Genomic DNA, 71,732 nt, shown 5'->3' on the forward strand with positions numbered 1-71,732 from the left:
AGGGATTTTTATTTGCAAACCTCAGGTGTCAGTAGGCCTATGGGGACTATTTGTGCGCCTAATTATGCCAACCTTTTCATGGGTTATTTTGAGAAGAACTTTGTCTTTAACCCTGATAAGTACGTGTACCTCCCACGAATTCTAAAATATTATAGATTTATTGATGACATTTTGTATTTTCCAGGGTAATCTAGATGAGTTAAACAACTTTGTTGAACTACTTAATAGTTTTAAGAGTCACCCGACGTTCACCTGTGAGTCCAGCCAGGAAAAAGTACATTCTTTGGATATATGGGTTGACAATGGTGGCTTAACTGACAGGAACACATTATTGCTGGCTAAGAGCGCACACCCCACACCCCTTAAACAAGGTTTGCCAAAAAGCCAATTTTATAGACTCCGAATATGCCAGACAACAGAAGATTACATAAATAAATCATCATCCGTCAGAATGGGTAGATGAGGGTTTCGAGGCAGCCCTCCAGAAACCCAGCTCTGATTTATTAAAAAATAATATTAAACAGGATAAGAACTTCTCAGTCACTTGTATCACTACTCATTCCCCATTTTCTCATCACATCACATCCGATCAGGTTTTAAAAAACACTGGCATCTGCTACAATCTGATCCGGAACTTTCACGCACCTTCCAATTCCCTCCGTTATTTGTGAACAAACGTGGGAGAAATATAAGAGATTCTCTCGTTCAAGCTAACTTTAACAGCAGTAAACCAGCGCAACCAACTGCCATATTCCAAATGGCAATTACCTCTGTGGGAACTGCGCTCAATGTAATAATACCAACAAAGCTAAGGTTTTTCACAAACAGGCAAATCCTTCCCTATCAAAAGTGTCATCACACTATAGATATAGATAGATGTGCATCTACCCATGTGATCTATATGCTACGCTGTCCCTGTGGTCTTGCATATATTGGCAAGACCATTGTGAGCTTGTAGATCGGCTATTTTCAATAGATTTTGTACACATTTTGAATTTGTGAAATGTGATATTCTGCAATATGAATACTTTAACTTTTAGTACATTTTGATAGATATTTTTGTACTTTAACTCAAGTACATTTTCAATTCCGTACTTTTACTTCTAATGAAGTATAGTTATAAATTGCAGTATTGGTACTTTTACTTAAGTAAAACAATTGAGTACTTTTTCCACCACTCTTCTCCTCACGGAGGACCCTCAACACCTCCACGGGGGTCCGTCTGGTCTGCCCCGAGTGAACCTCAGCCTGAACGCCTTCCTCCCTAATACAGCAGAGACAAGTTCAAAGTGAACCTCAGCCTGAACGCCTTCCTCCCTAATACAGCAGAGACAAGTTCAAAGTGAACCTCAGCCTGAACGCCTTCCTCCCTAATACAGCAGAGACAAGTTCAAAGTGAACCTCAGCCTGAACGCCTTCCTCCCTAATACAGCAGAGACAAGTTCAAAGTGAACCTCAGCCTGAACGCCTTCCTCCCTAATACAGCAGAGACAAGTTCAAAGTGAACCTCAGCCTGAACGCCTTCCTCCCTAATACAGCAGAGACAAGTTCAAAGTGAACCTCAGCCTGAACGCCTTCCTCCCTAATACAGCAGAGACAAGTTCAAAGTGAACCTCAGCCTGAACGCCTTCCTCCCTAATACAGCAGAGACAAGTTCAAAGTGAACCTCAGCCTGAACGCCTTCCTCCCTAATACAGCAGAGACAAGTTCAAAGTGAACCTCAGCCTGAACGCCTTCCTCCCTAATACAGCAGAGACAAGTTCAAAGTGAACCTCAGCCTGAACGCCTTCCTCCCTAATACAGCAGAGACAAGTTCAAAGTGAACCTCAGCCTGAACGCCTTCCTCCCTAATACAGCAGAGACAAGTTCAAATTGAACCTCAGCCTGAACGCCTTCCTCCCTAATACAGCAGAGACAAGTTCAAATTGAACCTCAGCCTGAACGCCTTCCTCCCTAATACAGCAGAGACAAGTTCAAAGTGAACCTCAGCCTGAACGCCTTCCTCCCTAATACAGCAGAGACAAGTTCAAAGTGGTGTGAGAGGCATTTCTTTGTTCACCCATTTAGGTCGAAATAAAAAAACGTCTTCTAAATCATGACAGTTCTCTGAAAAACCTCATGTTTCTATATCAGTGGTTCTCAATATTTCATGTCAAGGACGCCCAGAATTATCTATATTTGGCTGCAGACCCCCCCCCCCCCCCCCATCTGAAAATATGTTGTTCCAGGGACCCCACAGAAGCAAAGATTTGAGTTAAAAACTGAAACTCTGAAAGAATATATTCAAACATTTGCGCCAAATTTTTACGATTTTTCAAAGATAGCAGACCTACGAGCTCAAATGAGCTCGCTATGAGCTTGTAGATCTGCTATTTTACAACAGCTAAAGTATAACATCATGCTTTAAAACACCAAAAGGGGTTCCCACCCAAAATGGGTTAATTTCACCCAATCAGGAGAGAGACAGGAATCCTGTATGTAACAGGATAAACGCGTGCATTTGGAAGTGATGAAACAAAGTGCAGATAGACACAACTGGAACTGCAACACAAGCTCATCAACCGTCTTAGTGGTGTTCTCTCTTCTGATCGAATGACATTGTAATCAACAGAAATGTATTTTCAGTTTATTAAAGAGCTGGAGAGACAGCTGGGAGACCCCCGTTCAAAAATAATATAATTAAAAAAAACTAATTTTTGGCATTTGCCACTTGAATTAAGGTGACTTGATTGATATAAAAAAGGACCCGTCAGCTCAAACCCACAAAGCAATACATTGTCTTCAAGAGTGTTGCAGACAAACATTACAAAGTTAGATTATATAAAAAGTGCGTTTGTCTTAAATATATTAACGCCTCCGGTAGCCTACTGTTTAAAACTATTTAAAAAAATGGGATAATATTCTTTTTGGGGGGGTGGGTAGAGTCAAAGAAAGTGTGGGCACCCCCGCTCTATGGCAATGATTACTAGTATCAGCATATCAAAATGGTTTAACCCAAAGTGTGACTTACTTACAACATGAAGAATAAAGGTTTGCCCATTTTCAAATCAACACAGGATCTTTACTGGTGTGTTTGGTATATTTAAAACACACTTAACCAAGTTAACCATAACTGGTATAGACATTATCCATGCAGTCTATGATCCATACTTACAAGACGTAGAAAAGGGTTATATTCAAACTCCTCCACTAGATGGCACTGTGGGCTTGTCATCATCATCTCTGGCCTGCAGTCACAGGGGGAGACATACAGTACACGTTTTGATTGATTGATTGAAATATTTATTAACAGTTTGTAGAATTTACAGTACATTTTAAGCACAAACTCAATACAAAGACTGTCAACTGTGAGTGGACGACCCAATTAAGCATTACACTTGTTTACAACAGGGTCCACATTGTTCAATTCATCAAAACATTTAAAGACATACAAACATTTAGAGACATACAAATAGACATTTCTATGTAGTCATAGTATAATGGAACATAGACACGTTAATACATGCAACATATCGTCTCCAGTCAAAACAGTGATTTTACAATATGAATTATTGGGGTCCCAGAGATATAAATATGGTCCATGTAGCCTAATGCATGTCAAACTGGGTGTCCTTGAAATTAAAATGGTTGCTGCTACAGCCGTAAAAACATCTTCTCTTATGGGGGTCCTGGGCACATCTTTATAAAAGGGGGAGGGGTCCATGGACTATTAAATAAATGTAGATTTCCTGGAGACTAAAAAGTTTGAGAACAGACTGGTGTAAAGCCCTGGCCCGACTCAGCACCGGCTCCACCAGCAGGGCGAACGTCAGGTTCTTCATTGATTGATTGATTGATTGATTGAAATATGTATTAACACTTTGCAGAATTACAGTACATTTCAAGCACAAACTCAATACAAAGACTGTTAACTGTGAGTGGACGACCCAATTAAGCATTGCACATGTTTACAAGAGGGTCCACCTTGTTCAATTCATCAAAACATTTAGAGACATACAAATACACTTCTATAGTCAAAGAACATGGTGTACTCATGTCCACTGTCCTCAGAATACCCACGCTTTAAATACCCATCAGTGTTGATTTTGTCGACTAAAATTCTAAAACTAAGACGAAAAATGTTCGTCGACTATCTTTTTCCACTGACAAAACTAAATGGAAACTAAGCTATGATGACTAAAACTAAATATACTGACGATTTTGTCAATTAAAAACAAGACTAAAATGTTAGGAAGGGGACTAGTGGACAAGAGATCCAGTATAAGTCATTTTACACTTTTTTGCATGCTGAAAATAGCCGATCTACAAGCTCACAACACGTCGCAGCACTTTTCAGAAAGTGTAAAAACAGTCATTACGACGGCATCGAGGCCCGCCAGAATACATTTTAGTCGACATCATCAACTGTAGATTTAGTCGACTAAAATCTTGACATTTAGTCGACTAAAACTAGACTAACACTGAAACATTCCGGGTGACTTAAAATGCGACTAAAACTTGTCGCCAAAAACAACACTGCTTTCAACACCCATGTCCACAGAACACCTTCTGCAAGAAGAGACAGATGCTTTCATAATTGTTGTTGTTGCACAATCTCAAGGCACACCTGGACACTGGTTTAACCTCTGGCATTAAAATCACTTGGAGCAAGTGGTCCTCAAAGTGGGGACCAGGGACCCCCAGGGGTCCTTGAGGGGGGTTCCCAGAAATATTGATTATATCATCAAAATCAGTTTAACCAATTTGTTTTTTTTACTAAAAAAAATATGAGAACAATTTGGAATAATTTTGAAAAGTCCTCTCCTGGGGGTCTGTGGCAAAATACATGTACATTAGGGGGTCCTCTACATTGTGCGTCAACTTGTGTAATTAGAGGGGCTTCTCCAAAGAGACGATGAAACCCCCTCATTCAGTGCGTCTTGTGTTTGCTCAACAGCACGCTGACCGACTCTGTCCTCATGTCAACTCTGATATCTGAGGTCATGGAGGCAGCCAGGCTGCTGTTAACCCTTCATGGTGTCCGCGCGCACCGTGTGTGCATGCACATCGCATCCAGGCAGGCACATGCAGGACCCACATGCACTCTGACTCTGTGGTGTGTGCGTACTGTCTGTCTGGGAGAACTTGGAGAAGACACACACGATAGCCTATTAATTAAATCCCTTTATTATAATGAGACTACATGTGTTTGTATTATTAACTAAATGTGCACTAATGTCAGCAATATGCAATCACAAAGAATTAACATCAACGTTGCACACAATGCAATACAAGGAAGAATAAACATTGTATTGTGCCAGCAGTGGCTGTCTAAGATTTTCTGTAGCCTAATTAAACTTTTTGGTACAAGTGGTGGATAATAAAATAAACTTTACCTTAGTTAAAACAACCCAGAGACAACAGAGCTCGTTTTCCTTGCAGATCATCTCACACCGTCACTGAAATGTTTTCACAAATAAGATGATCGCTACATCATCGAGCAGAAAACCCACGGCATTTTAGCCGAGCCAGAAACGTCCAACATATTGGTCATGGATTGATAATCAGTGTTGCAGAAGGTATTCACACGTTTTAACGTATCAATACTGCAATGTAGAAATACTGGTAATTAGTAAAAGTCCGGAATTCCAAATTGATTTTAGACCAGTACTTTTATTGGTATCAAAACAGGCCTTTTGTACAGGAAACTGTACAAAAGTAAAAGTACTCATGCAGCAGAATGTCCCATTTCACAACTTTTCAAATGTCTAAAATTTATAAAAATGAGGTTGTCTGAGCAGAAGTGATTCCGATATGTGCTGTGACTTGAACCCAATAAATTGCAATTAAAAAAAAAGAATATTAAAGAGGGACATTTTTAAATAGCCGATAACAAGCACACAATGTGACAGCTACGAAGACAAAGTACTCTCATAAAAATATATATATACACACACTGAACTTTGTGTGAACAACCATAGGCACAACAAATGTATCTTAGGAAGGTGCAATTTGACCACACTAGTGCGAGAAGAGGGCAAAGGTATGTGTGTGTGTGTGTGTGTGTGTGTGTGTGTGTGTGTGTCTCACTAGTTTTTTTATCAGTTCGTTCATGTATCTTGATTGTTCAGAGAAAGAAGCTTTTCGCATGTTTTCCCTGTAGTAGCAAAGTTTTTTGTCTATTTCCAGTGGCTTTGAGACTGCGAAACGGTTTTCCATGCTGCAGCAACAGTCGTTTGGGACGGCTTGAATCCTGCATGATTCCTCGAGCTTTGATTGACACAGCGTTCATCATACAGGGCTTGGATGGGGGAGAGCACATCTGCTGAGTCCTGACGCGTCCGGCTACTTTAATATACTTCATCATACTAAAATAGCTGATCTACAAGCTCACAACGCACGCTCGAGGTCACACAACTCAGCAGTGTCTCCCTTTCTATGAAGATAAAAACCAACATGGAGGTTTTGGGTGAATGTGGTGTGGACTGTGTGAAGGAGCGTCATGGTGTCGTCAGACACATTGTAGAAGGACAGAGTACCTGCACTGTGGTCCAGGTACACTCCTACTCTGGAGGACACAGGGCCTGAGATGGGAGTTTTAAAGAAGTTGTGCATGATTCCGACATCTAGCAAAACATTATGATCTTGTTCTCCTTCATCGGCACACAATAAAGCCCACGACCGATCAATGGATCCAAATCCACTTACAATAGGCATCTCGTCTCTGCTGATATCTTTATATGAAACTGCTATTGTAACAACGAATCCACTCCACTTTACCTCAGAGTACCAGCATCCACTCAGACCCTCTCTACTCAGAACCTGACAACATCCAGTGAATCTCTCTGGGTGATCAGGGTGTGATTGTGGTTCGCTCATATGCGTTACTTTTCTGTTCCCTTTCGACAGAGACAGGAATTCATTTGCGGTGTTTGGATCCAGTGTGATTGGACGTGCATATTGTAAGAACTCAGCTCTTGTCTTGGGTTCTGGTGGTGTTGACAGTGAAACATCCATTCTGCTCACCGTCTCTGAGACATTTGTCCCTTCCTCTGTGAGACTGTCCTCTAGTTTGTCTCTCATATTGGACTCGGCCACAGTCTCATCTTCAACGTATCTCTGGTCGCTGAGATACACCCAGTCATCGTTGCTGACTGGTGTAGGTTCAAGAGAGCAGCAACGCTCTCGGACTTGGAATTGGAATTCCTCTGTGAATGAGAACTGCTCCAGGTCACACAACTCGGCAGTGTCTCCAGGTGACGAATAAAGCCAAAGTCCAGCATGGAGGTTTTGGGTGAACGTGGCGTGGACTGTGTGAAGGAGCGTCATGGTGTCGTCAGACACGCTGTAGAAGGACAGAGTACCTGCACTGTGGTCCAGGTACACTCCTACTCTGGAGGACACATGGCACACTGGGATGTCAGTTCCAATACCTCCGTGTATGAAACTATAACCTCGTTTGGTACATCCTAAAGACCACGATTTGTCATTGGATCCAAATCCACATTCACCATCACCTGTTCTGCTGATGTCTTCATGTGAGACGGCTATACGGCCACAGTATCCACTCAGCTCTACCTCCCAGTAACAGCGTCCAGTCAGAGCCTCTCTACTCAGAACCTGCCACACTCCAGTAAATCTCTCCGAGTGATCAGTATGTAATTGTGGTTTGTCCATCACTGTTACTTTTCTGTTCCCTTTAGACAAAGACAAGCATTGATTTGCGGTGTTTGGATCCAGTGTGATCGGACGTGAATATTGTAAGAACTCAGCTCTGGTCTTGGGTTCTGGTGCTGTTGACGGTAAAACATCCACTATGTTCACTGTCTCTGAGACATTTGTCCCTTCCTCTGTATAAATGTCCTCTAGTTCGTCAGCTATGATCTTCGGTTCTTGTCCTGTTGACAGTAAAACATCCACTCTGTTCACTGTCTCTGAGACATTTGCACCTTCCTCTGTAAGAATGTCCTCTAGTTTCTCCTTCATCTTAGACATGGCCACAGTCACATCTTCAAAGTATCTCAGAGGACGGACATTGCTGCTGACTGGGTGTGTAGATCCACTGATCGTTGAGAGGGAGGAGGTGTAACGCTGTAGAAAATGGATGTGATCTTCTGTGAGTGAGAGCTGCTCCAGCTCAGCATGTCTCCTCCTCAGTTCAGTGACCTCCTGCTCCACACGCCTCCTCAGTTCCTCAGCACGACTCACTTCACTTTTCTGCTGATCTCTGATCAGCTCCCTCACCTCAGATCGTCTTCTCTCCATGGAAGAGATGAGCTCAGTAAAGATGGCGTCACTGTCACCCACTGCTCTGTCAGCACAGTGGTTGATGGACTCCAACTCATGGTGAAGCACCTTCACGTCTTTCTCTCTCTCCTGGATTCTCTGCTGGATGTTCTGCTGACTCGTATGGAGCTCTTTCTGTCTCTCAGTCCGTTCTGCTGCAGCTGAGGTCGTATCGTGACCTTTGTGTTCTTCCACGGAGCACAGAGAACAGATACACTGCTGATCGGTCCGACAGAAGAGCTCACTCACCCTGTTGTGACTAGAGCATATGTTCTCCTGAAGCTCACCAGAGGCTTTGACCAGCTTGTGTTTCTTAAAGGCAGGAGACTGATAGTGAGGCTGGAGATGAGTGTCACAGTAAGAGACCAGACACTGAAGACAAGTCTTCACAGCTTTCAGTCTCCTCCCAGTGCAGACATCACAGGCCACATCTCCAGGTCCAGCGTAGAAGTGCTCAGGAGGTGCAGCTTGGAGTCCTGTTGAAAGATTGATTGACATGTATTTATGAATTTGATAAAAATGTATTTCATTTGTATGTGCCTGTACCCTCATATTTGGTAACCTAATTGAGCCAGCATGACTTGGTTGCCTAGTAACTATTGTTTTTGTTACTGCCTTACCACCATTCTGTGTTATATACCGTCACCTGCAGGAAAACGCTTTGGCATGGTGCTGGGCACGGGGGAGGACCTTCTTTGCCGAAATGTTTGATGAATTAATTAGATGAATTAATTAAGATTAATTTATATTATTGCTCTTGTATTGCTATTGGAGACACTAGGGGGGCACTAGGCAGACACTGGGGGAGGCACTGGGCAGACAATGGGGAGGCACTGGGGAGGCATTGCATGGGGAGGCACTGGGGGGGGTCACAATATTATTTTTCACAATATTTTAAACACAATTTTATTTTCCAGACAAATGACCGATTTAAGATTCTCATGATGCATCTCCCCCCAAGCTTTTCACATGTTTTATTTAATTAGGCTACATTACAAAAGTAGCATTACTTTTCATGTAAAATGACCTCATTTCTGTGGAACAACTACAGGTATAAACATGCTTTCTTGTTTGGAACCTAGCTCGAGTTAACAAACTTAAAAAAATCTTTCTTTGATGGAATCTTAGGATAGATGTAGACCTATTTGACAGTGCAGAAACAGAATTGCCTTCCTTGATGTATTAATAATGAGTATCAACGACCATCAACTGGGTACAGAGTAGACACATACAGCTCCCCTCTGCTAGCCGCAATTTGCAACTCTAGATTTTTTTTTTATTTTTTTTATAATGGGATGAATCTAGTTGCATTGACTCCCAACTCATCCAATTTGCGTTTGCGATCTGCTTGCCTTAAACAACGTTAAACTCACCAACATTGCAGCTGTAGTCCAAGCTTGAATTATCCTCTTTCAATATGCAGAGCTTGTTTTTCATAAAAATCCACCGTAGACATGAGCTACTTTCTGTCAAGAGTGCTGGAGTTTGGAAGCGCTCGTCGTAATTCACTGAATGGCCCTGCATGCCATCTGTTTCACATCTGCACATAATGCAGTAGGCAGCAGCGCAACCCCTTAATGAAAAACGAGCGCTTCCAAACTCCAACATTTCTACTTCTTGACAGAAAGTAGCTCATAACCTGTCTGATCCTTATGTTACACAAAATATATCCAAAGGTCAGAGATCTTTTTGTGCACAGCTGCATTCTGGGACCTTACCATTAGCTTTAGAAACGGGTAGATTCATTGGTACTCCTGAGGAGGACAGAGTGTGTCTAGTGTGTGATTTGAAAGAAATTGAAAATGAAATTATTTTTTTGTTTTACTGCCCTTTATATGAAGAGTTAAGACATGTATTGTTTTGTAAGATGACAACCATCTGTGCTGGCTTTTTCTGGTTGGAGGACTATGAGAAGCTGGAGTTTTGTTTTGGGAGGGGTATTTTTGCTTTGGCAGACTTTTTATGCAAATCGTGGGAAATGAGGCAGAATGTTTTGTTTGTGTAAAAATGTTTCTTTTACACAATGCAATATTGAAGCAATGTTATGGTGTGTCCTGTAAGTCCATGTGGGCTGGGCGCCTTTGGTGCATGACACAGAGATAAAGAAATCTATCTATCTATCTATCTATCTATCGGGGATTTTTAAGAAAAACAAGCTCGGCAGATTGAAAGAGGATAATTCAAGTTTGGACTACAGCTGCAATGTTGGTGAGTTTATAACGTTGTTTAAGACAAGCATATCGCAAACATAAATTGGATGAGTTGGGAGAGTTGCAAATTGCGGCTAACCCTCTGCAGGCCTCTACTACTGCTCTGGTCCATAGCCTTCTACTGCTTCGATTCTGCCCTGCAGTAAGGCTATGTGACTATCAGTATTAAATCTCAAATCGAAATCAGACAAGCCTTTCCTCTTTTGTGGAAATCTCACGAACGTTTGACCTACTCACCAATAAAAAGACGGGTTGTGTCAATAGAAAGCCTACTTTCCTTAGTGGACGCACTCTGAGCCCCCCACCACACGTATAAACGGTACTTTTTGGCCAAAAGGGGATTTAGTTTCCACCGGAAAAAAAATACCTTTAGTTACTCCGCTGCGCCCTCTACCGATATTGCCCATAGAACTGCCTCATAGAGAATATTTTTCCTCTGGTGAAAACAAATCCCTTTCTGGCCAAAAAGTACCGTTTATAGTGTGGTGGGGGGCTCAGAGTGCGTCCACTAAGGAAAGTAGGCTTTCTATTGACACAACCCGTCTTTTTATTGGTGAGTAGGTCAGAGAGGCTGGTCTGATTTGGATTTGAGATTTAATACTGATTAGAGCGGGCCGATCCGTCGGTCGCACCGATGTATCGGTCATTTTGGGCGCCGATGCCTGCCATTTTGTGACATCGGACATCGGTGTTTATTTAATCCGATGTCCCGATGTTTATAGTCAGTGACATGTTCTCTGTTTGACATGCACATGAACGTTGAAATGCATTTACACAAACTATCCAGCCGAGGGAGATAGGCTATAACGAGTCCACAGTCAACGAAGAAGCGCATGTTGCGGCCGCAACATGCGTTTCTTCGTTGACTCAATTCCTCTTCCTTGAGTCTGCACCGGTAAAGCCAAAAGGTGTGTATATTTATAATCCACAAATGTTTTTCTCATCAACCTCTCGATTATACTGACTGATGTTAAAGTTATCTATGACTAATGCCTTCCCAAGTTCCCAAAGAGAGTTCTATACTATATAATAAGCCGAGAAAAACGAGGCGGCATTTGTCGCATGGGACGGGGGAAAAGGCCCCGACCTCCTGGGCTCCGAGGGACTTCCAGGGGCAGAAAACAGAAAACATAATAAGCCCAATGAATCAATGATGCGCTGCGACGCGAGGCTTTCTTTGTGTGCACACTACAATTGTAATCGTCTAGGCAGGATACTTGTACAACGCCAAATAAATAGATATTAACAATTCAGTTTTGTATGAGACGTTAATTCCCCACGCTGTGTGTGCTGCGCAGTGCCACACCAACTTCTACAAACTTCAGCAGTTCGTTTAGCCAACTAAAACCCCGACATTTTGTTCAACGACAAATACAAAACGCAGCATAACCCTCAAATTACGAGAGATACCTGAAAGCAAATTCAAAGTTTGGCATGAAAGCAGCAGTCATTAGGCCTACTAGTGGCCTCTGTTCCTCCGACGGACGAGAAGAAAATGTAATCATCCCATTATTTGTGTAGCAAAACAATCATTTTCTGTTCGTTTGACGACGGTAGCTTAATCCAATCCAAATGGTATTTTTTCCCCCCAGTCAACAGCCATAAGAATACACTCATGACAGTTTGACGTGCCAAACTTGTGCACATAATGATCCGTGTTCACTCTGTTCAGCTGTTGTCTGCGCAGTGCGCACATAATTATATAAATTAATATCCCTCATTGAACGTCATGCTAACTGACTTCATGTTATTTTATGACACAAAGTCACAAACACGTTTTGCTATTCACTTATTGCACAGCCCATCCATGGCCTCATTCATACCAAGCAACAACTTAACATGAATAAAAAAATCACACCTGAGGGAAGTGAGTGCCCCTCACTTGCGGCTTGCGGCACACCAGCTTGCGGAGAATAAAATACAATTATTAATTTATTTGGGCAGGCACTGGGGAGGGACTGGGAAGACACTGGGGAGACACTGGGGAGGCACTGGGGAGACACTGGGGAGGCAGTGGGGAGGAAATCAGGGGCACACTGGGGAGGCACTGGGAAGACACTGCGGGGGAGGCTCTGGGCAGGCACTGGGGAGGCACTGGGGGGGCACTCAGGGGCACACTGGGGAGGCACTGGGCAGACACTGGGGAGGTACTGGACATTTCATATCACACACACACTAGGGCTGACCCAAAAAAATTGATTAATCGATGTTCAATCGATACGCACGGGAATCGATTTTTAAATTTTGAATCGAATAGTCATTAAAAAAAAGCGGACGCTTTTGGTCCGCGAGACGGCCCCGTTTGGTCCGCGAGCCATGCTCGCGCCTCGCAGCACCGCAACGCCTCCTCCCCTCTCGGCTCACTCGTGGTGGTAACAACAAGGAAGTCAACACACACACACACAGCAGCCTGCACTCATGCCGCCACAAAATAAAATTAAAGTGTGGTTGCATTTTAGAATATGCAAGGAGAACAAAGAACACATATGGGATGGCCCAAGTGGGGCGAAAAATCCGCGGCGAAAAATCCGCGGCGAATCACGCATGGGACAGGGGAAAAGGCCCCTGACCTCCTGGGCTCCAGGCGCGCTAATTTGAGCCGCGGTCATCCACACTTTTCTACCCCAAGAAAGATCCTCGTCGGAAGGGTCTCCAGGACTGGTGCTTTTTTTGGTGTTTTCACATCTGAGTTTCAATCGGAAGAGAAGCTTTGATTATAGGCTATATATATATTATTTTTTTGAGAGGTAATGCCTGTGTCAGGCAGTTGACTTGTTTTATTAAGCCTAATTATTTGTGCGTCACTGCTTTCATGAAGGCTGCAACAGTTGTTGCTTCAATGCTTATCGTTTTAAATAAATGAGACCAATCCAAGCATGCCTTTCTCTCCGCTATTGTTTAAGGTGCGCGCCTCGCATCGCGCACCTCGCACCCCCCCCCCCCGTTGGGTTTCGAAGCGTTGAAGATCGAAACTAATTTATATCGAAGCGTCGATCATCAAAAACGTAATCGAAGGTCAGCCCTAACACACACCATGATTCACTAGCCCCCTCAAAAAAAGCCTTATGTGCCAATGTCAATGTATTCTATTGTTAACCTAATAGAAAAAAACATATTTTTAAGTTTAGAAGTTTTTAAAATTTATTTATTTTTATTTTTATTAATGACTAAACATCGGTCCAAAACATCGGCATCGTATCGGCATTGGTGGTGTAGGTCTCTCCAAAATCGGCATCGGCATCGGACCCAAAAATATGGCATCGGTCGGGCTCTAATACTGATAGTCACATAGCCTTACTGCAGGGCAGAATTGAAGCAGTAGAAGGCTATGGACCAGAGCTATGATGGAATATGATTAAAGCTCACATTTCATATCGCGCATGCACACGCACACACACACACACACACACACACACACACACACACGCACACACACACGTGCAACATATTGTTTCCCCTCAAGATAGCCTGCTACACTGCCTTGTTAGCCTTTTATATTCTTGTAATGAAGCGTTCCATCTCTTTATTGGTTTATAAATTATATCTGACAGACAGTGAACTGTATATTTACACAAGAAACTTGTCTCACCGGTCTTCGTCTTCTTCAGGCTCTCCACCACCTCAGCCAACATGGTGTTTTTCTTCAGAACAGGTCTTGGGATGAAGCCGTGTCTGCATTGTGGACACGTGAACCTTCCTCTCTGGTCGTCCTGGTTCCAGAATCTCTCGATACACCTCCTGCAGTAGCTGTGTCCACAGGGAACAGTCACTGGATCCTTCAGTAGATCCAGACAGACAGAACAACTCAACTGTTCCTGGTCCAGTTGAACTCCCTGCTGCGCCATTTCAGTACGTCCGTCTGACTGACTGAAAGAGTTTAGTTTGGTTGCGTTTTCTTAGGCTTCGTACAGACATCAGACGAACCTTAGAGACTGAGTAATAGTGAGTATAATAAGAGACGAACATGCTCTGTGGCTGTGCTTGTGCTGTCCGTGTTTCATGGCCGCCTCATTTTCCAATGGAAGTCACAGTTGTGTGTGATGGGGGAGGGGGCCAATCAAAGCCACAGATATCACAGGACAAGGAAATGGGAGGTTCTTCTTGGTTGTGTGTGTGTGTGTGTGTGTGTGTGTGTGTGTGTGTGTGTGTGTGTGTGTGTGTGTGTGTGTGTGTGTGTGTGTGTGTGTGTGTGTGTGTGTGTGTGTGTGTGTGGCTGTGTGTGTGTGTGTGTGTGTGTGTGTGTGTGTGTGTGTGTGTGTGTGTGTGTGTGTGTGGGCGGGGGGGGGATTCAATGATCCACTAGTAAAAAAAAAAAACCCTGTGTTGAAACTTGAGTCAGTACTTTTGTTTTTCTGTTCAGTCTATGAAATAAAACCTAAATTAAAATTTGATGAACTTCTAAAGACAAAACACTGTTTTTCTCTCTCCAAATATGTCTATTAAAACTGAAATACAACCGAGAAAAGAGGGGGAAAGGAAAAAAGGAACACTGATCTGAGAACACACACACACACACACACACACACACACACACACACACACACACACACACACTAAACGGGCCAATGGCAGCTCACAGCACTAAACTCCGCCCCTGCACAAACTCACATTGTATCATACATAGTCACTAGCAGCACAGCTTACAACAAATACACACACACACACACACACACAGACACACACAGACACACACACACACACACACACACACACACACACACACACACACACACACACACGTAGGCCTACAGGACATTATAAGTCCTAGTTTGTGTGCATCTTTTCTGTGGTTGTTTGTTTCTGTATTGTTTGTTCAATCTTAAATGTAACAAAAATGAGGTTATATGTCTGAGCAGAAGTGATTCCGATAATATATGATGTGCTGTGACTTTAACCTAATGAATTGCATTAAAAAATATACAGTAGGCCTATAGCCTATTAATGAGGGACTTTTTTAAATAGTCGATATTACAAGCATACAATCTCTGTTGTGCTCCACAGTAGTGACAGATATGATTGAAGACAAAGTACTCTCATAAAACAATAGACATTTATTCAAGGTTGTACTTTATTCTTACATCATTATGTACATGTTTTCCCAAAGTAAAAAATATAAATCTATTTCCAGTAGCTTTGAGACTTCAAAACCGTTTTTCCATGCAGCAGAAACTCAAACAGTCTGCGGTTGGGATGGCTTGAATCCTTCATGATTCCCCAAGCTTTGATTGACACAGCTTTCATCGTACAGGGTTTGGATGGGGGGGGAGAGCACAGCTTTCATCGTAGGCTACAGGGTTTGGATGGGGGGGGGGGGTTTCAATGATCCACTGGTAAAAAAAAAAAACCCTGTTGAAACTTGAGTCAGTACTTTTGTTTTTCTGTTCAGTCTATGAAATAAAACCTAAATTAAAATTTGATGAACTCCTGAAGACAAAACACTGTTTTTCTCTCTCCAAATATGTCTATTAAAACTGAAATACAACCGAGAAAAGAGGGGGAAAGGAAAAAAGGAACACTGATCTGAGAACACACACACACACACACACAGGCTGTGGCTACACTGGCAGGCGTGAAAGCTTCAGTTGTCCGTCGCGTCAGGTCTCACTTTAAATCCTTCCGGGGCTTTGGGCGGTTCCTAGAGGAGACGCACACGGAAGCCTATTTAAACGCCTGTAGTCCTCTATTTCTTCGTTAGCGAAGTGGGCGTGAGAGGGACGTTTGAGTGACAAGATGTTGACACAGACAAAGGCGCATTCTAGTGTAGGCTCTATATGTTGCTGCCTTGCTACTTGGCTATGGTGTCAGTCGACAGTCGACTGGTTAACCTACGTGCCTTTGGAACGGGGGACCCGGGTACGCCTCCCGGCCGAGGATTTTTAAAACTAGTTTTGTTTTCGCCGACGACTTGCGGACGGACAACTTACATCTGACGCTCTCCTCCGCGCGGCGTCAGATGTAAGCTGCCGACAAGCGTGTGTCACCCGGCGGTGAGAAGGAGAAGGAGATTTTTGATTGATTTATTTAAATATTTATTAACAGTTTGGAGAATTACAATACATTTCAAGCACAAACTCAATACAAAGACTGTTAACTGTGAGTGGACGAACCAATTAAGCATTACACTTGTTTACAACAGGGTCCACTCCACATTGTTCAATTCATCAAAACATTAAAGACGTACAAATAGACACTTCTATATAGTTAAAGAACAGAACAGGAATTCATCATAAAACAGTGTTCCCTATGACCGGGAATCGAACCCGGGCCGCGGCGGTGAGAGCACCGCACCCTAACCACTAGACCACCACAAGAGATGGATAATGATGATGAGAAGGGCAGCACATGATGAAGAGAACGGGCTATTTTATAAAGTATAAAAAAAAGTTATTTTCAATGTCATGGATCAGGGTTACAGTAAATGACAATGTAATTCAGCCAGGGGTGCCATGGATGAAAAGATTACAGGGGTGATCTGAAGCAAACATGAGAACCAATGCTTTACTTTATTTCTTCAGACGATTTTTCAATGTTTTGTTAATAATTTGGACATAATGTTACTTCGAGCAGTTCGAGCTGCCCACTGCCCAGATGTCTTCCTGTATCCCTTGACATGGCTCCACAATTCCCTCCCAGGGGGCGTTTGACAGCGTGAAAGAAGACAACTACAAGTATAACTCCTCCCAGTGGACGGGCTGCAGGCTGCATTTGTTCCATTGGCTAGTGCCTATCACTGCCGGGTGACGCGCTTCATTTTCACGCTTGTGCGCGGCTTCCATTTGAGTCTGTCCGTCGCGTCCATTTGAGACTGTCCGTAGCGTCCGTCGGACGCGGAGGTGGAGCTTATTTTCCATCCACCAGCTGTCTAAAAAACCCACGAAGAAGAAAACTTGCGCTTCAAGTTCACGCCTGCTGACGGCTAGATGTGCTCACAGGGACACACACACACACACACACTAAACGGGCCAATGGCAGCTCACAGCACTAAACTCCGCCCCTGCACAAACTCACATTGTATGGAGTCTATGGACAGTTTGAAATAAAAGCTGATAGAGCAGAGCTCACAACAGCAGCAGAGACAGAAAATATCAGTAGAGCACACACACACACACACACACACACACACACACACACACACACACACACACACACACACACACACACGTAGGCCTACACTACAGGATATTATTAGTTCTAGTTTGTGTGCATCTTTTCTGTGGTTGTTTGTTTCTGTATTGTTTGTTCTTATCTTAAATGTAACAAAAATGAGGTTATATGTCTGAGCAGAAGTGATTCCGATAATATATGATGTGCTGTGACTTTAACCTAATGAATTGCATTAAAAATATATAGCCTACAGTATATTAATGAGGGACTTTTTTAAATACTCTCTGTTGTGCTCCACAGTAGTGACAGATATGAAGACAAAGTACTCTCATAAAACAATAGACATTTATTCAAGGTTCAAGGTTGTACTTTATTGTTACATCATTATGTACATGTTTTCCCAAAGTAAAAAATATAAATCTATTTCCAGTAGCTTTGAGACTTCAAAACCGTTTTTCCATGCAGCAGAAACTCAAACAGTCTGCGGTTGGGATGGCTTGAATCCTTCATGATTCCCCAAGCTTTGATTGACACAGCTTTCATCGTACAGGGTTTGGATGGGGGGGGAGAGCACAGCTTTCATCGTAGGCTACAGGGTTTGGATGGGGGGGGGGGGGGGGGGGGGGGGGGGAGAGCACATCTGCTGATGCGTCCGGCTGTCATCGTACAGGGTTTGGATGGGGGGGAGAGCACATCTGCTGATGCGTCCGGCTGTCCGCACAACCCTCTGCAATGCTTTGCCGTTTAGGTCGGCGCAGTTGCCATAGGCTACTCTACATTCTCATATTATAATTCTGCTAATATTATCATGTTGGTTACGGTTTATGACATTAAAAATGAATTAAAATAAAGAATCTGGAAAAATTTAATCGATATTTCACATAAAATTCCATAAAATGATGATGACATCACAAGACAAATGGTGCCAAGAGTGTGTATGAATATACAAGAGAATAAAATGATATTGTTAAAATAGATTATTAACCACTTTATGGCCCTATATATATTATATTATTATATTATACATCATGCAGCAGCTAAAATAGCTGATCTACGAGCTCACAAAGCAGGCTGAGAGAAAAACATCATTATAATGAAACTACATGCTGAGAGACGCAACAAAAGCAATGTAGAAGGTTGATAACATTTGACGCGTTTGAGTAATTCTACTCACACAACTCAGCGGTGTCTCCAGCTGAATGAAGGTAAAATCCAGTATGGAGGTTGTGTTGTGTGAACGTGGTGTGGAATATGTGAAGGAGCATCATGGTGTCGTCAAACACGCTGTAGAAGGACAGTGTACCTGCACTGTGGTCCAAGTACACTCCTACTCTGGAGGACACGGGGCCTGAATGGAGGTCATGTAACTGACCTCCCAGGTGGTAGCTTGGGATGTCAGTTACATGACCCCCATTCATGACTACTGATCTGTAAGTATAGCCTACTGGGAGGAGTCTGCTTTGGTAAACCGTATGGCCCACGAGGTAGCAGTGAATCCGAATCCAGATCCGTGAAAAGAATTAATCGACTTTACTCTGTTGATATCTTTATATGAAACTCCTATGTGAACATTGACTCCACTCCACTCTACCTCCCAGTACCGGCGTCCGGTCACACCCTCTCTACTCAGAACCTGCCAAGCTCCAGTGAATCTTTCTGGGTGATCTGGATGTGGCTGTGGTGGTGGGTCCCTAAATCGATTCAGCTTCACAAATGTTACCTTTCTGTTCCCTTTCGACACATACAGGTATGGATGTGCTGTGTTTGGATCCAGTGTGATTGGACGTGAATATTGTAAGAACTCAGCTCTGGTCTTGGGTTCTGGTGCTGTTGACAGTACTGCCTGTGCCTGGCCCATGCGAACCTTTTTTTTTTTCTTCTTTTTTAATTTTGTCACTATGCTCACTGCCTCTGAGACGTTTGCCCCTTCCTCTGTAAGAATGTCCTCTAGTTTGTCAGCTCTGGTCTTGGGTTCTGGTGGCGTTGACAGGAAAACATTAACTCTGTTCACTGTCTCTGAGACATTTGTCCCTTCCTCTGTATAAATGTCCTCAAGTTCGCCAGCTATGATCTTCGGTTCTTGTCCTGTTGACAGTAAAACATCCACTCTGTTCACTGTCTCTGAGACATTTGCCCATTCCACTGTAAGAATGTCCTCTAGTTTCTCCTTCATCTTAGACATGGCCACAGTCACATCTTCAAAGTATCTCAGAGGACGGACATTGCTGCTGACTGGGTGTGTAGATCCACTGATCGTTGAGAGGGAGGAGGTGTAACCCTGTAGAAAACGGATGTGATCCTCTGTGAGTGAGAGCTGCTCCAGCTCAGCATGTCTCCTCCTCAGTTCAGTGACCTCCTGCTCCACACACCTCCTCAGTTCTTCAGCACGACTCACTTCACTTTTCTGCTGGTCTCTGATCAGCTCCCTCACCTCAGATCGTCTTCTCTCCATGGAAGAGATGAGCTCAGTAAAGATGGTGTCACTGTCCTCCACTGCTCTGTCAGCACAGTGGTTGATGGACTCCAACTCCTGGTGAAGCACCTTCTCGTCTTTCTCTCTCTCCTGGATTCTCTGCTGGATGTTCTGCTGACTCGTATGGAGCTCTTTCTGTCTCTCAGTGCGTTCTGCTGCAGCTGAGGTCGTATCGTGACCTTTGTGTTCTTCCACGGAGCACAGAGAACAGATACACTGCTGATCGGTCCGACAGAAGAGCTCACTCACCCTGTTGTGACGAGAGCATATGTTCTCCTGAAGCTCACCAGAGGCTTTGACCAGCTTGTGTTTCTTAAAGGCAGGAGACTGATAATGAGGCTGGAGGTGAGTGTCACAGTAAGAGACCAGACACTGAAGACAAGTCTTCACAGCTTTCAGTCTCCTCCCAGTGCAGACATCACAGGCCACATCTCCAGGTCCAGCGTAGAAGTGCTCAGGAGGTGCAGCTTGGAGTCCTGTTGAAAGATTGATTGACATGTATTTATGAATTTGATAAAAATGTATTTCATTTGTATGTGCTTGTACCCTCATATTTGGTAACCTAATTGAGCCCTTTTCACCTGTACCCCCCCCCCCCTTCCCCTCTCACCTCCCACCCCCCTCTCTTCCTTTGTCCATGCTGTGAGAGGGGAGTTGCACCACTCGGTTCACACGGATGTGCTTTTTTTATAATGGGATTAATCTAGAGTTGCAATACCCTCCATTGACTCCCAACTCATCCAATTTGCGTTTGCGATCGGCTTGCCTTAAACAACGTTAAACCAACATTGCAGCTGTAGTACAAGCTTTAATTATCCTCTTTCAATCTGCCGAGCTTGTTTTTCATAAAAATCCACTGTTATGAGCTTTCTGTCAAGAAATGCTGTGCAAGTGACAATTTTTCTAAGTGCTGGAGTTTGGAAGCGCTCGTCGTAAGTCACTGAACGGCCCTGCATGCCATCTGTTTCGCATTTGCACATAATGCAGGAGGCAGCAGCGCGACCCACTAAAAAAAATGAGTGTTTCCAAAATTCAACATTTCTTCTTCTTGACAGAAAGTAGCTCGTAACATCTAAGGGGGATTTTTATGAAAAACAAGCTCGGCAGATTGAAAGAGGATAATTCAAGCTTGGACTACAGCTGCAATGTTGGTGAGTTTAACGTCGTTTTAAGACAAGCAGATCGCAAACGCAAATTGGATGAGTTGGGAGTCAATTATTGCAACTAGATTCGTCCCATTATTTTAAAAAATCTACCCCTCTGCAGGCCTCTACTACTGAAAGTACTCTCCAAAAGAACTTGAATATGATTAAAGCTCACATTTCGTATCACACACACCATGATTCACTAGCCCCCCTAAATTTTTTTTTTTCTCTTTTCACCAACTTTATTGGTTTATAAATTATATCTGACAGACAGACAGTGAACTGCATTTACACAAGAGAACTTGAATTAGTCTCACCGGTCTTCGTCTTCTTCAGGCTCTCCACCACCTCAGCTAGCCCCTTTCGGGACCCTACGTAAAACTTTTCTGATATTTTGTTGAGCTTTACGTTGGGTCCCTGCTCACTACTGTATTTTCGTATGGAAATTCCTATATGCGGAAGTGGAGATTCTCTCTAAAATAGGACCCGCGGCATGTGACGCCATTATTTTCCTTGAGTTATTCTGAATTCGGTAACTTTAAGTAGCTATACATCCAGCTGCGAATATCTCCTGTGGCGCGGAAGCCGTTAAGTATTTTTAATCTTTGTTTGACCGATTTGGTCGCTTTATTTCTTCTTGTTTGTTTACCGTTTATTGTACCGCCTCCCGGTGTGCGGTTGGCTTGTGAGGCTACGTCCCTGCCTCTGATCTGTTGTGTCATAGCTATAGCGCCACTAGCTAGCCAGATAGGCGGTACAATGAGGTGTCAATAAACAAGGAAGGAAAAGAAGAATCCAAGCTTCCAAATCGGGCAAACATATATTAAAAATACTTAACGGCTTCCGCGCCACAGGAGATATTCGCAGCGGCATGTATGGGTACTTATACTTTACATATTCAGAAAGCCTCATACTGAAGAATATCGTCAAAGAGCGCGGGGAGGCGGTAAACATGTAAACATGAGCCAGTAAATGTTTTAATCAGGTGGCATGGACGACGTGGAACAGGACCCAATGCACTGGGTCGAACAAATGTCAGAAACTTCAGTAGCATTTGGGTTCTGCTTGGAGGGCTACACCTCAGCCAACATGGTGTTTTTCTTCAGAACAGGTCTTGGGATGAAGCTGTGTCTGCATTGTGGACACGTGAACCTTCCTCTCTGATCGTCCTGGTTCCAGAATCTCTCGATACACCTCCTGCAGTAGCTGTGTCCACAGGGAACAGTCACTGGATCCTTCAGTAGATCCAGATAGACAGAACAACTCAACTGTTCCCGGTCCAGTTGAACTCCCTGCTGCGCCATTTCAGTACATCCGTCTGACTGACTGAAAGAGTTTAGTTTGGTTGCGTTTTCTTAGGCTTCGTACAGACATCAGACGAACCTTAGAGTATAAGAGACGAACATGCTCTGTGGCTGTGCTTGTGCTGTCCGTGTTTCATGGCCGCCTCATTTTCCAATGGAAGTCACAGTTGTGTGTGATGGGGGAGGGGGCCAATCAAAGCCACAGATATCACAGGACAAGGAATTTGGGAGGTTCTTCTTGGTTGTGTGTGTGTGTGTGTGTGTGTGGGGGGGGGGGGGGGGGGGGGGTTCAATGATCCACTGGTAAAAAAAAAACCCTGTTGAAACTTGAGTCAGTACTTTTGTTTTTCTAGTGTTCAGTCTATGAAATAAAACCTAAATTTAAATTTGATGAACCTCTAAAGACAAAACACTGTTTTTCTCTCTCCAAATATGTCTATTAAAACTGAAATACAACCGAGAAAAGGAAAAAAGGAACACTGATCTGATCTGAACACACACACACACACACACACACACACTAAACGGGCCAATGGCAGCTCACAGCACTAAACTCCGCCCCTGCACAAACTCACATTGTATGGACGTCATACATCGCGGTAGGCTATATTATTTTCCCTAGGATAGCTCAGGGAAGGAGCGCTCGTTTTACCACGCCGGCTACTAGTAGCGCCCCCGCCCTACTACTAAACTATCCTTACACCTGGGAAAAACTGAATCCATCCTCTTCGGATCAAATAGTAATCTCAGCAAGGCAGATGGCTTCTTGGTTAGAGTGGGTGACAATATTATCAGACGAAAAAAGATCAAATTACCTACCTAGGTTCCATCCTGGAGGCCAATCTTTCCGGTGATAAAATGGCCACCAACGTAATCAAAAAAGTCAATCAAAGAACAAGATTCCTTTACAGGATCTCCTCAATGGTCAGCAAAAACACCTTGAAGACCTTAACAGGAGCCCTCGTACAAGGTTTCTTTGACTATGCATCCACCTCTTGGTACCACAGCACCTCAAAGGCCCTTAAAACAAGGCTCCAGACCTCCCAAAACAAACTGGTCAGGCTCCTACTTCGCCTCACCCCCCGAACCCACCTCACCCCTGCCCACTTTGACAGGCTGGGATGGCTTAGGGTCGACGACAGAGTACAGCATCTTGCAATGGGTCTGGTCCACAAGATTCGATACACCACCAAGATACCCATGTACCTGTCTAAATACTTCCTTAATGTAAACGAAGTCCACACCCACAACACCAGAGGGAGTGCAACAAACCATGTACAACCCAGATTCGGCACAAACAAGGGACTAAATTATTTTCGCTCCTATGCCACCAAAATGTGGAACGCCCTACCAACAGTCATTAAGACATGTGAATCCCTTGACTCCTTCAAAACCGCTCTCAAAGGCTGCAATTCGAAACTGGCCTCTGTAAGATCTGAATCCCCCCCACCCCACCCCCCCCCTTTCCCCTCACTGTATATGTATCTTTTCCCTTTTTGCTTCCTATATGATGAATTCCTGTTCTGTTCTTTAGCTACATAGAAATGTCTATTTGTATGTCTCTAAATGTTTTGATGAATTGAACAATGTGGACCCTGTTGTAAACAAGTGTAATGCTTAATTGGGTCGTCCACTCACAGTTAACAGTCTTTGTATTGAGTTTGTGCTTAAAATGTACTGTAAATTCTACAAACTGTTAATACATATTTCAATCAATGTATACAATAAAATAAAAACATATATAGGCATATTTCCTAGTGCCATTTCACAAAGTTTCCATTGCTTGATGTTCTGTGTAAAGCACATGGAATTGCCTTGTTGAAATTATGTGTTATTTAGAACAAAAGGAGTCATGGAGAACATTGTCATAAAACATTATCAAAAACCTGACTGCTTAGTTGTGGCCCTATAAGAGAACAATGTAGCAATGGATATTGTTTGCTCTGCAGTTACATGTTGTGATTATATTTTATGCTGCAGTTTGTTATTGGTGATATATAGCTTTACAGCTGGATATGAATTAAAAACTGTAGACTCCAGTTTAATTCATATCCTCTGTAGGACAGAAACAAAGACACCACACGGACTCCATTGAGCGCCACTCTCTATATATCACATGAACAGTGGTAGCCGTTAGCCACCAACTGCCGTATTCATGTTTGAATACGGCCCCCTAAGATCTTCCACTGCTGGCCTGCTCGCTTTGCCTAAAAAGATGGCAACTAAAAAATACGGGAAGCAGCTTTTTGCTTCTACGGGCCGTCGGCATGGAACAAACTCCCACTGTACCTTCAACAGGCAGCCTCTGTAGACATTTTTAAAGCACAGCTCAAGACCCACTTCTACACCCTTGCTTTTAATTGATCTTTAATTTTTTTGTTATGTCCTCACTATTGCATTCAGCTTGTTTTTTTTTTAATGTTTATGCCTTGCTTTTCTTTCATTTTTCTCCATTGCTCTGTAAAGCACTTTGAGCTGCATTTCATGTCATGAAAGGTGCTATACATTTTAGAATTATTGTCTGGTACTTTGCTGGCTATTTTATTGTATTTGTATATGTATGCATTGACCTGAGCAAAACAAATTTCCCTTGTGTATAATAAAGACTCTCTCTCTGAAAGAAACCGTCTCTGGTCAGGAAAGGAACCTCCTTCATTGGGAGGAGCTGTTCAGCCACTAGCACTGATTGGAGGGGAGCTCGTACACACTCAGCCCTCGCTCTCATTCATTGGTGGGGCGCACAGCCGCACATAGACAGTAGCAGTAGAATGTGTGCTGTTGAACGTATAAAGGGTCTCGCGCGCCTCTCCACCAGGCACCAGCATATTTCTTTTATATTCAATTCCAGAAATAAACCTACACCAAAATGAGTGGCCGAGGAAAGACCGGAGGAAAGGTCAGGCAGAAGGCTAAGACCCGCTCATCCCGTGCCGGGCTCCAGTTCCCCGTGGGTCGTGTTCACAGGCTGCTGCGTAAAGGCAACTATGGCCAGAGAGTCGGAGCCGGAGCTCCAGTGTACCTCGCTGCGGTGCTCGAGTATCTGACCGCTGAGATCCTGGAGTTGGCTGGAAACGCTGCCCGCGACAACAAGAAGAGTCGTATCATCCCCCGTCACCTCCAGCTGGCCGTCCGCAACGACGAGGAGCTCAACAAACTGCTGGGTGGAGTGACCATCGCTCAGGGCGGTGTGCTGCCCAACATCCAGGCTGTTCTGCTGCCCAAGAAGACCGAGAAAGCCGCCAAGAAATAAATCTACTTCAAACTACAAACTCCAAAAAGGCTCTTTTAAGAGCCACCCACTGTTTCTATATAAAGAGTCACTTCTATTTATATAAGCAATACCTTCGTGATCTATTGAGCAATATGAATACATTATATAACCCTCGTTTTCAAACCTTATTTAATCACAGGCTTTGGGATTGCAAACTAGACCTGCTCACACACTTGTCTAGTTGCTTAGTTTGTTGCTTTAATTTACAATGCTAATACCGTCTCGATTTTACTTCCAAGTAAGTATGATTCAGTGCATAATACGTATTTAACTCTGATCAATTTGCCATGTATTTTATTTTATTTTTTACATGCTACTATTGTAGTGGAGCGAATATGAAATTATGACAAGCTTCATAACGTTGAACACCATTTATAGCAATCATTTTGTTGATTAATGCACAGTACTTTTAACAAGTTACATACCTAGTGTTAGCATTGCTATTCAGATCAGCGTCAGATTACTGACCTGGACTAACTGGATTAGCAGACAGTCTGTAAAGCACATTTGCGTTTAACCTACAGGCTCTGAAATGGCCATTTGCTTATAGTATTTGGATAAACCCTTTCTTGGAAAAGATGGGTGGTCCTTAAAAGGACCGTTGTGTTTAGAGCAGACAGAACAGTTTACTTGGAGCTGGTGTACTTGGTCACAGCCTTGGTGCCTTCAGACACGGCGTGCTTGGCCAGCTCACCGGGGAGCAGCAGGCGGACGGCGGTCTGAATCTCCCTGGATGTGATGGTGCGGCGCTTGTTGTAGTTAGCCAGTTTGGAGGCTTCACCGGCGATGCGCTCAAAGATGTCGTTGACGAAGGAGTTCATGATGCCCATGGCCTTGGAAGAGACGCCGGTGTCAGGGTGGACCTGCTTCAGGACCTTGTAGATGTAGATGGCATAGCTCTCTTTCCTGCCCTTTCTGCGCTTCTTGCCGCCCTTCGTGGCGGTCTTGGTGACTGCGCCCTTCTTGGAGCCCTTCTTGGGCGCTGGCTTTGCTACTTCAGGCATCGTGCTTGTATTCAATAGAAATTATAGAATAGTTCAGTTGCAGTGAAGAATGTGTAAGAGGACGATCTCGTACCACTATTTATACAGAGCCACTGCAAATGAAGCGTGGGACTCGATCCTAGCATATGATTGGCTGATCCTGCCACAAAGTGTCTTTGTTTTCTGTATTACGTTTTCCGCTCGTGTGCTCTATTGTCCCTGTAACATTGTGAGGGTCTAAATATACTAGCCCCTTTATACATTATTAATATGTATGGTAAATGTATAATTTGAAGCCCCTTTTTATCATAATGTGTTTATGACTGCTGTTGCTGCTATGACACCCACATTTCCCCATTATAAAGGTATATCTATATCTGCATATTAATTAATTTGCCACAATTTAAACTAACTTTACCTAACTATACAGGGAAACACTGTATTCTGAATATTGCAACGTAAGACAATGATAAACTGAGTGGGTGTCATGTCCAGGCCTCAGGTCCCACCTGACAGAAACCGGCCTGCTGAAACCAGGAACCGGATTAACTACTACATTAATTAACATGTTCTTTATTGGCACCATCATTCATCCAGAGAGAGTACAAGCTTTACCAGAAGTAATAGAAACTGTTGTGTTGTTTTGATAGTTGTTTTTATCCCTTCCTATAATGTTTGTTTTAAAAACGCCATGTATTGACAATGAAGGGATAATTAATTGTTTTTAGTTCAATGTTTGTTTTAAAAACGCCATTGACAATAAAGATAATGTTTTGTTTGATTTATACAGAGCGGTCCTCTTGTCTGGAATTGTAAGGAACATCCAAATTCATAGTTATGCAATGATGTTTACCAATAAACTTGAACATTTGATTGTCAGTTTGTGGCTCCAACTATTACATTCAGTCAGAGGCTACTGTCTTCGGAAGGTTGAACTGAGTTGGCTCTGTACTACTCCACCCTGTCTGCTCGTAATGCCATGTAGGCCTACATCTGCTTCAATGTGTTGCACTGTCAGCTTGTAGATCTGCTATTATGTTTCATATCCTAACTATTGTATTCGTTACCCCTCCAGGGGCAATAGAGCACCGAAGTCCTGACATAACTCGCTCATCCCGACGATTCCCCTGGTTCGCGGAAGTAATTTCTCTATGGAGAATAACATGGGGTGATCTTAATATCGTCTACTATAAGCGTTGTGGTCCAAAAATAAACAAGCTGTCTCGGCGTTATTGTTAGGGAGGTGATCTGTATAGTTTGCAACAGTCAGTCACTCATATATGATACAGTCTGCTTCTAGCGAAAATCTAACTAATTCAGCAGCAGTAACATTATCGTTTTCTCTCAGTCAGTTGATTCTTCATATCCATATGAGTGAAGCGGCCGGGATGACATGTTAATTTTTCAAACACAGTTCTTATATGAAGCAATCTAAAAATCATCCTATGGCGATTTCAATGCAACTAAACAAATACATGAACCTGGGGACTGACGCCCTCTACTGAAAGTGACGTCAGACTTCGGTGCTCTATGGGTGTGTGTGTGTGTGTGTGTGTGTGTGTGTGTGTGTGTGTGTGTGTGTGTGTGTGTGTGTGTGTGTGTGTGTGTGTGTGTGTGTGTGTGTGTGTGTGTGTGTGTGTGTGTGTGTGTGTGTGTGTGTGTGTGTGTGTGTGGTTTAACAGCACGCAAACCCATTCATTAAAGGCCAGAGGATTTGTGTCAGTTTCAACCTTATTCTAAAGTTGTTCAACAAGTCTTTTGTGGTATAGGCTCCACAACAAAGTGTCTCACCACTGGCTCTCAATAAAGTATAAAATGAGGTAATAGTCTTTAAAGAAGTTGTGGGCGGCTCTTAAAAGAGCCTTTGGGTTGTTGGTAGATCAAGTCAGCGTTATTAACCTCCGAATCCGTACAGAGTGCGTCCCTGTCTCTTCAGAGCATATACAACATCCATGGCGGTCACGGTCTTTCTCTTGGCGTGCTCGGTGTAAGTGACGGCGTCACGGATCACGTTCTCCAGGAACACCTTGAGGACACCGCGGGTCTCCTCGTAGATCAGACCGGAGATACGCTTCACGCCGCCACGGCGAGCCAGACGGCGGATAGCGGGCTTGGTGATTCCCTGGATGTTATCACGAAGCACCTTGCGATGGCGCTTGGCGCCTCCCTTTCCAAGTCCCTTGCCTCCTTTTCCTCGGCCTGACATTTTTTGAGTTCAGCTGTAGTTGCAGTTAGAAAACTGAGTGATTTGAAAGCTCAGCGCCGTGCCCTTTTATTTGTGTTCTGAGGACGTAAGGGAGGACATACAGAGCGAGCTGTGGGCTGCGTGGGCGTTACTAACTCCGCCCCCCACAACACACACGCGCGCTCGCGCACACACACACACACACACACACACACACACACACACACACACACACTGTAGCTACTGTAGCTTTATCGCATTATTTGTATTTTTGTATTATTTTTTTCAGTGACTAAATCCACATTAGGGCAGCCGGGGTTGTGGGTGGGAAATTTGGTATATATATTTTTTTGTATTGGTCTTAATGAATACACTTGCTGACCGGCTGTCGGTATTGAGCAATTGTCCATATGTGACCATACCATTGACATCCTGTATAAGGCAAACATGTCAAACTTTCATTATGCTATGTATGCTATGTATTATGACTACCCTTCCGAACATTTGCACTGGGTCATATTTATTTATACATTTCATGACTTCATGTCTTGCTTATTTTTGTAACTAGGCATTGTGCAACTTAAATTGCACAATGAGATAATTCTGATGATGTAAAGGTGGACACATTATCTGTTTTTACTATTACATTTTAAATGGCATTACTGAATATAAATGTTATTTTGAAAAAAACACTGAACCAAAATCCAAGGCAAAGTGGATTAAAAAATTGTCAATATTCATAGGGATGAGGATATTTGCAAGAATCCATAACTAATAAAATAGGTGTCAGGGGTGAAAAGTTTGGGAGAACATCAGCATAAATAGCAGAATTGTAAATACATTTAGAATTGTAAATCCTTATGCCCATTATAAAAAGCAGGAACCTTTTAAACTGGTTATTATTCCAGTGATAATTACATAAACAGTAAAGATAGGATACTCTTATAAAACAATGTGGTTGGCTCTTAAAAGAGCCTTTTTTGGGTATAAAGATGGAGCAGGCAGTTTACTTCTTTTTGGGAGGTGCCTTCTTTGATGCTTTAGCAAGCTTCTTGGCTGGAACTTTCTTGGCTGCTGCGGGCTTCTTAGCCACTTTCTTGGGGCTCATGGTGGCCTTCTTCGGGCTTTTAGCTGATACTTTCTTGGCGGCTGGCTTCTTGGGTGATTTATTTGTGGCTGAGGGCTTCTTTGCTGACACCTTCCTGGGCTTCTTAGCCGCTACGGGTTTCTTGGTTGCAGCAGGCTTCTTTGCTTTAACTGCTTTCTTAGCAGGAGGTTTCTTTACGTTCACCGCTTCTGAACTCTTGTTCATTTTGAAAGAGCCGGACGCACCGGTACCTTTGAGCTGGTTCAGGGTGCCTTTAGCGACCAGGCTCCTGACGGCGATCTTAACGCGGGCCTTGTTCTTCTCAACATCGTAGCCACCGGCAGTCAGAGCCTTCTTGACCGCAGCCAGGGACACACCGCTCCGCTCCTTGGAGGCGGACACGGCCTTGACAACCAGATCAGCGACGCTGGGACCGGTCTTCTTGGGTGCTGCCTTCTTTTTGGCGGCCTTGGCCGGTGACGGAGCTGGTGCTGGTGCGACTTCTGCCATTATTGTCTCAGATAGTAGGTTGCTGTTGTTCCTCAAGTAAACTCTCACAGAATGATGCTGAACGCTCTGAAGAGGGGCTGGACTTAAACACCACATGAGAACCATGTAGAGTCAACACACACAGGCCCTCTTCTCTCTTGTGCCACTTGTGTTTTCTCCTCGATTAAAACAAGTTATAACAAAATACTGTGTAGATTATTTAATGCGTCAAATACCTGACCAGTTAATACACACATGTGCCTTTCTGTCATGAATATATCTAAGATGAAAGCAGTTCATTCCTTTTTAGTAATAACCTCAAAACATCACCCTTCTACAGTCAGAGCACAGTGTTGCCTCTGTCATTTTGCTTCTAACATAGTCTAAAGTAACTATGTTGTAATAACAACAATACTCACAATCAATTTAGTAGACATTCCTGGTGACGCGATACCATAAACTATACTTTTGTTATGTCATCCATTTTGCTATAAATATAATGTTTTCTGACCGCAGTAAACACACTCCTGTTCAAGGAAAGCATGATGGTGGAGTTGATCTCAAATTCCAATGACAGAATGCCATTTGTTGGGAAAATTTTGGACAAATGACTCACTGTGATCAGAAAACTAAGCGTGTTTAAATCTACAATCAATTGTATCTGTATATTTGATTATGGAGAAAACACACATCTAGGTAGGCCTAAATACTTCATGATGCAATGTGTCATGCTGCAAAACATTTCATGATTAACTCATCATTGGGCTCTAAATAAAACCAGTAAGACGCATGAGGGCGAGAAGCTAAAGGGCGAGGTTGCGTGCACGCATTTGCCTTGTTGATGGCAGACTGCTGGGAGAGCGCTGGTGCTTTGGCATGGACGGTCAGATCAACATGGAATGAATTCTGTAGTGGCCATAAAATGTCTTGAGTGTACAGGGTTTGATCAACATAATGGAATGTCAGAACAGGTCAGCTCCATACAGTATATGGAGATCTAAAGGGTGATAGCGGGGACATTCTCTTGAGTGTACAGGGTTTGATGAGGGCCCAGGGCCGGGCCTTAATTTTCAGTCCTGTTGAGTTTTTGCAGGCTGCTGGGCTCGACTGCACTAATAATTTTGGGCCAGGTCCGTCTAGAGTTTGAATAGTCTATAATCTAGTCTATAATAACGACACAATTCAATTCATTTCAAATGAGCTTTACATTGTGTTTGCATTGCCAAAGCAAGTGTCAAAATCAAATTAAAATGGGAAAAGTATACATTTGGAGGGGGTACAGCATTTTGCAAACAGAGATATACATTGCAACGTTATATACATGTTATACAGGGTATAAAGCTTTTGTGGTCATTTTGGTACAAATAGCAGCATTTTCTTGCAAAAAAAAGCTGAATGCCGGCAGCCGGTGAGCATGTATACATACATCATGGATGTATGTATACAATATTTTAGGCCAATAAAAAAAATACTATATACCAAATGTCCCTTTTTAAACAAAAGAAGCCTGTCAGCTTTTGGACTACATGATAAAACCTGGCACACTATATTGCAAGAAAGGTCTTTGAAATGCCACGCACCAACATTGTGTACCAAACCCAGTTATGTTAGCTCATGTATTGATGTCACATTTGTTTTACAAATATATTTTGGTATGAATAAGAAATAAGGATAAGAAAATGAGTTACACATGGGTACATTGACACTGAGGATTTGACTGTGGCACATGTGTGTTAGAGTTAGACAATACATTTAGCACACTTTGAATACCCCCACAAATACTAGAAACATGCTCAACCCCCACCTTGAGAAGCCACTGATAGTTATGTAGATTAGATTTACACCAAAACTCTACACTTGCTTTGTACAGCACTACACCAGAGGTAGCCCTACTGATTTTAACCCCTGCCATTTTTACAGCAATATGGGAAAATCATCTTTCCTATATTCTGCAGCACTACAGTGGAATGACTTGCCTCAAGCTGATCTGTTCCTTAGAAAACTTTAAATGCACATTAAAAAGATGGTTGGCTGATAAACATGACGTAATATTTTAATCTATCCACAGTTTAGATTATAATAGGTTAAAAATAAAAACACGAAAAACCCAAACAATATAAAATAGATTTTGTCTTGTTTCTTGTTATCTTTGTTTCCTGCCCCCTTCCCCAACAGGAACAGGGTCAGGGAAAAATACAAATGGTATTCTGTTTTAATCCCCTTTCCCCCAAAAGGACCACAACGGATGAATGTAGTTAGGCTATATATAATTATGTAGATTCGATTTACACCAAAACTCTCTACACTTGCCTTGTACAGAAGCATCATTCAACACAATGGAACAATGACACCTCTCCACCACAAGGTGGAGCTGAATGTCTAAGTAATTTAAATAATTTGCATGTTGATCACATTTAAACCGTAGTTTAATTGTTATACATTATTAAAAGTAGGACAACTTCTTAAATTAAAGCATAGAATATAAACGCACGATTTAAATTTCAGCTCGTGCAAAACAAATGAAAGGCATCCAACTAGGCTATGCGTAGATATTTCGGACACGCATTAGTTGAAGCAAATTCAGCAGTTTCTGGCTTTTTGTCACGTGAGTTGAACGTGCATGAGTAGTGTACAAAGGAATAATTTCTCTTAAAATAACACATCTGGTGGCTCTTAAAAGAGCCGTTTTGGGGTTGACAGTGATAGTTTAAGCACGTTCTCCACGGATTCGACGGGCCAGCTGGATGTCTTTGGGCATGATGGTCACCCTCTTGGCGTGGATGGCGCACAAGTTGGTGTCCTCAAACAGACCGACCAGATAAGCCTCGGCAGACTCCTGGAGAGCCATGACGGCGGAGCTCTGGAAGCGCAGGTCGGTCTTGAAGTCCTGGGCGATTTCCCTCACGAGGCGCTGGAAGGGGAGCTTGCGGATCAGCAGCTCGGTGGATTTCTGGTAACGACGGATCTCCCTCAGAGCCACTGTACCGGGACGGTAACGGTGAGGCTTCTTCACTCCACCGGTTGCCGGCGCGCTCTTGCGAGCTGCCTTGGTGGCGAGCTGCTTCCTGGGCGCTTTGCCTCCGGTGGACTTACGAGCTGTCTGCTTAGTTCTTGCCATCTCTCTCTGTAAAGTTGTACTTGTAATAAAAAAATGAGCACAAGCTGCAGCCTTTTATGTCATCGGCTCTGACCTTCTCCGATTGGTCTTTGGTCAGAAACCTCCTTCTTTTGGAGGAGCCGCTCGCGCCACTAGTAGTGATTGGTGGGTATTTCATACACACTGAGCCCGCGCTCTCGTCCGTTTCTATGATTGGTGGGGCGTACAGCCGCACATAGACGTTTACAAAGTTGAACATATTAACATATTGAAATAATTGTAATATTTTAACAGTATTTTTTAACGTTTTTCCCGGATTTGTATACATACACAAATTGTGTTTAAAACATGCCTTCTCTCGTTCAATTTGGACTAGGCCACAAATTGCTCATGTTGTTTTATGCTGCACTGTTCCCCCTTATCATGGTTACTGGCTTGATTATGGGTGTTGGGATTGATGCGCTCAATTAATTGTAGGTTACAATTAATTCATATTGATCTTATGAAATCCCTATATAATATGAGTCTTTATTCTTTATAAAAAATATTTAATAAACACGCCCAGACGCCCAGTAACGAACCAGCAAGAGCACTGATGCCGCCCTCGGCGCCCTGACTCTGTGTAAGCTTTTATTTATAAGATTATTCTTCACTTCAGTCGGTACATGATACCAAATAGAATAGAACTGCTGATTTATTTATTTCGGCTGGATGGTGTTGATTGAAGCATGTCTAATATAAATAAATAAACATGGGGCATAAGTAATGACATTATTTTGTCGAAGGTTCTGTTTCTCTAAACATATTTACATGGCAACTATATTAAATAAAGGAACTTTCTTTAAATGAAGTTGTGGGTGGCTCTTAAAAGAGCCTTTGTGGGGTAAAACAGGCTGTTGTGTGGATGTTTACTTCTTCTTGGCGGCTGACTTCTTGGGTTTCGCCGCCTTGGGCTTTGCTACCTTCTTTTCTGGGGCTTTCTTGGCGGCGGCGGGCTTCTTCACCTTCTTGGGACTCTTTGTGGCCTTCTTGGGACTCTTGGCTGCTGGTTTCTTTGCAGCGGCAGGTTTCTTTGCAGCTACAGGCTTCTTTGCCTTCTTTGGAGATTTCTTAGCGGCTGCGGGCTTCTTGGCCACTGCCTTCTTCGGAGACTTCTTTGCCGCGGTGGGTTTTTTGGCTGCAGGCTTCTTGGGTTTGACTGCTTTCTTCGCGGGTGTCTTTGCCTTCGGTGCTCCCTTGTTCATCTTGAAAGAGCCAGATGCTCCGGCACCTTTGGTCTGAACCAGGGTGCCTTTAGCGACCAGGCTCTTGACAGCGATCTTAACGCGGGCCTTGTTCTTCTCGACATCATAGCCGCCGGCAGCCAGAGCTTTCTTGACCGCAGCCAGGGAGACACCTTTCCGTTCCTTGGAGGCGGACACGGCCTTGACGACGAGCTCGGCGACGCTGGGGCCGGTCTTCTTGGGTCGGGGTGCTGCCTTCTTCTTGGCGGCTTTAGCCGGGGAGACGGCGGGAGGCGGAGCTGGAGCGACTTCTGCCATTTTGTAGTGGTTCGAGTTTCAGATGCACTGAACTAAATTCTGAGTAGAGAATGTTGTAAGAGGAGGAGGGGGTGGAACTTAAAGGATATGTGAGAACGATGTAGACTCAACCCACTAGTCTGTGCTGCAGAATACTGAGACAGTTGTGTTTTCTCTACAACTAAAACTAAATAAAATACATACAAAGAAATTGATTAAAGTCATACAAAAAATCGAGCAGATAGCAGACGAGTTTAGCGTCATAATCAAATCATGTGGAGCGTTGAGGAGTCATGTATTCTATTTAGGGATGTCTAAAACCTCACTTGTACACCTTTACATGTACAGTTGTTTGTCAACTTTCCTCTGTCATTTGTCTTTTAAAATAGTTTAAACATATTATACCCTGTTCCATATTTGCTGAAGAGCAAGCAGAGATGTCTGGGTTTGGAATAAAAGTAAAACTAGTCGTTTGTGGTGAAGATTTTTGTTTTTAATGTACAACTTTCCAGTGTCTGCAAACACAGCTGTTGGGACTTTATCTTACCCTGCTAAGCTCTTGTTTTGTGATGAGAAATCTGACATGTTTCAGGTAATTTCACACTCAAATGTATAATTTATATATATGCAATCCAATACTTTTGTGATTATATGTATCACAAAACATGACAGGTCAATAAAATGTAAAATAGATGAAACACCACACATTTGCAGGCAACATATAGGCCTACATATATATATATATATATATATATATATATATATATATATATATATATATACATACACAATAGGAGAGTAAACAAATTGAATGATGACACTTTGTTTGCCGCTTCTAAAATGTCTTACATTCCACTGGTTCTATTTTTATTTTCCCTCAAGAAAAATTGGAGTGTGGAATAGAGCTATTCATTTGAATTGAAATATAGACTTACCCTAAATGTTTATCATCATATATCCCTAGTCCCTACTAGGGACTAGGGATATATGATAAACATTTAGGCCCCCTTGAGGATTGATCAAACTCTTCGGCTCTGGTCCCTAGTGAGACAATAGACCAGGCAGGCCGGAGAACATTATGCAGAAACAAAGACAGTGAGACACTATTTTAGCAGGACACTAGATCATCCATGCTTGAGTGTAGCCCCATATGTGCCCTCTCCCTACGCTCATTCGGTATCTCCGGAGCTACAGAATGAGCGTAGTGCTGAGGGAACATACTGGGCCTAGCTTGAGTGGCAAGGGAACTCAGATTAGAGTGGCAAAGCTTGTTTCTGCATCTCTACAAATATGTTATATATACAACTATGTGCCAAATAACACTACAACTCAAGTAAGCCAAGTAACATTAACACTGAAACCCAAATAGACCCCACACACACACAGTATGGCTGTATTAAAGTTACTTAGACATACAGTGTATGCAGCAGGGTTGTACAATCCGAAGTAGCTTTGAATCTATTGACACAGGTGACATCAGTAGCCTATATGTTTACGCTACATTCAGAATCAGCACAATAGTTCTGTAGTTATGTTTATAACAACAGTGAAGACATCGCTTTAGATCAGTGGTTCTCAAAGTGTGTGTGTGTGTGTGTGTGTGTGTGTGTGTGTGTGTGTGTGTGTGCGCGCACACACACACACACACAAGGTATAAAAGATCTCGCGCGCCTCTTCTCCAGCACATTTCTTCGAAATTCAACTCCAAAACTAAATATACATCAAAATGAGTGGCCGAGGAAAGACCGGAGGATAATATTATAGTCCTCTGAACTATAAAGCCGCAGGCACCGGGGGTGTCTGCGGTACCTGTAAACTAATTTCTCTCATATCTGACACCTAAAAAAAAAAAAAAAAAAAAACTGAACAGAAAGCACGAATATTGGGGAAATGCCCCCTGCGGGGGAGGACCCACGGTCCGAGCCCGGAGACCGGACAGGGCGGCACTGGGCTCGGATCCGCTTTATCGGACATGGAGAGCCTCCGAGCAGAAGCGTGGTCGGACAGTATCTGCTCAGAACTAGGTGGATGGAAGTGAGTGAAATATACTCCTTTATTGCCCTACCAAACAGGAGAGAGTTTGAACTCTCTTTCCACCGTGAAGGTTCCCTGCGGAAATTCAGCACCCTTTTTGCAGACAGATCTGTAGAGGGCGAGTGGAAGGACTTTGAACTTCATTCCTCGGTGCCTGTCGACACACTCATTGTCATGATCAAGTTCTGGACGGCAAGAGTAGCGGATTATGACATCGAGCAGTACCTGAGCAGGTACTGCACACTCTTGCGCCCAGTGGAAAAGCTCCTGGATGAGTTTGGCTTGTGGTATGGGGTCCGACGCTACAGAGTCAAGCTGCATAAACCAGGCAGTGACGGGCGACCCGTAGACCTCCCTAACTCCATTTCCCTGGGGCCATACAATGGGAAAATCACCTATGCAGGCCAGATACAGAGATGCTATATCTGCCAGTCCAGATTTCACCAGGTGAAAGAATGTGACATCGTGAAGTGCTGGAAATGTGGTATGACTGGCCACAAGGGGAAGGAGTGTACTAGTGCCGGAGTCTGTAGCCTGTGCAATGAAGTGGGGCACACTTTCTTCACCTGCCCACAATCGTACAGCAACAGAGCAAAGCGGCGGCAGCAGCAAGCTACAGAAACAATCCCGGAGCCAGAGGCAGCAGCAGCAGGAGAGACGCCAGCACCCGACAGCCACGTCAGCCAGCAGAGACCGACACAGGACATCCCATCAGCTGACAGCCAGCTGACGTCACCTGACAGCCAGCTGACGGCAGCTGCAGCACCACTCGTCGAGGGGAGGCGGGGACCAGAAGAGGAGACTCCGCCCGCTGACAGCAGCCAGCAGATCTCAACTCCAGCAGCACCCAAGGAGAGGCAGAGACCAGCGGATAAAGAGCCGGCACCTGAAAGGCAGCAACAGCGCACGAAGGCCACCACCAGCGGGCAGAAAAAGCCAGCGAGCAAGCCCGCAGCAACGCCGAGGAAACGGCCACCGAGCGCAGCTTCAGCGGGGGAGGCATCGACATCGCGGACGGACGCAGCGGCTGCTGTGTCATCCCTACTTCCAGAGGGAGGAGACGCTGTGCCAACATCATCTTCAGCTCCAGCGCAGCTTCCCCCTGACGACGCGCAGCCATCAGATCAGGACATGGACAGTGCTACGCAGGTCAGTCTTCCCAGCTATCAAGTGCCGAACGATGCAGACACAGAGGACAGAATAAGCGACATTTTGCGGGATTTAGAGACTAACGAGGGTCAAACCGCTCTCGAAGACGCGATTGATATTTTGTGCGGATCACAGTCTGAGGAGCGGGGCCCTGTACCCACCTTGTTGGTGTCCACAGAGAACTTCCCTCCCTTACAAGGGAAGAGAGACAGACAGTCTCCTGACCTACATAAGAATGGAAAGAAATCTAAAAGCCAGGTATCGAAAAAGCCCTTTAAAACTCGATGATGTAGGCCCACTACTCGCCATCATGATGTTTAATATCACCACAATCAATGTAAGGGGAATACAGCAAGAAAGCACTAGACAGGAGAAACTTAATATAATGAAAAATATTAGAGCTGATATTATTTTTACACAAGAATTGCGGCTAAAAACACTGGCTGATGTAAATACTGTCAGAGAGTACTGGTCCCACGGGTGGTCGGAATTTTCAATTGGTGGCGACCACGTGGATGGAGTCGGTATTTTGTTTAACACAAAAAATGTAACTATTCAAAGGAAAAGAGAAATAATACCAGGCCGACTTCTTGTCTTAGACTGTGTCACACCCTTTGATCATGAAGTCGTGAACGATGAACGAGGCAGTTTGTTTGTTGATACTGGAGGCTTTATTTTATGCCCAAAAGCCTACGTCAAACTGACGAGTGACGAAACACACAAAAGAATAAATCATGATTAACATGAGTACCAAATTAAACACATAACGAAATAAATCATAGCGTAACAAACAAATGCTCAAAACAAACGCTATTTACCTCACTGGCTGCCCATAGCTCAAAGGGCATGCGGAAAGGAACCAAACATGAACTTCATAACCAGGACTGCAAAGAAACATAATGAACAAAAACGATCAATAAACCTTGTAATGTTTTGCAATGAGGAACTTAAATGTTGACAAATAACTGAATGACATGACACCAAAATAACAAAACGAACCTTTCATTGCGACATGCAGACATGCAGTCCTGCTCTGTAACAAGCGACTGCTCCCGTCTCACACTAAAGTGTCACTGACAGACGGAAGCGCCATGACTGTTCGGTGAGGCGCCTAGTCTACGCCCTATATGCTGACATAACGGAAATGGGCGTCATATAAGTGAACTTGAACTCTTGAAGCCTGGTCATTATAACGATAGTAAATAGATAATATAGAAACGTAGTAAATAGATAATATAATGTATAGAAAATAGACAATATAGAAAATATGGCAGCCAAACTCCCACCAAAATCAGAAATTTGATTTTCCAGAATAACGCATTTTGATTTAGACCTTAGTCTGCTTCTACTAGTACCACAATCTTGTGTACTGGTCTGTCCAGATAAACTGGTTTGTTATTCCGTTTTCCCTGTTGATCCAAGGTTGAATCTCCAATTAGAAGTTTGACCTTCCTGACCGTGCCGTCAGGGCTAGGATAGACTTCGGTGACTCTTGCCACCTTCCAATGATTCCTGGGAGAGTTCTCCTCCTTTAAGATGACAATGTCATTGATTTTAGTGTTTCTTTTGTCCTTCTGCCATATGTGTCTTTGTTGCAAATTGAGGAGATATTCCTTTTTCCATCTTATCCAAAACTCATTAGTCATGAACTGTACTTGGCGCCATCTTTTGCGTAGATATACGTCCTGACTGATGAATTGACCTGGAGGAGGCATGATGATACTGGATTTCATGGTGAGTATATGATTAGGGGTGAGTGGTTCGAGACTGGTCGGATCATTTAAGTGTTCTGTCGTTAATGGTCTGCTGTTTACGATTGCCATAACTTCATATAAGAAGGTCCTTAATGAAGTACAGTCGAGTCGTTGGGGTGATTTATCAAGAATGGCCGTTAGAACACTTCTGATGGTTCGGATCTGTCTCTCCCATACGCCTCCCATGTGACTGGAAGAAGGAAAGTTCAGGATGAACTCACAGCCGTATTCTTTTAACTGTTCCTTATTCAAATCCTTCATTGCCTCCATGAACTCTCTTTTTGCACCAACAAAATTGGTGCCCTGATCACATCTCAATTGTCTGACATTACCACGTATGGCAATGAACGTGCATAAAGCGTTAATAAAGGCGTCAGTGGTAAGGTCATCCAGCATTTCAATGTGTATGGCGCGACAACACATACACGTGAACAGTAACCCGTATCTCTTTAGCTCCTTTCTTGCTTCTTTCACATGGAAAGGGCCAAAGCAATCAATGCCACAATAAGTGAAGGGCGGGGTCATTTCCATTCTGTCTTCTGGCAAATCTGCCATCTTTGGTTCCTGAGTGGCTCTTCTGTACCTTCTGCATTTGGTACATCTGTAGATGTGAGAGGCAACTGCATTGCTGCATCCAGTGATCCAGATGCCACTGGATCTTAATTCGTTCATAGTTATACCTCTTCCTTGATGCTGTACCTTCTCATGATAATGTTTGATAAGTAAAGCAGAGATATGACTTTTCTTGGGTAGAATAAAAGGATGTTTAACATGAGGATGGAGAGAGGACCTGGTCAACCGCCCTCCAACCCTGAGAACACCATATTCATCAATAAATGGGGATAGTTTATGCAACTTATTTCCTTCTGTCTTGAGCCCTTTGCCTTGATTCACATCTTTGATTTCGGTGCTGAATCCATCCCTTTGTGCCAACTTGATTATGAACAGTTCCGCTTCTTTCCGTTGCTCAATACTTGTGGCTCCATCTGAGAGTGTGAGACCCTTGATTCTTCGAGCATGGCGTTTCAGACAAGCGATGGCTTTGACAGCTCTTTTCCAATCAGAGAACTTATTCAACCGGTCGAGCAACGTCCTTACTTCCTTTGCCTCTGTCTTATATACTTGGGCCTTGCGAAGTTCCGGATCGTCAGTGATCTCTTCCAACATGGTTTCTCCTTTGGGTAGCTCTCTTTTCCACAAGAAGTCTGGGCCAGTGAACCAATCTGAAGCAATAAGCTGATCAGCAGTTAAGCCTCTTGATGCATGATCTGCAGGATTCATTTCAGATTGGATGAAGTGCCACTGCTTTGGATCTGTAAGAGACTTGATTCTTTGGATTCTGTTGGCAACAAATACATGGAATAGTCTTGCATCGTTGTTTATGTAACCAAGGACAACCTTTGAGTCTGTCCAAAAGTATTCTGTCAGACCGTCGATCTCGAGCTCATTCCTGAGCATAACACTGATCCTTGCTGAGACAACTGCAGCAGATAACTCAAGTCGTGGTATGGTGGTTATCTTGGTAGGAGCGACACTGGCTTTCCCCATAACTAGTGAGCAATGGACGTCTCCATTGGTGTTGATAGCTCTGAGGTAAGTACATTCCCCATAACCAGTTACACTGGCGTCTGAGAAGTGGTGAAGCTCGTACTGCTGTACAGTGAAATCTGCTGGAACAAAGCATCTCTTGATCTTAATAGAAGACAGTGTCTTAAGGTCTTGTAGCCAACATTCCCATTGGGTTCTGAGCTCTTCTGGGAGTGGATCGTCCCAATCAAGTTTCTCTCTACACATTTGCTGTAAGATCTGTTTACCCAGGAGGATAAAGGGTGCTACAAAGCCCAAGGGATCATAAACGGAAGCTACCGTGGAAAGAATACCTCTTCTGGTCAATGGATATGTTTGAATCGTGACTCGAAACTGAAAGTCATCAGAAGACAGGCACCACTGAACGCCAAGAGCCCTCTCCATAAGTGGTTCTCCAAGGTCCATATCCAGGTCTTTGACGCTTTCTGCACATTCCTCCTTTGGGATAGATGTCAATACATTTGTGCTGTTTGAGACAAATTTGTGCAGTCTTAGTTGACCTGTGTGACAAAGTGCTCTTGCTTCTTGTATGAGCTTGATTGCCTCTGCTTCAGTTGAGACACTCACGAGTCCATCGTCGACATAGAAGTTCCTCTGTATGAACTTCACCGTGGATGGGTCAAACTGCTCCTGACCGTTGGCTGCAAGATGCTTAAGACCAAAGTTGGCACAGCCCGGAGAAGAAGCTGCCCCGAAAAGATGAACCTTCATTTTGTAAACTGATGGTGGAGAATTAAGTTTGCCCTCCTCCCACCATAAGAATCTTAAATAATCTTGGTCTTCAGGTTTGACGTGGAACTGATGGAACATTCGTTCCACGTCGCACATAAGGGCTATAGGGCCTTTGCGGAATCGACAAAGGACTCCCACCAAGGAGTTAGTAAGCTCTGGCCCAGTGAGAAGGTGGTCATTCAAGGAGGTGTCTCTGTACCTTGCCGAGCAATCAAAGACCACGCGTATGTTACCAGGCTTTTTAGGATGATATACGCCATGGTGTGGTATGTACCAGGATGGGTGATTGTCGATCTGCTCTTCAGAGACCTTCTCTGCATCGCCATGAGCTATTATGTTCTCCATGAATTTCACATAGTCGTCATAGTATTTCTGATTTCTTTTGAACTTCCTTTCCAGGCTAGTGAGACGTTGAACAGCACATACTTTGTTATTCGGAAGGTTTGGACGCTCCTTTTTGAACGGCAAGGGCATTTCATAATGACCATCTGGTTTCTGCTTTATCTCACTCTTCAACTTTGACAAGAAAAGAAGATCCTCTTGAGAGACCATCACATCGTCGTTACCCCTTTCGTTAAAATCAGATTCAAGGACCTTGAGTATGTCATCTGGAGCAATCATTTCTTTGATTTGGTTCTTACAAAGATAATGCACTTGTTTCTTAATGTTTGCTGTTGGGTGTGTGTCAGGGATTACTTCCTTTATGCATATGCGATGACTTATGCCAATAGCGTCACTGTAGTATTCACCTGGTTCTCCATAACTGATCACACTCCACCCCAAGTCTGTTCTTTGTGCATAGGGACAATTGTCCTCACCACACACCTCTTTAGGCATGAGGGCTTGTGGGCAATTGTACCCGATCAACATAGCGATCTCACAGTCTTGATATGGTGCAATCTGACCAGACAGATGCCGCAGATGTGGCCATGACATAACGGTTTGTGGGGTTGGGATATGAGACCGGTTGGCTGGAATAAATTCACGGGTGTATGTGGTGGGTACAGTGATTTTCTTGTTTGAAAAGAAACCCCTTATTTGTACGCCCTTAAGTCTCTTGCAAGGTACAGTTGTCCCCTTAGAGGACATGGTGGACAACTTTAAAGTGACCGGTTCTGCAGGAGTGTTCAACATATTTGCTACCTCTTCGAGGATAAACGAACAGTCACTTTGTGAATCGAGCATTGCATAAACCAGAACTTCCTTGGGGTCAGTCAGTGTAGATACATAAACTGGAACAATTGAGGAAGTTTGAGCATTGCTCTCATGTTGCACGACACTGTTAGAGATCTTTGTAACTGTTGGGATTGATATTGCCTGTGACCTTGTCTCCTTATTGTAATTTGATTCTCTTCTGGGTTGCATAGTGAAGTTGTCGTCGTGAATGCAGGTTGGGTGACGTTTATTGCATCTTTCACATGTCATTCTGTGGCCACACCCCTTCGATTGATGGCCAGAGTTCAAACAGGCAAAACAAAGGTTTTCATTACGAATATACTTGATTCTGTCAGAAAGTGGCTTTGCTATGAATGCACGACAGTTATAAAGACCATGTCCCGGTTTATTACATAGGTGGCATGTGTTAGACTGTTGGTTTTCTGTGGTAGTTGTAGTGAATATTTTTGCAGTTGGATCCTTGATCTTGCTGCGGTTGTCATATTCCCTTTGTTTCAGTGCTGTGTATGAGGTGATTGGATTGCAGGCGATGTTGGCTTCGAGGTTGAGGTAGGTGACAAAGTAGCTGAATTTGGGAAACTGTCCATGTTGTAGTTGATAAGTGGTGGCTGAGCGGTTCCATCCGGTTAGTAACCAGTCTGGCAGTTTTATGGCAAGGACTTGATTTTCCATGGGATCATTTAATATGCGTAAGTGACTGTTGTGAATAATGGCTGTCTCACAACTCCTTAAATAGTCTACAAATTTCCTTAACTCTGTACCATCCTTCTGGTTAATCTTTGGCCAACTGTGTAATCTATCTCTGTAAGCTTTAGCAATAATAAAGGGATCCCCATATCTTTCATCCAATAAGCCCCATGCTGCATAATAAGATTCATCAGTGTCCAACAAAAAGTACCCATCAATAGCCTCTTTGGCTGCCCCTCCAATATATTTCTGCAAAAAGAAAATCTTTTCTACTGTGGGGATATTCTTTCTGTCTATTAGAGTGTGAAATGAGGTTTTCCAAATGTTGAACTTGAGTGGATCTCCATAAAACACAGAAGGTTCTGGGATGGGAAGTCTGTTGGAGGTTATTGCTTGGGCTAGTCCTTGGATTATTTGGTCATTGTGATTTCCATGTTGTATTTCAGGTTGTGATAGTTGGTGCTGTGAAGACTGCCAATGCCCCTGGGTTGCGTCATGAAGGTGTAGTTTGGCCTTGGTGGCATTTGCCTTCTTCAGCGCCTCCAAGTGGTCAATCTTGCCTTGTAGCTCCTCCATAGCCCGTTTCCTTGCGTCATTTTCTCTTTTCCTTGTGTCATTTTCTTTATCCAGCTTCATTAAGCTTTGCCGGTGATTTTCTTGTTCAGACATTATTTTTAGAAACACTTGTGTAGCTTCAAACTCTACGTTTGTTTGGTCAACTGATTGCGCCTTTGAAACGGCCTGGGATTTGTCAGAGTGAATTGAATGATGGCTGGTTGTTAGAGAGCCACTTAGATTAGAATCGAACACAGAGCTCACGTCGGGCCATGTTTGCCCTTCTTTTCCTTGGCCGTGAGCTACTGCATTTGCAATTACATTTGTAGTCACCCGATTAGCTTTATCCACCTTGCGACGCAGGTCGCTTGGTGGCATTTCAATTGCCCGGTATTTGTTATAAATTTCATTTAATTCATCCATGTCTTTTTCCATAGCCTTCCTATACCCCAGCAATTCATCATGTTGAATGTTATTTATCACACCTTTCTTTGTTCTTTTTGCCTGGATTTTCCAGTGCTCATAAACACATTCAAAATTATATAACCAACTTTTCATTTTTTCGTTTTGTAAGGCTTTTCCCTTTTCTGTGAGAGTGCGCTCTCTTCGTCCTCTACGAGGAGGAGGAGGAGAACCAAAAGGATCCGTTTCTGCATCCTTATAAGTTTTGTCTGGTACGGTTGCTGGAATGGGTTCTGGTTCTATAACTGGTTCCTCTACTGGTGCTGGTTCAATTAGTGTTTGCTCATTTGATGCGGCAGTGGCTTCCCCTTTGCCTGACATCTTAGCTAACACACTTATAACCGTACACTTAAAAACCAATTAAAAACCCAATTTCAAACAGTTACATGAATTTAATTAAACATTAATGCAGTGAAACCAAAGTCAAAAATAAAACACATAAAACACAGTTCCCTCGAGACCTGTTTGTTTGTAATGTGATTTCCTTCTTCAGTTTCCTTGTGCAAAAAATGTCTTTAAAGTGGCTTGTGGTTCGCACTTAGGCCTTAGCAGCACAGTTCAATTGTCCTTCAGAACGAATAAAGTGTCATGTGTGCGTATGCGATTACCTGTCGTAGTCGACAATGATCGTGTCCTTTATCAAGCCTGGCTCTTTAGTCTGTATGGATAAGCGTATTTCACCAGGCAGGCAACAGCCGATGTGACGCCGGCCGCGTCGCGGATCTCAACGGCCCAGCGGGCCCGCTGGCGGTGGCTGACGTCTGCTGGACCCCGTCGCTTACGAGCGACCCGGGCTGCCGTGGGTGAAGTCGTCTGTGGCTGTGGCGTTGAGTTCGACTTGGCGTTGAGTTTGACTTTGCAGTCTGAGTTTGACTGTCACACCCTTTGATCATGAAGTCGTGAACGATGAACGAGGCAGTTTGTTTGTTGATACTGGAGGCTTTATTTTATGCCCAAAAGCCTACGTCAAACTGACGAGTGACGAAACACACAAAAGAATAAATCATGATTAACATGAGTACCAAATTAAACACATAACGAAATAAATCATAGCGTAACAAACAAATGCTCAAAACAAACGCTATTTACCTCACTGGCTGCCCATAGCTCAAAGGGCATGCGGAAAGGAACCAAACATGAACTTCATAACCAGGACTGCAAAGAAACATAATGAACAAAAACGATCAATAAACCTTGTAATGTTTTGCAATGAGGAACTTAAATGTTGACAAATAACTGAATGACATGACACCAAAATAACAAAACGAACCTTTCATTGCGACATGCAGACATGCAGTCCTGCTCTGTAACAAGCGACTGCTCCCGTCTCACACTAAAGTGTCACTGACAGACGGAAGCGCCATGACTGTTCGGTGAGGCGCCTAGTCTACGCCCTATATGCTGACATAACGGAAATGGGCGTCATATAAGTGAACTTGAACTCTTGAAGCCTGGTCATTATAACGATAGTAAATAGATAATATAGAAACGTAGTAAATAGATAATATAATGTATAGAAAATAGACAATATAGAAAATATGGCAGCCAAAGACTGTATAGTACGGAAACAGAAAATGCGGCTTATTAATGTATATACAACCCCGCAGCGATGCGACAAGATACGTCTTTTTAATAAGTTAAGAGAAGTCTTGTGTGGAGGGCAGTGTATAATTCTGGCCGGTGATTTTAACACTATAACGGATCTTAAAGATAGAATATCGACAAACGGTAGCAACACAGGCCTATATGATAGAGCGAGTAAAGTTTTGAAGGAAACCTGCGAAAGTCTAGAAATGAGAGACACTTTTAGGGTGTTGTACCCAGATGCAACTGGCTATACGCGTTTTGACGCAAGGGTCAAGACGCGTATAGACAGAATATGTGTCAAAAGACATTAATGTGAACACGTATAAAACTGAGGCATGGGTTAATTCCGACCACCTGGCAGTGAGAGCTACTTTTAGCTTTCACGCCAGACCCAGAGTAAACAATTGGAAACTCAACATCAATTGCTTAAAAAATCCAGAGTTAATACAGAGTGTTAAAAATGAGATAAACCGAGTAAAGGATTTAAGAGTTCTTACTGAATCAAATGTCGAATTATGGGAAGAGATGAAGAGATGCGTAAAAAGGCAACTAATTTTAAAATGTAAATACATAAATATAGAACGAAATAATGAGTATAATAAACTAATGCAACTATATGTTAAACTCAAATGTAAAGGTAGCTCACTAACAGAACAAGATGAAAAGAAATTAGACGACATTACTAGCACTTTGATGATTTTAATAACGATTATTTTAATGCAGCTAAAGTACAAGCAGGCTTTGATATGGACGAACCAGCAAACATACGTAAAGTTATAGAGAAATATAAAGAGAGACAGGAGTTTAACTGTATAAATGCACTGACAAATAAACATGGTCAAATTGTAAATGATGATAATGGAATAATGGAATTGATTGTGGAGCATTTTAAGGAAATGTATTGTGGTGATGGTGCGTTGTTGGATGCAGAGGCCTTTTTATCAGAGGTGAAAAAAATAGATGGAGTGCACTTTGACACACTCCTAGGTGATTTCACAAGCGAGGAAGTAAAAACAGCAATCTCTTTGTTAAACCGAGGGAAGTCTCCCGGCCCGGATGGCCTACCCTCCGAATTTTATCAGGTCTTTGCTAACGAACTTGCTGATATTTTGGCCTCTGCATTTAATGACGGGTGTTTTAAAAAGTCTATGCATGACGGGTTTTATCAAGGTACCATATCTATGATTTTTAAAAAAGGGGATGAAAAAGATATAAATAATTGGAGACAGATCACACTAACTAATATAGAATATAAGATACTCGCCAAAATCATAATGATGAGACTAAATACAGTGTTAAACGAAATAATTGAAAAAGAACAGGCATGCGCCATTAAAGGACGTATGATGTGGGACAACTTAAATAGGATCAGGGAGATGATACACTCACGTCATGAGCCTGGCTTTTTTATTGTTGGCTTTGACCAAAAGAGAGCTTTTGATTTTGTAAATAGAGAATATTTATGGGGTGTTTTAGAAAAAATATGGGTTTCCAGAAGTATTTATTAAAATGGTTAAAATGTTGTATGCAAAATCTCAGGTGGCGGTCAAAGTAAATGGAAGGACGTCTAATTATATTGACATAAAGAAAGGGGTGAAACAGGGCTGTCCGCTGAGCGCAGCGCTCTACGTTCTTGCCATCAGCCCTTTATTAAATAAAATAAAAAATGATAACCGAATACAAGGAGTTCGGATTAATAGAACGGCAGCCAAGGTGTCCGCATACGCGGACGATGTAACTGCCTTTATAAAATCGCAGAGAGAACTTGATTTTGTTAGAGAACACTTTCACCTCTATGAGCAGGTCGCGGGGGCCAAGCTAAACGAGACCAAAACGGAGTGCATTTGGATAGGAGAGGAGGATCGGAGGCCGGCCCTGCTCATGGAGGTGAAAGAGGAAATGAAAATACTTGGCATTTTCTTTGCTAATAGGGACTGTGCTAAAAATAATTGGGACAGAAAAGAAACTGAAATACATGCCGAAGTTGAAAAATGGAAAGTTAGGGACACAACTTATAAATCGAGAATAGGGATTGTAAAAACATTTATTTTATCAAAGTTATTGTTCCTGGCCACCATTTTTCCGCCACCTGAGAAGTGCATAACAAGAATTAATAGGATGTGTGTACGTTTGATTTGGGGAAACAACCGGGAGGTTACCAAAAGGATTTTTATGTTTAAAAGTGTCAAAGAGGGAGGCCTTGGTGCAATGAACGTCGGCAGCAAAATAATGATTGCTTTCTGTAAAAATGTGGCTAGGGGCATTCTGTGTGGAGCAGCTTGGGTAGGAGACCTCAAAACATGGAGAAAACAGAGGGGCAGGGGCAGACTGTCACTGCCATACTATAAATTGGCATATGGGGATTTCACCACAAAACATAGCAATTTAAATATTAACTGGGGAACCCAATCAAATCAAATAATATATAATTTAATAAGTAATAAGATATATGGAGGTATGGTGCATTTTAAACACTGCTCCTTTGAAGAAAGTAAAAACCTAGTAAATAATTTTAACAGCGGCCTCGTCACTGGGAACATGCAGGACGTTATGTGGCTAACTGCCCACGGTAGACTTCCAACTAGAGCAGTGGTTAAATGGAGTTGCTTTGTGACCACAACAGAATGCCCCATGCCAGACTGTGAAGAGCTAGAGACCATCTGGCACTTGCTCATAGACTGCAATAGGTCAAAAGCAATCTGGAGCAAGATGCACGATATAGGTCTGAGGGTGCCATGCCACAGAGACATTTTGTACGGTATTTTTAACTGCGGAAAAGAAAATTATGATATATTTTGGGTTTGTATTTGTGTGACCATTTTTAAGATTTGGAAGACTCGGTGCAAAATATCAACGGACAACGTGGTAATTGACGCAAACACAGTTTTTAAACAAATTAAAACTGAACTTAAAAGGAAAAAAACAATAGACCTGCAGAGACTGCACACGCACCTAAACTGGCCCACCTTGGCACTGTAGTAACTCTAGAACAGCCCAGACAAATAGTAATATCCTGATGTGACTCCCGGTTGCGTCTACATGTTTTATACTTTTAAATGTTTATACTGAGTGTGTGGCTCTGAGGGTTTTGTTTGCACGCCAGCGGATAGACACACATGGCACCAAAGCATGGTGCTATTTGTTGGCGGGTGGCGAGACCTTCAGAGCAGCACATGCAGGTGCAGGCATTTGGGCGTTAGGGGGTGTTGCGGATAGTACTGTAACAATCGCCCTCTTCACAGCAAGGCAAATTATTACTTAAGGAATAAATCAGCGGGATCGTGGGGTTTACTTTGAACACTTTATAGGAAGTTGTAATTGCAGGCAAACAGTACACTTCACAATTACGTCTCTCCCTGTCTTTCCCTACTAAATGATATAAACAAACAAGAAAACAAACTCAAAACAACAATCAATAATTACATTCAACCCGCCCCAAACCAGTCCCAAAGTCAGCGGAACGCAACTGCGAATTAAACAAAGACCGCGTCCGTCCGTCCGTCTCTTCTTACGAGGCGCGCGCATGTGAAAGTCTGCAGTAGTTTAATCCAGCGCAATAAACGAAACGCTTAGTATTGACAATCCTCCAGGAACACTTTGGAAAGATCTCACCGATCGCAGCAGCTCCGTTAGCCTCCAACCACCGGCAGATATAATCCTGTTTCCAACGCCGAGTCCCCGACGGCAACTCCAAGTGCGATGCTTTACCCGAGGGGCACGACTGTCCTGGTATTGTCACGGCTGCAGATCACTGCGTTTAAACGTAAAGAAAGGTTTTAACGCGACCTGGCGCCTGGAGCTCCTGTTCTCCGCCGTGTAGGCCTACACACACTGTTTGTTTGGCAGCCCCTCCCGTGTGTCACTTCCTCCCATTAGTAAACTTGGGTGGTGGCATCAATCAGTCATTGACACCTACCAATCACCCTAGTACCAGACCCGTTACCTTTCACATAGAAATAGGAAAGAATAAGACTCTCACAAAGCTCATGTTACATATCACACGTATACAAATAACATGCACAGAAAATAAAGCAGAATGAAATTAATAATGTGCTTTTGTCACAGTCCCCCCCCCCCCCCAGCTGGAAGCTAATTCTCCAAGTCCTCCCAAAGGAGGGGTTGAGGTTGACCACATTAACACATGTCTACTTTAACGATCTTTCCATTTCATTAGGTAAACTTAAGGGCCTATCTGACTCGTCTTACAGCTGAACCTGACCTGATTTTGGGGGCACTAGCTTTGACGAGTGTGCTCCAAATGTTTTTGAGAGTGGAGAGGTTCTCGCCCAGACCAAAGCGTCTGGCTGGAACTGTACATTGTTCCGCCAGGTTTCCTCATACTTGGCTTTTCTGGCCTGAGAGCCTCCCACCCCTCGTTGAACTTCTCTCACCATGGCCCACCTGGTGCTGTAGTCAATGGTGACCTGCAGCATCGTGTTTCTTCTCCCGCATCTCGAGACCGGCCCCGTCGGGTCGATCACAAGGGCAGGTGGCGCCTGGTCCCCTTGAGAGGGCTGCAACCTACTGGTCGGCTCGCTTTTCTTTTGCCTGCTCCGCTGACACACGTGACATTGGGAAATGTACTCCCACACGTCTCTGCGGATCGTAGGCCACCAGGACACATCAAGGATCCGGAGGAGAGTCCTCAGCCGACCAAGATGACCACTCGTCCGGCGGTCATGGAACTGCTCCAGGAAAGGGTGGGTCAGGTTTTCAGGCACCACGACCTGATACTTCCATCCAGAGCCGTTGTTCGACCGTCTACGATACAGGATACCCTGGATTTCCTCATAGCTCATGCGGCCCGCTCGTTGGTCGGACGGGTCCAGATCTTCCCGTAGACGGATGACTTTGGGATCAGCACGTTGGGCCTCCTTTAGGCCATCCAGGGTTAACCCTGACGGCCACTTCTGGATCAGGCAATCCACCTCAGGTGGGACATCTCGACCCCGGAGTCCTGGAGTGGCACCACCACCGCCTCTCGACGGCGGAAATCCACCCTTGACCTGCTGCACCAGTTTGACGTCCGCGTGTGCAAAATGAGCCACTTTCCCCGTCTCCTTTTTGTGTCCATTGTTACCGCCCTGTCGACTAGCCTTCTTGGCGCTGGAGGGCCGGCCATGGGAGACCAGATGGTAGGGAGCGCTGGTGGGACAACCGTGAGGGTTGGGCAGAGTGTTGGACCCTAGGTGTGATGCACTGGCTCTTTTTATTTTCGACATATCACTGTTCCATTTCTCGTCAATCCTCATAAAACAGTTTTTCTGTACTTGCTCTACTGAGTTCTTGACGAGAATCTCCATTTCTGCCCTTACGCAATCCACGTACCCTCTTAGGCTCACTTCCCTGTTCACAATGCTCTCCATGGACATCTCAAACTTCCCCTGCACATACTGCACCTGGTTTTTGAGAATTTGCAGCTCCTTCCTAATTAAGGCCAGTTCCACGGTAATAGTAGTGCCCTCACTTCTCTCCATATTTTTTTTTGCAGTGTATATTTCTCGTATAATCTTGGCTTTTTTTTTACAGTGTATATTTCTTGTCTGCTCCTGGCTTTTGTTTTACAGTGTACCCATTTTACCCTTTTTACAACAATTAGCAAATCACGCTATCCCCATATTGTTTTAAACCCCAGATCCCCGTATGGGCCACCACCTGTAACAATCGCCCTCTTCACAGCAAGGCAAATTATTACTTAAGGAATAAATCAGCGGGATCGTGGGGTTTACTTTGAACACTTTATAGGAAGTTGTAATTGCAGGCAAACAGTACACTTCACAATTACGTCTCTCCCTGTCTTTCCCTACTAAATGATATAAACAAACAAGAAAACAAACTCAAAACAACAATCAATAATTACATTCAACCCGCCCCAAACCAGTCCCAAAGTCAGCGGAACGCAACTGCGAATTAAACAAAGACCGCGTCCGTCCGTCCGTCCGTCTCTTCTTACGAGGCGCGCGCATGTGAAAGTCTGCAGTAGTTTAATCCAGCGCAATAAACGAAACGCTTAGTATTGACAATCCTCCAGGAACACTTTGGAAAGATCTCACCGATCGCAGCAGCTCCGTTAGCCTCCAACCACCGGCAGATATAATCCTGTTTCAAACGCCGAGTCCCCGACGGCAACTCCAAGTGCGATGCTTTACCCGAGGGGCACGACTGTCCTGGTATTGTCACGGCTGCAGATCACTGCGTTTAAACGTAAAGAAAGGTTTTAACGCGACCTGGCGCCTGGAGCTCCTGTTCTCCGCCGTGTAGGCCTACACACACTGTTTGTTTGGCAGCCCCTCCCGTGTGTCACTTCCTCCCATTAGTAAACTTGGGTGGTGGCATCAATCAGTCATTGACACCTACCAATCACCCTAGTACCAGACCCGTTACCTTTCACATAGAAATAGGAAAGAATAAGACTCTCACAAAGCTCATGTTACATATCACACGTATACAAATAACATGCACAGAAAATAAAGCAGAATGAAATTAATAATGTGCTTTTGTCACAGTCCCCCCCCCCCCCCCAGCTGGAAGCTAATTCTCCAAGTCCTCCCAAAGGAGGGGTTGAGGTTGACCACATTAACACATGTCTACTTTAACGATCTTTCCATTTCATTAGGTAAACTTAAGGGCCTATCTGACTCGTCTTACAGCTGAACCTGACCTGATTTTGGGGGCACTAGCTTTGACGAGTGTGCTCCAAATGTTTTTGAGAGTGGAGAGGTTCTCGCCCAGACCAAAGCGTCTGGCTGGAACTGTACATTGTTCCGCCAGGTTTCCTCATACTTGGCTTTTCTGGCCTGAGAGCCTCCCACCCCTCGTTGAACTTCTCTCACCATGGCCCACCTGGTGCTGTAGTCAATGGTGACCTGCAGCATCGTGTTTCTTCTCCCGCATCTCGAGACCGGCCCCGTCGGGTCGATCACAAGGGCAGGTGGCGCCTGGTCCCCTTGAGAGGGCTGCAACCTACTGGTCGGCTCGCTTTTCTTTTGCCTGCTCCGCTGACACACGTGACATTGGGAAATGTACTCCCACACGTCTCTGCGGATCGTAGGCCACCAGGACACATCAAGGATCCGGAGGAGAGTCCTCAGCCGACCAAGATGACCACTCGTCCGGCGGTCATGGAACTGCTCCAGGAAAGGGTGGGTCAGGTTTTCAGGCACCACGACCTGATACTTCCATCCAGAGCCGTTGTTCGACCGTCTACGATACAGGATACCCTGGATTTCCTCATAGCTCATGCGGCCCGCTCGTTGGTCGGACGGGTCCAGATCTTCCCGTAGACGGATGACTTTGGGATCAGCACGTTGGGCCTCCTTTAGGCCATCCAGGGTTAACCCTGACGGCCACTTCTGGATCAGGCAATCCACCTCAGGTGGGACATCTCGACCCCGGAGTCCTGGAGTGGCACCACCACCGCCTCTCGACGGCGGAAATCCACCCTTGACCTGCTGCACCAGTTTGACGTCCGCGTGTGCAAAATGAGCCACTTTCCCCGTCTCCTTTTTGTGTCCATTGTTACCGCCCTGTCGACTAGCCTTCTTGGCGCTGGAGGGCCGGCCATGGGAGACCAGATGGTAGGGAGCGCTGGTGGGACAACCGTGAGGGTTGGGCAGAGTGTTGGACCCTAGGTGTGATGCACTGGCTCTTTTTATTTTCGACATATCACTGTTCCATTTCTCGTCAATCCTCATAAAACAGTTTTTCTGTACTTGCTCTACTGAGTTCTTGACGAGAATCTCCATTTCTGCCCTTACGCAATCCACGTACCCTCTTAGGCTCACTTCCCTGTTCACAATGCTCTCCATGGACATCTCAAACTTCCCCTGCACATACTGCACCTGGTTTTTGAGAATTTGCAGCTCCTTCCTAATTAAGGCCAGTTCCACGGTAATAGTAGTGCCCTCACTTCTCTCCATATTTTTTTTTGCAGTGTATATTTCTCGTATAATCTTGGCTTTTTTTTTACAGTGTATATTTCTTGTCTGCTCCTGGCTTTTGTTTTACAGTGTACCCATTTTACCCTTTTTACAACAATTAGCAAATCACGCTATCCCCATATTGTTTTAAACCCCAGATCCCCGTATGGGCCACCACCTGTAACAATCGCCCTCTTCACAGCAAGGCAAATTATTACTTAAGGAATAAATCAGCGGGATCGTGGGGTTTACTTTGAACACTTTATAGGAAGTTGTAATTGCAGGCAAACAGTACACTTCACAATTACGTCTCTCCCTGTCTTTCCCTACTAAATGATATAAACAAACAAGAAAACAAACTCAAAACAACAATCAATAATTACATTCAACCCGCCCCAAACCAGTCCCAAAGTCAGCGGAACGCAACTGCGAATTAAACAAAGACCGCGTCCGTCCGTCCGTCTCTTCTTACGAGGCGCGCGCATGTGAAAGTCTGCAGTAGCCTAGTTTAATCCAGCGCAATAAACGAAACGCTTAGTATTGACAATCCTCCAGGAACACTTTGGAAAGATCTCACCGATCGCAGCAGCTCCGTTAGCCTCCAACCACCGGCAGATATAATCCTGTTTCAAACGCCGAGTCCCCGACGGCAACTCCAAGTGCGATGCTTTACCCGAGGGGCACGACTGTCCTGGTATTGTCACGGCTGCAGATCACTGCGTTTAAACGTAAAGAAAGGTTTTAACGCGACCTGGCGCCTGGAGCTCCTGTTCTCCGCCGTGTAGGCCTACACACACTGTTTGTTTGGCAGCCCCTCCCGTGTGTCACTTCCTCCCATTAGTAAACTTGGGTGGTGGCATCAATCAGTCATTGACACCTACCAATCACCCTAGTACCAGACCCGTTACCTTTCACATAGAAATAGGAAAGAATAAGACTCTCACAAAGCTCATGTTACATATCACACGTATACAAATAACATGCACAGAAAATAAAGCAGAATGAAATTAATAATGTGCTTTTGTCACAGTACACATGGCACCAAAGCATGGTGCTGTTCGCTCGCGCTCTCTGGCGCCTAGGTGTCTGTGCTTTTTTATGTAAGTATTATGTATTATGATGTATGTATTTGAGGTTATGTATTATGTATTATGATGTATGTTTTTGATGCTATGTATTTATATGATGACAAGCAGCAAATGTTCAGTATGACTTGTAATTTTGTGGAAATTTAATAAAATACTTATAAAAAAAGAAAGACCGGAGGAAAGGTCAGGCAGAAGGCTAAGACCCGCTCATCCCGTGCCGGGCTCCAGTTCCCCGTGGGTCGTGTCCACAGGCTGCTGCGTAAAGGCAACTATGGCCAGAGAGTCGGAGCCGGAGCTCCAGTGTACCTCGCTGCGGTGCTCGAGTATCTGACCGCTGAGATCCTGGAGTTGGCTGGAAACGCTGCCCGTGACAACAAGAAGAGTCGTATCATCCCCCGTCACCTCCAGCTGGCCGTCCGCAACGACGAGGAGCTCAACAAACTGCTGGGTGGAGTGACCATCGCTCAGGGCGGTGTGCTGCCCAACATTCAGGCTGTTCTGCTGCCCAAGAAGACTGAGAAAGCCTCTAAGAAATAAATCTGCTTCATTCGTTTAACGAACCCCACAAAGGCTCTTTTAAGAGCCAACCACTCTTTCCATGTAAAGGTTAATTTCCAATGTCTTTGAGGAGCACACTTCATAAATCACTGAATAATAATAAGGCAGACTTTATATTTGTCTTCGTCAACGAGAGGCACCCAGCTGCAGCCTCGCAGACGAGACGTGCTCCGTGAGGGGACCGTGCTCTGAGGGGGGGTGATCCGTGAGGGACCTGAAGTGCGTTCCCCCCCCCCCCCCCCCCCCCGCTTGCACGTGCACGAGCGCACATGCATGCACGCGCAACATCATGCGCGTGCACGACACGCACTTGCTGGTGCGCGCTTAAATGCCGCTTAAATTCAACTCCAAAACTAAATCTACATCAAAATTAGTGGCCGAGGAAAGACCGGAGGATAATATTATAGTCCTCTGAACTATAAAGCCGCAGGCACCGGTGGTGTCTGCGGTACCTTTAAACTAAATTCTCTCATATCTGACACCTTAAAAAAAAAAAAAATGAAAAAATGAACAGAAAGCACGAATATTGGGGAAATGCCCCCTGCGGGGGAGGACCCACGGTCCGAGCCCGGAGACCGGACAGGGCGGCACTGGGCTCGGATCCGCTTTATCGGACATGGAGAGCCTCCGAGCAGAAGCGTGGTCGGACAGTATCTGCTCAGAACTAGGTGGATGGAAGTGAGTGAAATATACTCCTTTATTGCCCTACCAAACAGGAGAGAGTTTGAACTCTCTTTCCACCGTGAAGGTTCCCTGCGGAAATTCAGCACCCTTTTTGCAGACAGATCTGTAGAGGGCGAGTGGAAGGACTTTGAACTTCATTCCTCGGTGCCTGTCGACACACTCATTGTCATGATCAAGTTCTGGACGGCAAGAGTAGCGGATTATGACATCGAGCAGTACCTGAGCAGGTACTGCACACTCTTGCGCCCAGTGGAAAAGCTCCTGGATGAGTTTGGCTTGTGGTATGGGGTCCGACGCTACAGAGTCAAGCTGCATAAACCAGGCAGTGACGGGCGACCCGTAGACCTCCCTAACTCCATTTCCCTGGGGCCATACAATGGGAAAATCACGTATGCAGGCCAGATACAGAGATGCTATATCTGCCAGTCCAGATTTCACCAGGTGAAAGAATGTGACATTGTGAAGTGCTGGAAATGTGGTATGACTGGCCACAAGGGGAAGGAGTGTACTAGTGCCGGAGTCTGTAGCCTGTGCAATGAAGTGGGGCACACTTTCTTCACCTGCCCACAATCGTACAGCAACAGAGCAAAGCGGCGGCAGCAGCAAGCTATAGAAACAATCCCGGAGCCAGAGGCAGCAGCAGCAGGAGAGACGCCAGCACCCGACAGCCACGTCAGCCAGCAGAGACCGACACAGGACATCCCGTCAGCTGACAGCCAGCTGACGTCACCTGACAGCCAGCTGACGGCAGCACCACTCGTCGAGGGGAGGCGGAGACCAGAAGAAGAGGAGACTCCGCCCGATGACAGCAGCCAGCAGATCTCAGCACCAGCAGCAGCCAAGGAGAGGCAGAGACCAGCGGATAAAGAACCGGCATCTGAAAGGCAGCAACAGCGCACGAAGGCCACCACCAGCGGGCAGAAAAAGCCAGCGAGCAAGCCCGCAGCAACGCCGAGGAAACGGCCACCGAGCGCAGCTTCAACGGGGGAGGCATCGACATCGCGGACGGACGCAGCGGCTACCGTGTCATCCCTACTTCCAGAGGGAGGAGACGCTGTGCCAACATCTTCAGCTCCAGCGCAGCTTCCCCCTGACGACGCGCAGCCATCAGATCAGGACATGGACAGTGCTACGCAGGTCAGTCTTCCCAGCTATCAAGTGCCGAATGATGCAGACACAGAGGACAGAATAAGTGACATTTTGCGGGATTTAGAGACTAACGAAGGTCAAACCGCTCTCGAAGACGCGATTGATATTTTGTGCGGATCACAGTCTGAGGAGCAGGGCCCTGTACCCACCTTGTTGGTGTCCACAGAGAACTTCCCTCCCTTACAAGGCAAGAGAGACAGACAGTCTCCTGACCTACATAAAAATGGAAAAAAAATCTAAAAGCCAGGGATTGAAAAAGCCCTTTAAAACTCGATGATGATATATGTAGGCCCACTACTCGCCATCATGATGTTTAATATCGCCACAATCAATGTAAGGGGAATACAGCAAGAAAGCACTAGAAAGGAGAAACTTAATATAATGAAAAATATTAGAGCTGATATTATCTTTACACAAGAATTGCGGCTAAAAACACTGGCTGATGTAAATACTGTCAGAGAGTACTGGTCCCACGGGTGGTCGGAATTTTCAATTGGTGGCGACCCACGTGGATGGAGTCGGTATTTTGTTTAACACAAAAAATGTAACTATTCAAAGGAAAAGAGAAATAATACCAGGCCGACTTCTTGTCTTAGACTGTATAGTACGGAAACAGAAAATGCGGCTTATTAATGTATATACAACCCCGCAGCGATGCGACAAGATACGTCTTTTTAATAAGTTAAGAGAAGTCTTGTGTGGAGGGCAGTGTGTAATTCTGGCCGGTGATTTTAACACTATAACTGATCTTAAAGATCGAATATCAACAACCGGTAGTAACACAGGCCGGCTATATGATAGAGCGAGTAAAGTTTTGAAGGAAACCTGCGAAAGTCTAGAAATGAGAGACACTTTTAGGGAGTTGTACCCAGATGCAACTGGCTATACGCGTTTTGACGCAAGGGTCAAGACGCGTATAGACAGAATTTATGTGTCAAAAGACATTAATGTGAACACGTATAAAACTGAGGCTTGGGTTAATTCCGACCACCTGGCAGTGAGAGCTACTTTTAGCTTTCACGCCAGACCCAGAGTAAACAATTGCAGGAAACTTAACATCAATTGCTTAAAAAATCCAGAGTTAATACAGAGTGTTAAAAATGAGATAAACCGAGTAAAGGATTTAAGAGTTCTTACTGAATCAAATGTCGAATTATGGGAAGAGATGAAGAGATGCGTAAAAAGGCAACTAATTTTAAAATGTAAATACATAAATATAGAACGAAATAATGAGTATAATAAACTAATGCAACTATATGTTAAACTCAAATGTAAAGGTAGCTCACTAACGGAACAAGATGAAAAGAAATTAGACGACATTACTAGCACTTTGATGATTTTTAATAACGATTATTTTAATGCAGCTAAAGTACAAGCAGGCTTTGATATGGACGAACCAGCAAACATACGTAAAGTTATAGAGAAATATAAAGAGAGACAGGAGTTTAACTGTATAAATGCACTGACAAATAAACATGGTCAAATTGTAAATGATGATAATGGAATAATGGAATTGATTGTGGAGCATTTTAAGGACATGTATTGTGGTGATGGTGCGTTGTTGGATGCAGAGGCCTTTTTATCAGAGGTGAAAAAAATAGATGGAGTGCACTTTGACACACTCCTATAGGTGATTTCACAAGCGAGGAAGTAAAAAAAGCAATCTCTTTGTTAAACCGAGGGAAGTCTCCCGGCCCGGATGGCCTACCCTCCGAATTTTATCAGGTCTTTGCTAACGAACTTGCTGATATTTTGGCCTCTGCATTTAATGACGGGTGTTTTAAAAAGTCTATGCATGACGGGTTTTATCAAGGTACCATATCTATGATCTTTAAAAAAGGGGATGAAAAAGATATAAATAATTGGAGACAGATCACACTAACTAATATAGAATATAAGATACTCGCCAAAATCATAATGATGAGACTAAATACAGTGTTAAACGAAATAATTGAAAAAGAACAGACATGCGCCATTAAAGGACGTATGATGTGGGACAACTTAAATAGGATCAGGGAGATGATACACTCACGTCATGAGCCTGGCTTTTTTATTGTTGGCTTTGACCAAAAGAGAGCTTTTGATTTTGTAAATAGAGAATATTTATGGGGTGTTTTAGAAAAATATGGGTTTCCAGAAGTATTTATTAAAATGGTTAAAATGTTGTATGCAAAATCTCAGGTGGCGGTCAAAGTAAATGGAAGGACGTCTAATTATATTGACATAAAGAAAGGGGTGAAACAGGGCTGTCCGCTGAGCGCAGCGCTCTACGTTCTTGCCATCAGCCCATTACTAAATAAAATAAAAAATGATAACCAAATACAAGGAGTTCGGATTAATAGAACGGCAGCCAAGGTGTCCGCATACGCGGACGATGTAACTGCCTTTATAAAATCGCAGAGAGAACTTGATTTTGTTAGAGAACACTTTCACCTCTATGAGCAGGTCGCGGGGGCCAAGCTAAACGAGACCAAAACGGAGTGTATTTGGATAGGAGAGGAGGATCGGAGGCCGGCCCTGCTCATGGAGGTGAAAGAGGAAATGAAAATACTTGGCATTTTCTTTGCTAATAGGGACTGTGCTAAAAATAATTGGGACAGAAAATAAACTGAAATACATGCCGAAGTTGAAAAATGGAAAGTTAGGGACACAACTTATAAATCGAGAATAGGGATTGTAAAAACATTTATTTTATCAAAGTTATTGTTCCTGGCCACCATTTTTCCGCCACCTGAGAAGTGCATAACACAAATTAATAGGATGTGTGTACGTTTGATTTGGGGAAACAATTACCGGGAGGTTACCAAAAGGATTTTTATGTTTAAAAGTGTCAAAGAGGGAGGCCTTGGCGCAATGGACGTCGGCAGCAAACTAATGATTGCTTTCTGTAAAAATGTGGCTAGGGGCATTCTGTGTGGAGCAGCTTGGGTAGGAGACCTCAAAACATGGAGAAAACAGAGGGGCAGGGGCAGACTGTCACTGCCATACTATAAATTGGCATATGGGGATTTCACCACAAAACATAGCAATTTAAATATTAACTGGGGAACCCAATCAAATCAAATAATATAATTTAATAAGTAATAAGATATATGGAGGGATGGTACGTTTTAAACACTGCAACCTTGAAGAAAGTAAAAACCTAGTAAATAATTTGAACAGCGGCCTCGTCACTGGAAACATGCAGGACGACATAGGTTTGAGGGTGCCATGCCACAGAGACATTCTGTACGGTATTTTTAACTGCGGAAAAGAAAATTATGATATATTTTGGGTTTGTATTTGTGTGACCATTTTTAAGATTTGGAAGACTCGGTGCAAAATGTCAATGGACAACGTGGTAATTGACGCAAACACTGTTTTTAAACAAATTAAAACCGAACTTAAAAGGAAAAAAACAATAGACCTGAAGAGACTGCACACGCACCTAAACTGGCCCACCTTGGCACTGTAGTAACTCTAGAACAGCCCAGACAAATAGTAATATCCTGATGTGACTCCCGGTTGCGTCTACATGTTTTATACTTTTAAATGTTTATACTGAGTGTGTGGCTCTGAGGGTTTTGTTTGCACGCCAGCGGATAGACACACATGGCACCAAAGCATGGTGCTATTTGTTGGCGGGTGGCGAGACCTTCAGAGCAGCACATGCAGGTGCAGGCATTTGGGCGTTAGGGGGTGTTGCGGATAGTACACATGGCACCAAAGCATGGTGCTGTTCGCTCGCGCTCTCTGGCGCCTATAGTGTCTGTCCTTTTTTATGTATGTATTATGTATTATGATGTATGTATTTGATGTTATGTATTATGTATTGATGTATGTATTATGATGTATGTATTTGATGTATTTATATGATGACAAGCAGCACAGTTTCTGTATGGATCTCCAAACTTTGATATATGAAATGTGATGACTTGTAACTTTGTGGAAATTTAATAAAATACTTATAAAAAAAAAAAAAAAAAGACCGGAGGAAAGGTCAGGCAGAAGGCTAAGACCCGCTCATCCCGTGCCGGGCTCCAGTTCCCCGTGGGTCGTGTCCACAGGCTGCTGCGTAAAGGCAACTATGGCCAGAGAGTCGGAGCCGGAGCTCCAGTGTACCTCGCTGCGGTGCTCGAGTATCTGACCGCTGAGATCCTGGAGTTGGCTGGTAACGCTGCCCGTGACAACAAGAAGAGTCGTATCATCCCCCGTCACCTCCAGCTGGCTGGGTGGAGTGACCATCGCTCAGGGCGGTGTGCTGCCCAACATTCAGGCTGTTCTGCTGCCCAAGAAGACTGAGAAAGCCTCTAAGAAATAAATCTGCTTCATTCGTTTAACGAACCCCACAAAGGCTCTTTTAAGAGCCAACCACTCTTTCCATGTAAAGGTTAATTTCCAATGTCTTTGAGGAGCACACTTCATAAATCACTGAATAATAATAAGGCAGACTTTATATTTGTCTTCGTCAACGAGAGGCACCCAGCTGCAGCCTCGCAGACGAGACGTGCTCCGTGAGGGGACCGTGCTCTGAGGGGGGGTGATCCGTGAGGGACCTGAAGTGCGTTTCCCCCCCCCCCCCCCCCCCGCTTGCACGTGCACGAGCGCACATGCATGCACGCGCAACATCATGCGCGTGCACGACACGCACTTGCTGGTGCGCGCTTAAATGCCGCTTAAATTCAACTCCAAAACTAAATCTACATCAAAATGAGTGGCCGAGGAAAGACCGGAGGATAATATTATAGTCCTCTGAACTATAAAGCCGCAGGCACCGGTGGTGTCTGCGGTACCTTTAAACTAAATTCTCTCATATCTGACACGCACTTGCTGGTGCGCGCTTAAATGCCGGGTGTAGTACCAGCTTTGCTTAATTATAATTACGTGCTCGGTTTGGAAAAGTTTGATGCAGTTTGTTGTAGATAATAGTTTCATTGGAAGCTTATTAGTTGGTAAGTGTGCATATTTGAAGAAATGCAAATCTAACAATAATAAAATGATATGCAATAGGCTAGGCCTATATGGTCGAATATGACATTATGATATCAAGGCATTTAAGTAATGTAATAAGTTGCTAACACAAGTGATACGTGTCCAGACCATAGACCACAGACACAGGACCAAATGCATTGAAGTTCTTAAGAATGTGTTGTTGCGACTGTAGGCCACTGTTTACTATGAAAACCTGCATTTCCCATCAGTAAGAGTGTCATGTCACGCCTCGTGTAATGCCTCCATATATTGTCACGCCTCATGACATCATGCCTCGTGGCACGTCACGCCACCATATATGGCCGTTTCCATATATGATATAAGATCACGACACTGACCTCATCAAACCCTGGATAGCCATACATGGAAAAGACTGGATCATCACCTATATCTCCATATATGGAGCTGAGCCGACCAGCAGCTCTACATATGACCTCAAACCCTTAGGTCTCCATATATGGAGCTGACCTGTTCTGACATTCCATATGTTGATCCTCCCCACACCCGTCCTTCCTCTTCGATGTTTCCCTTTTGACTGATACCTGTCCATTCAAACTCTAGACGGGCCCGCCCCAAAGTTATTAGTAGAGTTCTCAGGCCCAAAAATGAAGGCCCGGCCCTACCTGGGCCCTCATCAAACCCTGTACACTCAAGACACTGCCCCCGCTGCCACCCTTAGATCTCCATATATGGAGCTGACCTGTTCTGACATTCCATATGTTGATCTGACCTCATCAAACCCTGTACACTCAAGACACATGATCTGACCCCCCATGCCAAAGCACCAGCGCTCGCCCAGCAGTCTGCCGTCACCCAGGCAGATGTGTGCACGTGACCTCACTTCTCGCCCTCAGGGCGTCTTACTGGTCTACTGTTATTTATCTTTCTATTCCCACAACAATATAGTCTACAAAAAATATGGCATATTTTGGACATCATTGATCATGACTAATACATTTTTAAGAAATGTAATGTAATGTATTTTTTTGACTAATAATCGTTTGACAGCCCTAATACTATACAGTATATATATGTATACACACAATTGGTAATATTAAAGTGGAGACGTTTAGCAATGTTGCTCATTCCACGGACGCGTGGTCATGACAAGCTGTACCTCGTTGTAAAGGTGAGTAATCAACGATTAAAACACAATACCAATTGGTATTATTAAAGTGGAGAAATAATGGACCAAAGTTAAGTTTCCGGTCCCTCACGGATCACCGCCCTCACGGAGCACGGCCCGCTCACGGAGCACGTCTGCTCTCGTCTGCGAGACTGCAGCTGGGTCCTATTGTCAACAGCAGCCAAAAGTAGTACATAAGGGACCAAATATAATAAGAGGGCCTAGAATAATACTTTAAGATAAATGCATACCGTATTTTTGCTTTGAACCTGTGTCATAGTTGTTGCTGTTATGACGCACAGCTCTCATTTGTATTCATAAAAGTACTTTGTCGTTTATGTAGTCTGCATCAAATTTAAATAATGCAGACAATTTGTAGCTTTATGGCCCATGTCTCCAGTTTGTACCAGTTATTTACGCACGCTCCGCTAAAACAGTTTGTTCAGACTAGTCAAAGGCTACTAAAAACTCGGATTGCAAAAGACCAGCATTTTTTTTTCCCAGGGCAAACCAGTAATATAGAAACACACATTTTGAACACTTCTTTAACTAGTTAAGTACAAATCTTCAAAAGGTTCTAAAAATTGTATAATGGAATCTGCTCTGTAGAGAAAACGTGGGCGGCTCTTAAAAGAGCCTTTGGGTTTTGTTAAGTATTCGTTCACGAAATACTTCACTCTATGGGATGTTTCCCTTTGCGGAGCAAAAGGGCAGAAACTTCATTCATGAACTCCCACAGCCATATGCTCCTAAAATATGGCCTGTGGGTTTAAGAGCGATGACGTAGATGCCCTGCTTCTCGAAGCATCTAGGCTGCCTCTACGTCACAGCGCGCTCATTCGCTTTTCTTCTGCCGAGCTGAAAGGACAGACTTCTGTTACTAAGTCAAGTGTTTAGGGCAATTAATACCTTATAAATCGGACAAGAGTGCAACTCGAGTACCGTGAGGTTCCCTGATACTTGGACTTTTCTTCCGACAGAATCTTTCGCAAACACTCTGCAGAAACAAAGCTCCTAAACGGTTCGTAAGTTCTATTATCAGAACATTTCGAAAAGACCGCCAAAAGTAGAAGGGTAACAACTAGCTTACAGCTAGCGCCGCTTAGCGGTTAGCTTAGCAAGGCGCTACCTTCTATTGTGCTATCTTTCTCGTCTCGGGGCTAACAAGCCCGCTACGGTTAGCATAGCCTCAGTCTCAACGAAGGTTCAAGGTGCTATCTTTTCTAGCGAGCTAGCTCGCTCTCGTAGCCTGTTACTCACTAGCTTAGCGCTAGCATAGCACCTTCAACGTTAAACTAGCCGGTGTTTTACGGGGCCTGTAAGCCAGTTTCGCTAGTCTAGTTTTTCACCTAGAGACTATACGATAAGCTACCTGGTGTTTTACGAGGCCGGTAAGCCCGTTTCTCGCTAGTCTAGCTTTCACCTAAGCTACACGGCCTGGAAGCCCGTAGCAAATTAGTTTTCTTCACGTTCGTGGCCACGAAGCCCTTTCACAAAGTTAGCTAATTCCTGGTCCCCCTCTCGACGGAAAACTACGAGCTACAAGCATGTATTCCCCGGTGAGAGAGACCGCCGCCGCAGCTAGACGCCGCCGAAGAGGCATCACTCCCGAGCCACAGAAGAGGTGCACTGTGGCGGGATGCGGCAACAAGATGTCCGGCACCGACAGACACGAAGTATGTCTGTACTGCCTCGGCGTGGATCATGCACGCAACCCCCTTCTCGATTTCGACGACCTATTTGGTTGCGAAAAATGCAGAAGGATGGACTTCACCCACCTACGAGGTAGGCTGAGGCGCGTCGATGAGTTCTACAAAAAGTACACACTCGACGAGCACGAGCACTATGGACCGAGGCAGAAGTTGGACTATACCCCAGCTTCGCCTCGCACAGCCAGAGGCTCCACTCAAGAGCGAGAGCGGCCTATACCGGCCCCTCGTAGCCGTGCTACAGCTACGGTCTCCTCCCAGGCAGCGGCAGACAGGGCCACCGCAGCCCGCTACGAAGCTGACGGAGCTAGACCTAAGAGCGGCTCTCGCCCTCTGATACCTCGTAAAGTGAGTACACCAGCAACCGGGCCTCGCGGCCGCGAGATCCCGGCTACCATGGAGGAGCGCTCCGCCAGACCGATAGCAAAGCCTCGTCTTCGCACTGCGGTCTCTACTACCATGGCAGCCCGCCTAGAAGCCTCTCCACCACGCAGCAAGGCCCCCACTAAGGACTGGGCTGACGCTGAAGAGGGGGAAATCGACTACGACGAACTCCCCTCCTTCCAGGAGAGAGACTGCGAGCGCTATGAAGTCGTAGACGAGGGCAACTACCAGAACGACTCGTCAGAGGCAGACGAGTACACTCGCCGCCCTTTCCAGGACAGTGAAGACGACGAGGTAGAGGAATTTCCTCCCCCCGTCGACAGACAGGTAACACCCCCACCTCAGCCTCGCGCTGCTCTCCCCAAGGATAATTCAACCTTGATGGAGATCTACAAAAGGGCTGCTATCCGCTGTGACCACGCCTGGGAGGAGATCCCCAGCGAGAAGGTGAAGTGGGATGGACGCAGCGATGAGTACGTCCCCCCTCCTGTACCAAAGAAGCAGGCCATTCCTCAGGCCTCAGGCTTTGAGACCTTGCTCAGCAAAGCCTGGACCAACCCTATAGTCAAGGTAGAGGCCATCCACCGCCGTGGCAAAAGGGCGGCCACTGAAATGAAGGACATGGAGAAGCTGAACCTTCTCAAGATGCCCTCCATGGACAGAGCCATGGCCTCGTACCTGGCTAACCCCCAAGCCCCAACTGTGATCCCACAGGACAAAGAACCAGTCTTCTCCAGTGTGGCCGACAAAGAAGGGTCTAAGATCAACAGGTGGCTGTATGACCACATGACCTTCGTCGCCAGGGGACTCAACGCAGGAAGCCTCCTGCATGGATCCATGAAGGCTCTCCTGCTGAAAATGGGCAACATATCCACCCCAGAAAATCTGGCTGAGATGCGCCGCCTGGTACACGAGCTGGCCCAGCTCCAATATGATGTCACCAAGCACACTGGAGCAGCTCTGGTGTCCTCCATCCTCCAGGAGCGGATGAGGTGGGTGAACCTCGCCCCTCTCCCCGATTCTGTGAAGAGGGACATGGTGGGGAGGGACATATCACACGAGAGCCTCTTCCATGGGGTTCTCGAAGACATGTCGGTCTCCATCCAGCAGGCAGAGACCTCCACCAAGACGATGAAGGCTCTTCAGCCACTGGCTGCCAAGGCTCCACCGGGCCGCGGCAGGGGCAAGCGTGCCCCATGGAAGCCCAGGACGTCCAGCAAGGACCCACCCGGGCCCCCGAGGGACTACTCCGGAGACAGACAGCGTCAACCGCAGGGTCCACGCACCAACCGTCGCCGCTCCCCCCCGCCCTACAAGCCCAGAGGAGGAGCGTCCAGGGGCCGAGGCGCTGGGAAGCGGAAGTGACCCGCATGGCAGGTCCCAGAGGGGGGTCCTAGCCTCACCCCCCCGATTTCTCCCACAGAGTTCGAGGCCGGAGGCAGTGGTCACGGACCTCGCCTCCGAGCCGGCGTCAAAGCGCTTGAGGACGAGTGTGCAGACTGCCACGGGCAGCAGTGTACACACGTACCAAAATGTTGTTATGTGCAATTCACAAAGTGTCAATGTTTTTGCTTTAATAAAGTGTCAAAAAAACAAAAAAACACAAAAAACAACACAACGAACTCTGAAGGGCACAAGCCCAGCCATGGGAGAGATAACCCATGCTGTTACAGGCCGGGACCACCACGCCAAAATATTTCTTCACTACCCGAAGAATCCACTAGAGGGAGACATTCCACACAAGGTGAGTTTTCCCCTAGGCAAACCGTCTCAAGGTACCCACAGGCCACAGAGAGACACCACTATACAGGCGGGTTTCCCCCCACACACGGGGAACCCCCTGTCACGTCATCTGTCAAAGTGGCGAGAGTGCGGAGCATCATCATGGATCATGCGCACTATAGCGACCGGATACAGGCTCCAGTTCGTGTCGAAACCGTTCACCTTCGAGAGGATCTTATTCTCTCAAGCGAGGGGACAGGAAGCAGGCATTTTACAAGAGGAAATCAGATCCCTCCTGCAAAAAGGTGCCATCACGGAGGTTTCTCACAACCAGGCAATGAACGGGTTTTACTCCCGTTACTTCCTGGTGAAAAAGAAGGGGGGGGGGGCTCCGACCCATATTGGATCTCAGAGCTCTCAACCGCTATCTGAAAACCTTCCGCTTCAAAATGTTGACGCCACCAGTCCTACTGCGATCAATCCGCAGAGGGGACTGGTTCACGTCAATAGACTTACAGGACGCATACTTTCACGTTCCAATATACCCACCGCACAGAAATTTTCTGCGCTTCGGGTTCGAGGGGAAAGTATACGAATACACGGTACTTCCCTTCGGAATGTCCCTGAGTCCGAGAGTCTTTGTGAAATGTACAGCAGCGGCGATAGCCCCACTGCGACAACAGGGTCTTCGTCTAGCAACATACATAGACGATTGGATCCTATCCGCAGACTCTCAACAAGAGGCGCTGTCACACACACACACAGTGCTCAGCCACCTCCGCTCTCTCGGATTTCAAATCAATTACGAGAAGAGCATGTTAACGCCGACACAGTCAATAGACTTCATCGGTATAACGCTAGACTCAGTCTCTTACAGAGCTCGCCTGAGTCGAGAGAGATTAGACGCGATGATACAATCGGCAACGTCTTTCAAGAAAGGACGCTCGATTCCTTTCCACATATGTCTCAGGATGGCGGGGCTAATGGCTTCCTCAATCCATTTAATCCGCCTGGCCAGGCTACACATGAGACCATTCCAGCTATGGATGAACTCTCTGCGTGTACCTATGTACCGTCGCCACCAACGGGTAGAAGTGACGTCACACTGCATACTAGCCCTACAATGGTGGATAAACAGACGGATCCTTTCAGAAGGAGTCCCCATGGGGAGACCTCTGATCAGGAAAGTGGTCACCACAGACGCAAGCATGACAGGCTGGGGAGCCACGCTGGAGGGTGCCACAACCAGGGGGGTGTGGTCAGAGCACCTACGCTCCTCCCACATCAACTATTTGGAACTGATGGCGGTTTTCCTCGCTCTGAGGCAATTCGAACCGCTCATACAGGGTTGTCACGTGCTGGTGAGAACAGACAACACAACGACGATGTGTTACATAAACAAACAATGCGGTCTCAGGTCCCCCCGTCTTCATCAGTTAGCTCGAGAGCTCATTCTATGGAGCGACTCTCGGCTTCTGTCCATCACAGCATGTCACGTCCCCGGTATTCTGAACACAGGAGCAGACCTGTTGTCCAGAGGACCTCTCCGCTACTCAGACTGGTCTCTACACCCACAGGTGGTCACACAGATCTGGAGCAAGTACGGGACACCCGAAGCGGACCTATTCGCCACAGAAGGGAACACGACGTGCCCCCTCTTCTTCTCGATAGAGGGGCCATCGACGCTGGGACTAGACGCCCTGTCACACCGATGGCCCAAAGGCCTACTCTACGCATTTCCCCCACTGACCCTCATTCCCCCCACTCTGGACAGAGTGAGGACTCAGGGTCTGACAATGCTACTAGTAGCCCCAGCCTGGGGGGTCTGGAGGTCGGAGATAACTCACCTCCTCTACGACCAACCGTGGCAACTCCCTCTACGAGTGGATCTCCTCACTCAAGCAGGTCGGGAGATTTTTCACCCTCGCCCCCAGGACCTAGACCTATGGGTTTGGCCCGTGAGAGGGTGATGTTGTCCGACGTAGGCCTCCCTCCGAATGTCATAGCCACAATTCAGAGGGCAAGGGCTCCATCAACAAGGGCCCGCTATGACACGGCATGGCACGTCTTTGAGCAGTGGTGCTCAACACGGCCTACCCAAGTGGTCCCCTACCAAGCGTCAGTAGTGGACATTTTGACCTTCCTACAAGAGTTCCTAGACAGGGGACTAGGTCTCTCCTCGGTCAAAAACAACTTGGCAGCAATCTCAGTCTGCCATGTGGGGTTCGAAAACGAGACGGTATGGAAACACCCTCTAGTTAGGCAGTTCGTTAAGGGCGTACGAAGGGAACACAGGGTCAACAGATCCCTGGTCCCCTCCTGGGATCTAACCCTAGTCCTGGAGGCCTTAACCAAGGATCCCTTCGAACCACTGACGACAGTTAGTTTGAAGAACCTGACACTGAAGGTAGCCCTCCTAGTTGCCTTGACAACTGCTAAAAGGGTCAGCGACCTACACGCCCTCTCGACCTCGCCAGAGTGCATGAGGTTCGATTACAGGTCAACCAAGGTCACTATCAAACCCAACCCAGCCTTCATCCCCAAGAACGCTCTCTCCGTGTGCGTTCCAGTGGACCTACAGGCTTTCCACCCCCCTCCTTTTGCTTCTAACGAAGACAGGAGGTTAAACTGTCTCTGTCCAGTGAGAGCTTTACGAGCATACGTGGACAGGACGGCCCCCTTCAGGATAGGGAATCAACTATTCGTATCCTGGGGTACCAGGACCAAAGGAAAGCCTGTCACAACGGTCAGCATCTCCAATTGGATAGTGCAGACCATCCGCCTGGCTTATACTAGTCAGGGAGTGGAGCCCCCACAAGCGCTGAGGGCTCACTCCACAAGAGGCATGGCAGCATCCTGGGCACTCTGTAAGGGTGTCCCAATCCAAGAGGTCTGTACCGCAGCGAGCTGGTCCTCTCCCTCAACATTTGCCACATACTATAACCTAGACGTGGCAGCGCCCTCTGTGGCGCACGCAGTGTTGGGGGCTGCCGCACCATAATGGACCTATTAGGCCATTAAACCATGTGTAATCACATAAGTCTAGATGCCCTGGATATACCAGGCCTACATGAAGCATCTACACTGAGAATGTATATCAGCCCGAGGCTACTACCATTCTCCACAGGGACCGGGCTATCAACCAGAGGTTGCCCAGCCCTCATTAGGTTACCTTATATAGCCCTGAACACACTTGACTAATTTCAAGACACGGGAGTTCATAAGGTCCCATAGAGTGAAGTATTTCGTGAACGAATACTTAACAAAACGAAGAGGTTTCTTTAGAAACCAAGGTTTTGTAAGTAGAGTGAGCGAAATACTTCACTCGAAACACCCTTCTGTCTTGGCCCGGCAGAAGGAAAAGTGTTCGAATGAGCGCGCTGTGACGTAGAGGCAGCCTAGATGCTTCGAGAAGCAGGGCATCTACGTCATCGCTCTTAAACCCACAGGCCATATTTTAGGAGCATATGGCTGTGGGAGTTCATGAATGAAGTTTCTGCCCTTTTGCTCCGCAAAGGGAAACATCCCATAGAGTGAAGTATTTCGCTCACTCTACTTACAAAACC

The 71,732-nt window shown here is 44.9% G+C and overlaps 8 protein-coding genes across 8 annotated transcripts; 2 read left to right on the forward strand and 6 right to left on the reverse strand.

The window, feature by feature from the left end:
* Positions 1–6,177: 6,177 nt before the first annotated feature.
* Positions 6,178–14,387, reverse strand: LOC310856824 (tripartite motif-containing protein 16-like). Its single transcript, XM_083762316.1, has 3 exons — positions 14,065–14,387; positions 7,202–8,741; positions 6,178–7,039 (listed from the first exon to the last, which is right to left on the reverse strand). The coding sequence occupies exons 1-3, from the start codon at positions 14,318–14,320 to the stop codon at positions 6,370–6,372; spliced, it is 2,466 nt and encodes an 821-aa protein (XP_083618442.1). The 5' UTR covers positions 14,321–14,387; the 3' UTR covers positions 6,178–6,369.
* A 4,358-nt stretch (positions 14,388–18,745) lies between these two features.
* LOC310856032 (tripartite motif-containing protein 16-like) lies at positions 18,746–22,604 on the reverse strand (the record flags this gene model as incomplete). Its single annotated transcript, XM_083761250.1, is given in 5 exon segments — positions 18,746–19,047; positions 19,050–19,488; positions 19,696–20,528; positions 21,515–21,557; positions 22,277–22,604. Coding segments are annotated over 5 exon segments (1,842 nt in total). The 5' UTR covers positions 22,502–22,604.
* Positions 22,605–25,367: 2,763 nt separating this feature from the next.
* On the forward strand, positions 25,368–25,751 carry LOC310855665 (histone H2A-like; the record flags this gene model as incomplete). Its single annotated transcript, XM_083760764.1, has 1 exon — positions 25,368–25,751. The coding sequence occupies one exon, from the start codon at positions 25,368–25,370 to the stop codon at positions 25,749–25,751; it is 384 nt and encodes a 127-aa protein (XP_083616890.1).
* Positions 25,752–26,398: 647 nt separating this feature from the next.
* Positions 26,399–26,776, reverse strand: LOC310855746 (histone H2B 1/2-like; the record flags this gene model as incomplete). Its single annotated transcript, XM_083760868.1, has 1 exon — positions 26,399–26,776. The coding sequence occupies one exon, from the start codon at positions 26,774–26,776 to the stop codon at positions 26,399–26,401; it is 378 nt and encodes a 125-aa protein (XP_083616994.1).
* A 1,873-nt stretch (positions 26,777–28,649) lies between these two features.
* On the reverse strand, positions 28,650–28,961 carry LOC310855388 (histone H4; the record flags this gene model as incomplete). Its single annotated transcript, XM_083760365.1, has 1 exon — positions 28,650–28,961. The coding sequence occupies one exon, from the start codon at positions 28,959–28,961 to the stop codon at positions 28,650–28,652; it is 312 nt and encodes a 103-aa protein (XP_083616491.1).
* A 985-nt stretch (positions 28,962–29,946) lies between these two features.
* On the reverse strand, positions 29,947–35,154 carry LOC310856033 (uncharacterized protein; the record flags this gene model as incomplete). Its single annotated transcript, XM_083761251.1, has 2 exons — positions 29,947–30,619; positions 34,526–35,154. 2 exons carry the CDS (start codon positions 35,152–35,154, stop codon positions 29,947–29,949), a joined length of 1,302 nt encoding a protein of 433 aa, XP_083617377.1.
* Positions 33,224–33,744, reverse strand: LOC310855283 (histone H3.2; the record flags this gene model as incomplete). The annotated part of the gene is made up of 1 exon (XM_083760229.1): positions 33,224–33,744. Exon 1 carries the CDS (start codon positions 33,632–33,634, stop codon positions 33,224–33,226), a length of 411 nt encoding a protein of 136 aa, XP_083616355.1. The 5' UTR covers positions 33,635–33,744.
* Positions 35,155–54,941: 19,787 nt separating the features above from the next.
* LOC310856034 (histone H2A-like) lies at positions 54,942–56,400 on the forward strand (the record flags this gene model as incomplete). Its single annotated transcript, XM_083761252.1, has 2 exons — positions 54,942–54,955; positions 56,031–56,400. 2 exons carry the CDS (start codon positions 54,942–54,944, stop codon positions 56,398–56,400), a joined length of 384 nt encoding a protein of 127 aa, XP_083617378.1.
* Positions 56,401–71,732: the final 15,332 nt, after the last annotated feature.

This window comes from Protomyctophum parallelum, assembly GCF_964188405.1.
Source record: "Protomyctophum parallelum genome assembly, chromosome: 3".
Taxonomy (NCBI): domain Eukaryota; kingdom Metazoa; phylum Chordata; class Actinopteri; order Myctophiformes; family Myctophidae; genus Protomyctophum; species Protomyctophum parallelum.

Excerpts from the sequence above, each read along its gene's own strand:
- LOC310856824 (XM_083762316.1), bottom strand. The coding sequence starts at position 14,320 with ATGGCGCAGCAGGGAGTTCAACTGGACCAGGAACAGTTGAGTTGTTCT. Across the intron at positions 8,742-14,064 it reads CCTGAAGAAGACGAAGACCG|GACTCCAAGCTGCACCTCCT; the intron begins GTGAGACAAGTT and ends ATCTTTCAACAG. Across the intron at positions 7,040-7,201 it reads GAGTTGTGTGACCTGGAGCA|TCTCACAGAGGAAGGGACAA; the intron begins GTTCTCATTCAC and ends ACTAGAGGACAG.